The sequence below is a fragment of the Megalobrama amblycephala genome, linkage group LG3 (genome assembly GCF_018812025.1).
Source record: "Megalobrama amblycephala isolate DHTTF-2021 linkage group LG3, ASM1881202v1, whole genome shotgun sequence".
Lineage (NCBI taxonomy): Eukaryota > Metazoa > Chordata > Actinopteri > Cypriniformes > Xenocyprididae > Megalobrama > Megalobrama amblycephala.
Window position 1 is genome coordinate 2294435 of NC_063046.1, and position 71327 is coordinate 2365761.

General features: G+C 41.6%; 3 protein-coding genes across 9 annotated transcripts; 1 reads left to right on the forward strand and 2 right to left on the reverse strand.

The window, feature by feature from the left end:
• Window positions 1–18239: 18239 nt before the first annotated feature.
• LOC125264270 (C-type mannose receptor 2-like) lies at window positions 18240–21545 on the reverse strand. Of its 2 annotated transcripts, none has more exons than XM_048183484.1 (5): window positions 21427–21545; window positions 21217–21255; window positions 20768–21124; window positions 19553–19894; window positions 18240–19400 (listed from the first exon to the last, which is right to left on the reverse strand). In XM_048183484.1, exons 2-5 carry the CDS (start codon window positions 21251–21253, stop codon window positions 19033–19035), a joined length of 1104 nt encoding a protein of 367 aa, XP_048039441.1. In that variant the 5' UTR covers window positions 21254–21255; window positions 21427–21545; the 3' UTR covers window positions 18240–19032. The 2 variants fall into 2 exon arrangements, with proteins under 2 accessions (XP_048039441.1, XP_048039442.1); XM_048183485.1 differs by having other exon boundaries at window positions 18240–19388; window positions 21427–21513.
• Window positions 21546–26997: 5452 nt separating this feature from the next.
• On the forward strand, window positions 26998–50951 carry LOC125263948 (GTPase IMAP family member 7-like). Its single transcript, XM_048183148.1, has 3 exons — window positions 26998–27547; window positions 49479–49513; window positions 49612–50951. The coding sequence occupies exons 2-3, from the start codon at window positions 49507–49509 to the stop codon at window positions 50949–50951; spliced, it is 1347 nt and encodes a 448-aa protein (XP_048039105.1). The 5' UTR covers window positions 26998–27547; window positions 49479–49506.
• Window positions 38940–43357, reverse strand: LOC125264272. Of its 6 annotated transcripts, none has more exons than XM_048183491.1 (3): window positions 42359–43357; window positions 42166–42256; window positions 38946–39007 (listed from the first exon to the last, which is right to left on the reverse strand). In XM_048183491.1, the coding sequence occupies exons 1-2, from the start codon at window positions 43102–43104 to the stop codon at window positions 42169–42171; spliced, it is 834 nt and encodes a 277-aa protein (XP_048039448.1). In that variant the 5' UTR covers window positions 43105–43357; the 3' UTR covers window positions 38946–39007; window positions 42166–42168. The 6 variants fall into 6 exon arrangements, with proteins under 6 accessions (XP_048039446.1, XP_048039448.1, XP_048039445.1 ...); XM_048183492.1 differs by having other exon boundaries at window positions 38960–38999; XM_048183493.1 differs by having other exon boundaries at window positions 38969–38987.
• Window positions 50952–71327: the final 20376 nt, after the last annotated feature.

Below are 71327 nucleotides of genomic sequence, written 5' to 3' on the forward strand. Positions count from 1 at the left end.
GAAGTGGCACAGATGGAGATTTCTTTGGAACATGGAGATGGAGGAACAGGAAACCCGGAGAGGCAGGTCGAGAAACAGTGTTCGCCCCACTTCAGGATCTCGCCCGTGCGCCAGGAGATGGTTGGGCTGTGGAGTTCGAGCCACGGGCGCCCTAGAACCACGTCAGCGGTGGATTCCTCCAGAACCAGCAGATGGATATCCTCGACATGAAGGAGGCCTATGCGGAGTTGTAGAGGACCAGCACATCGGGTGATCTTTTTGCGGCCTTGGGGTTTTCCGGTAATGGAGTGGGCTTGATAGATACTAGGCGAAGGCGAGGTTTTGAACTTGAGTTGACGGCAGAGGGACCCGGAGATGAAGTTCCCGGCTGACCCTGAATCGAGGAGCGCAACAACTGGAACAGACATATTGGCAGCAGTAAGGGTTACAACGGTGGTGAGTGGTTTCATCTGGATTAAAGAGGGAAGGATGGCACTCATCAGAGGTCTTGGAGGGCGTGTTGGGCATGCGGAGAGTACATGCCCGGGAGAGGCGCAGTAGAGGCATAAGTTCAGGGTCAGCCGGCATTGTCGTTCTGCAGGGGTGAGTCGGGAGTTTTCAACTTGCATAGGTTCGCTGGCTGGTTCTGGGGAGCTGACGGGTTCAGACCGACGGAGGAGAGGTTGAAGAGGTGGCTGGCCCTGGTGCTTTTCAAGACACGACTGCATACGAGTGCCCACAAGGATGGCGAGTTGGATGAAGCGTTCGAGGCCAATGTTGTCCTCGTATGCAGCGAGATGCAGTCGCAACTTTGGTTCTAACCCCTGGCGGAAGGAAGTGATGAGGGCTTGTTCATTCCATCCGCTACTGGAAGCCAGGGTACGGAACTGCAAAGCATAGTCACTCACAGCGTTAGATCCTTGCTTTAATTTATAGAGTTTCTCACCGACAGATGAATCCGAAAGGGGTTTTCCAAAGACTTTGCGGAAGTGAGAGACGAAGGCTGAATAGGATTTCACCACGGGGTTCTTTTGAATCCAGAGTGCGTCTGCCCAACGGAGAGCTTTACCTTGTAGCTGCGAGATGATAAATGCGACTTTAGAGGTGTCAGTGGGGTAAAGTTGCGATTGCATCTCCAGGACCAGCTCACATTGCAGGAGGAATCCGCTGCAATCCTCCGCCGATCCTGAGTAGGGCGCCGGCCTGGCCATGGGACTGGCGTGCTGGGTTGGAAAGTGCAATGAAGAAGTGACTGGGGAAGCGGCGGCAGGTGCTGGTGACGGTGGTTGTGGTGGAGTGAGTGCTCGGCGCAGCGCGCTCACGAGCTCCTGGAACGGGTCTTGTTGGCTCATGCTGATCTCTAGCCGTGTTTTACGGGTCCGGTCTTCTGTTATGATACAAACGGCACGGAGGCAGAGGTAAAAGCAAGTATGGTGGTTTATTTGAGAAACAGCAAAGAGCAGGTAAGTAAATGGAAGATTGAGAATTCAAATGAGATGATAGAGGTTTGATACTGTCCTTGTGATTGCAGATGGAGGTAGAAGTCGAGGAGATGGAGAATGGCTGACGAGGAACACTCACACACACGGAAGGAGGAACACAGGAGGGGAACTGGAGACAACGGAGCGATAGGGATCGCTGGTAGCAGGTAAGTAGCAGGTAGAGTCCTTGAGGTTCGCATACATGAGTCTGTACTACATACGAGACCGGACAACTGGTGTGTGTGTGAGTGTGGGCTAAATAGTGCTGGTGATTAACACTCTGAGGTCTAAAAACACGCCGGCGCGTTTTGCAGGTTTTTTTTCACATTGCAGCAAAACAGACTTAAAATACTCTGTCATTTTTTGTCATAGAGACATAAGTAATACATCAATTGAAACTATAGAATATCTCCTTTTATTTGTATACACTCAGAGTAAAAACAAAATGTTGTGCTTTTTGTAAAATAAAGAAAACTAACATGATGCTTGATCTCTCATCTCCCTCTGAACGAAGTCCAATCTGATAGTTCTCAGAAAATGAAGTGTAACTTAGTGAATACTAATCACAAAAAAATCATACTTATGTCTAACAAAACGTTGAAATGTCAGGTTTTAAATCATGTAAGTCAAATCGAAAACAAACCTTCTGTGTTTATGTAATCTGTATGAAAAGAGAGCCATGTCAGAAGTCCGTGATTCAGCTCATTATCCGCTAGTGCGGCCACGCCCACGGAGCCAGCGCTATTCAGACGCAAATTCAGAGACAACACATGCATTCATCATCTCAATCGTGTATTTATTGCCTTGAAAATTGTTTATCTGGATGAAAAAGCCATGGTTAGCGATCTCTGGAAGACATGCAGTAAATTCCTGTTTGTTTTCTTCTATTGATAAGTTTTAAGTGAGTTTTTGTTTCTTTAGCGCCCTCCGGCTGTAGTATGAATTGGTAAACACCATTCATGGAATATCGTCTTCTTCTTAGGTGAATTTGTGGACTAAAATGCACAGAGCGCCCTCCGGCTGCAGTATGAATTGCAAACACCAGCGCTCATAGAGATAACAATGAATATTAAATAAAAAATAACTCCTCTGTATAGAAAATTGACATAAACATATGAGAATCCTATATTTCTCCAAATGTGCATGCTTTTAAACTAAAAGCCTATATTCAGACTCTTTGCATCACAGAAATAAATTATATTTTAAAGTATAATATAAAAACATTATTTTATATTGTAATAAAATTTTTCTGTATGTTTCATATACCATGATGAGCTTGAGACATCACAGAAGTTTTTTTTCACAGCCTACCTGACTGAAATGCCTCATTAATATGCAAGTCTTTTCAGGTCATTACTATTCAATTCTTTTGTCTTCACAGGTGAGAATGAGCCATTATTCATGGAGATTCACGCCTCCACGCATACCGTGTTTCTTGGCAAAAAGTGTCTTACAAAAACTAAATCAGTATATTGTTATAAATGAAAGAGTAGTCAGCATAATTTTTACATAATTTTGAAGCAAAAACTGTAGTCTACAACCTTCAATACCCAAAAGTCTTGTGAACACAGATTTAATATACTTTTATTGGCCTTATATAAGTGACTTAAGTTTTTTGTTTTTTCAGTAACCACGCATAAACGTTATTCCTTCAAAAACACAAACATGTACACACATATTCCTCACATATTATGGTAGCCTAGTTTGTGCTGAATACAGTGTAATGACACTTGTGTCATTAATATGTTTATGAACAACTGAAAAAAGCACAAATGTCAGGGCATGTCAAAACTTCTCCAGGCCCCAAATCAGCCTCAGACTCCAGAGGGTTAAGTGGCTGATGATGTGCAGGTGGCGATGATTAGAATTCCGGTGATTGGGTGCGTGGGTATTGACGGGAGGTGGAGCCTGACGTGTCTGTGACACAATTTATCATAAGTTGTTTTGGATAAAAGCTACGAGATGGTGATTGAAAATAATATGGAAGAAAAAAATTATATCTCATTTAATGCTTTTGCGTTCACTCATAAATAAACACCCCTGATTAACATGTTGTTCCCTTGTAAAAGCAGTGGGATTGACTGTGAAAATGATTTTGAAGTTGTAGGCTGCGTCTGAAATCGAATACTTCCCTACTATATAGTACGCGAAAAACAATACGTGAAAAGAGTAGCAAGTCCAAATACATAATATTCTAAAAACAGTAGGCGAAAAGTACTTCTGAGGAGATTTTGAAGTGCGCATTCGACGAACATTTGTATCTCATGAGGGAAAGATGGCAGTCAAGCGACACAACTGACGCTGGTATGTCACATGACAGTATAAAGTATATAATATGTCTGAATTTCATTCATACTACCCTTATTCATACTAAATAGAGTGTACTTTCCTAGTGATCGCCAAGTGAGTTCAAAATCAAATATAGTACCTACTCAGACAATATACAATTTTGGACGCGCCAATAGATATTTGGAGTAAGTTTAATCAAAAATACTGCAGCCTATGGAGCCCCTAAAGGGACATGATGGAAAAAAAATATCAGATGGGAGGAAAAAAATGCTTTTGCGTTTCCTTGTAAATATTTTGCATTCCTCCGAGAACATTCGCCCACAAAATATTTGCATTCGCACGCAAAACGCAAACACAAACACAAAGTTTCTCAGGGAAATGCAAATGTTTTGCAAGGCTCCGTGTTTAAAAATTTCAGTGTTTAATTCACACTAAGAAAAAAAATCTATTTCTTTGTAATTAATTGTGAAATTTACTAGCAATTCTTTCTACACCAATTTTTCCTCCAACCTCATTTTATTTCCATCGCAAAAAGTTTTGTGAGCAAACACACAGTTCCCTTTCAGTCGGTCACGTTCGACGTACGTCAGTAGTGACCGACGAATTGGGATATCGCTTAGAGAGCCCTATCAGCTTCGTGTAAACTAAAACAAGCCAATGGAATTGGCGTGCGATATTTGCATAATGCGCACCGCCCCCGACAGGTGTATATAAATAGGAAGCAGATGCAATCGCACTCTGTCTTTCGCTTCGGAGCCATTCAGTGGTGTCCTGTTTAAGAAGACTGTTTGTGTGAACTAAACTGCCTCGAAGAGGATTCACAGCAAGCCGTGTGTGCCGGTGTAACGGTGCTACAGCGAGGTCGCGAGCTCCCGAGGATCCGAGCTATAGCTCTCAACTGCTGTTTTCACAGCACACGCCTAGAGTGAAAGTGTGTGTGTTGCGATTTGGGCCGGTTCCTCGGTGTGTCCAGGGAGTGGTGTACCTGGCACATCGCGTCACTCCCTGTGTGCTTCGGCACGAGCGAGTTGACTGTTTTCCCCTTCTAAAAGAGCTTTACAGACGAACCCTGACAGTATGTCATTTCGTCTGTGCGTTAATGGGTGCGGTCGTTCCCTGGTCCCTGCTGATGGGCACAATCGTTGCATCTCGTGTTTGGGCATTCAGCACGCTGAAGCAGCTTTTGTGAATGGTTCATGTTCCCATTGCGGGAACATGACTATCGCGGTGCTGAGGTCGAGACTCTCCTTCCTGAAGTCTCAGGAAGCGGGGGCCCCCTCCCCTGTGCCCCGTTCGACCGTTTTTTCCGGCCCGGGCCGGGATGACGGTTCGGCGGTGTATAGGAAGGGTGACCTGAGGCTTACGGTCAGGGCTTCCCCGCCGAGCGGAAACGCTCCTCGGGCCCCTGCCGCCTCATCAGCACCGCAACCCATCGTGCCACCGTTGGTTTCCGCTGGGCCCTCTACGGACTGTCCAGCCGTTACCTTTGGTGTGCCGGCGGCGGATCGGATGTCGACCGCTGCATCGGAAGGTGAGCCTGAGTCCTCGGGGGAGGAAGATCCGGACGCGCTGCCGCCCGGGACGGTAGCGTGGCCCGAGTCGGATCCCGAGCTCACGGCTGTGCTCTCCCGGGCCGCCTTGTGCGTCGGGCTTGAGTGGAACCCTCCACCCTGTCCCGGCCCATCTCGGTTGGATGATTGGTACTTGGGGGGGGTCGCGCTGGTCAAATCCAGCGTCCCGCCCCAATGCCTTTCTTCCCGGAAGTACACAATGAGGTGACCAGGTCTTGGCAAGCTCCGTATGGGGCTCGTACAGGGCCTGGTCCCTCGTCCGCCTTCACCTCCCTGGACGGCGGGGAAGCCAGGGGGTACGCGAAGCTCCCGCCAGTCGAGCGGTCTGTTGCGATGCAGTTGTGTCCAACGGCCGCTGGCGGGCGCGGTGAGCCGCGTCTCCCGTCCCAGGCCTGTGAATTCTCAGCCGGTCTGACTGAGAAAGCTTACAGTGCCTGTGGGCAGGCTGCCTCTGCCCTGCACGCGATGGCCCTTTTGCAGGTCTATCAGGCAAAAGCGCTGTCGCAGATGCCCCAGGAAGGTCCTGACCAACAGCTGCTTGGGGAGCTGCGCGCTGCCACTGACCTTGCCCTCCGGGCAACGAAGGTGACAGCGCGTTCTGTTGGCCAGGCGATGTCTACTCTGGTAGTCCAGCAACGCCACCTCTGGCTGACCTTGGCAGACATGAGGGAGACCGACAAACATCGGTTCCTGGATTCCCCCGTGTCTCCGGTCGGCCTTTTCGGCGACGCGGTGGAGAGCTGTGCCCAACAGTTCTCCGCTGCACAGAAGCAGGCTGAGGCTATCAGACATGTCATGCCACGGCGGTCCGCTGCTGCCTCCACCCAGCCGCCCGTGGCTCAGCCTCAGCCCGCTCGTCGCCGAGGGCGCCCGCCTGCGTCTTCCTCCGCCCCTGCTAAGTCGGCAAAGCAGCAGCCTACACCAGCCAAACAGCAGGGTGCCGGTCGCGGACGTGGTGCCCAGCCCGTCTCTGCCAAGCCAGGTGGCAAGCGGTCGGGGAAAACTCGGCCCTGAGACGGGCGACCTGGAGCGAAAGGTTCCTGCCCTTCGGGAGAGTATTCCATCTGCTCTCCCACCCCCGGAGGAGGGCCGGGGGGATTTTGTGGCGTCTGTCCATCTACCGCCGCTGGCTCTCCGGAGTCCAGCGGTACCCACTTTGCCACAAAAAGAGCAGTTTCCTCAAACTCCAGGTCACAAGAGGGCGCGTTTGCCAGTGTGCCAGGCCCCGCCTCGCCACTCGCAACCCCCTCCCATTTCGCCAGTAGGCGACAGTGTGGTGGCGCAGACCGCGTCCCGTGCGCCGTCTCCCATTCGCACTGCTGCCTCGCAGAGTCCGACCTCACTCCGGGCCGCTCCCATGCCGTCCGAGTCGGGTCCCTCTCTGCCTTGCTGCCCCACCCCCGGTGCGTCTGTGGTGCCTTTGGTCCCGCTGGCTCGGAGTCTGGAGGCGTGGAGCACGCTTCCCAGCCCGTCCCGCTGGCTCATTCGCACTATCAGACTCGGCTATGCGATTCAGTTCGCCCGGCGTCCCCCGGTTTTCAGGGGTGTCCACTTCACTCAGGTGTCGTTGGACAGTGCACCTGTTCTCCGGGCGGAGATTGCTGTCCTCCTGGCGAAGGATGCAATCGAGCCGGTCCCTCCAGCCGATATGAAGTCGGGGTTCTACAGCCCCTACTTCATTGTACCAAAGAAGGGTGGTGGGCTACGGCCAATCCTGGATCTGCGCGTCCTGAACCGGTATCTTCACAAGATGCCGTTCAAGATGCTCACGCAGAAACGCATTTTCGAATGCGTCCGTCCCCGGGATTGGTTTGCAGCAATAGACCTGAAGGACGCGTACTTTCATGTCTCGATTCTGCCTCGACACAGACCCTTCCTCCGGTTTGCGTTCGAGGGTCGGGCATATCAGTACAAAGTCCTACCCTTCGGGCTGGCCCTGTCACCCCGCGTCTTTACGAAGGTTGCGGAGGCGGCCATTGTTCCCCTCAAGGAACAGGGCGTTCGTATTCTCAACTATCTCGACGACTGGCTGATCCTGGCCAGCTCGCGAGAGCAGTTGTGCGAACACAGGGACATGGTTTTAGCTCACCTCAGCCGGTTGGGTCTTCGGGTCAACTGGGACAAGAGCAAACTCGCCCCCGGGCAGAGGATCTCTTATCTCGGTCTCGAGCTAGACTCGGTTGCACGGACTGCGCGTCTCACCGAGGCGCGCGTCCAGTCGGTGTTGAACTGCCTGAGTTCGCTCAAGCGCAGGACAGCGGTTCCACTGAAAGATTTTCAGAGGCTCCTGGGGCATATGGCATCTGCAGCCGCGGTCACGCCGCTCGGATTGCTTCATATGAGACCGCTTCAACACTGGCTCCGCGGCCGGGTCCCGAGATGGGCGTGGCAGTGCGGCACGCTCCGTGTCCCCGTGACACCGAGCTGCCGTCGCACCCTTGTCCGGTGGTCGGACCCTTCGTTCCTGCGGGCCGGAGTACCCCTCGAACAAGTGTCCAGGCACGCTGTGGTCTCCACAGATGCCTCTGCCACGGGATGGGGGGCCACGTACAACGGGCATGCAGTGGCAGGTCTTTGGACGGGGCCTCAGCTGCATTGGCATATCAATTGCCTCGAGTTGCTAGCGGTACGTCTTGCGCTGGTCCGCTTCAAGAAGCTGTTGTCAGGCAAGCACGTTCTAGTCCGCTCAGACAGCACTGCGGCCGTTGCGTACATCAACCGTCAAGGTGGTCTACGCTCCCGTCGCATGTCGCAACTCGCCCGCCATCTCTTGTTGTGGAGTCAGAAGTATCTGAGGTCCCTTCGGGCCACTCATGTCCCAGGTGTGCTCAACCGTGCAGCCGACGAGCTGTCACGGCAGCCTCCACTTGCGGGCGAGTGGCGGCTCCACCCCCAGGCGGTCCAGCTGATTTGGCAGCGTTTCGGCGAGGCCCAGGTAGACCTGTTTGCCTCCCCGGAAACTGCCCACTGCCAGTGGTTTTATTCCCTGACCGGCGGCACGCTCGGCACGGATGCCCTGGCACACAGCTGGCCCCCGGGTCTGCGCAAATATGCGTTTCCCCCAGTGAGCCTTCTCGCACAACTCCTGTGCAAGGTCAGGGAGGACGGGGAGCAGGTTCTGTTAGTGGCTCCGTATTGGCCCACTCGGACCTGGTTCTCAGACCTCATTCTCCTCGCGACAGCCCCTCCCTGGCCGATTCCTCTGAGGAAGGACCTCCTGACTCAGAGACGGGGCACCCTGTGGCACCCGCGTCCCGACCTATGGAACCTCCACGTGTGGTCCCTGGACGGGATGCGGAGGTTCTGAGTGATCTCCCGCAAGCGGTTGTAGACACCATCACTTCCGCTAGAGCTCCTTCCACTAGGAGTCTCTATGCGTTGAAGTGGAACCTGTTCGTCGAATGGTGCGCCTCTCGCCGAGAGGACCCCCGATCATGTTCGGTCGGATCCGTGCTTTCCTTCCTGCAAGAAGGGTTGGAGCGAAGGCTGTCTCCCTCCACCCTGAAGGTGTATGTTGCCGCTATCGCCGCACATCACCATGCAGTTGAGGGTAAGTCCCTGGGGAAACACGATCTGATCGTCAGATTCCTGAGGGGAGCGAGGAGATTAAATCCTCCTCGCCCTTCCTCCGTACCCTCTTGGGATTTGACCCTGGTTCTCACAGCTCTCCGGGGTCATCCCTTTGAGCCTTTGCAATCAGTCGACCTGAAACTATTGTCTCTTAAGACGGTTCTTCTGGTTGCATTGGCTTCCCTGAAGAGGGTAGGGGATCTGCATGCATTTTCGGTCGACGAAACGTGCCTAGAATTCGGGCCCGGTGATTCTCACGTTATTCTGAGACCCCGGCCTGGATACGTGCCCAAGGTTCCTACCACTCCCTTCAGAGATCAGGTAGTGAACCTGCAAGCGCTGCCCTCGGAGGAGGCAGACCCAGCCCTAGCTTTGCTCTGTCCCGTCCGCGCTCTGCGCGTTTACGTGGATAGAACGCGAAGCTTCAGGACCTCAGATCAGCTCTTCATCTGTTACGGAGGCCAGCAGAAGGGAAAGGCTGTCTCCAAGCAGAGGATGGCCCACTGGATAGTGGATGCCATCGCCTTGGCGTATGATTCCCAGGGCGTGCCTTGCCCGCTCGGGTTGAGAGCCCACTCCACCAGAGGGGTGGCCTCTTCCTGGGCGCTGGCTCATGGCGCCTCGCTGACAGATATTTGTAGAGCTGCGGGCTGGGCGACACCCAACACGTTCGCTAGGTTTTATAGCCTACGTGTAGAGCCGGTATCTTCACGTGTACTCGCATCCACTAGTCGGTAGACGTGTTGTACCCACTCTAAGTGTCGGCTTGCAATGCCATTCCCGCCACTGGCCGGATACGTGCATACTTCTCTCCAGTCGTGTTCCCCGCTTGGCGAACCCTGTCGAGCTCCTCCGCCTCCCCCTTCGGCTCGGACATTGCGGAGTGTCTGATGCCAGGCCTACATCCGTCGCTGACGCTGTCTGTTGGCTGGGGCCCATATGTCGTGACCCCTCTACGTGAGCGGTCCCATATGTGTATTTTCCACGGTTTAAAACTCCCTACGGGCCGAGTCCGTGTCTTTCCCTTAGCAGAGCCAGCTCTGCTGTCACCTGTCAGATGAGTCTCCCCTAACCAGGTGGAGCCATCCCAGGGACTCCATATGCGTACTGCCCCCCGGGCCAGTCCATATGTGTATTCCCACGTAAACTCCTCCCCCATTGGGTAGGTAGTGGTCTCCGCAGCGTCCCTTCGGGTTCGCTTCCCCAGTGTGTCTAGTTTACTTAGTGGGTAGTGGTTAGACAGCAGTAGACTCTCTCGGTGTAAGCTCGCCCCCTTCACCGCCAGCCGGTGCTATGGGCGGCTGAGCTTGCGCTGGGCACTGGAAGGGGTTTCGTAACTGTGGCGCTTTAGTTGGGATCCCAATTCGTCGGTCACTACTGACGTACGTCGAACGTGACTGACTGAAAGGGAACGTCTCGGTTACGTATGTAACCCTCGTTCCCTGAAGGAGGGAACGGAGACGTACGTCCCGTCGCCACAGTTTCTGTACCCTCGCTGTAGCGCGGACACCAGTTGTCTCCTCAGCGAAAAACAGAGTGCGATTGCATCTGCTTCCTATTTATATACACCTGTCGGGGGCGGTGCGCATTATGCAAATATCGCACGCCAATTCCATTGGCTTGTTTTAGTTTACACGAAGCTGATAGGGCTCTCTAAGCGATATCCCAATTCGTCGGTCACTACTGACGTACGTCTCCGTTCCCTCCTTCAGGGAACGAGGGTTACATACGTAACCGAGACGTTTCTCGGAGTACGCAAAAGTTTTTCAAGAGAAGCATTGAGATATAATGTTTCCTCCCATCTCTTTTATTTGCCTTCACCATTAGTGGCTCCATAATACACATCTACAGAAATGCATACATGTAAATTATCCAATACCAGTGACGGCTGGCCAGTAATTACCATTGTAGCACACAAATGTCCTGGACGGCTCACACTGCGTGTCACGAAACTTCCCATTATCATCCATTACTGAACAATATTCACCACCGTAATTAGTTGGTTCTCCTGGTCACCAGTTTCTGTATTCAGTTTCTCCTTCCTTGTAAAACTCTTGATCAGCCAGAGCCCAACGCCACTGATAGTGACTCGTTTTCTTCAGTCCGATCCAGGCGTATTCAGTGTACGTGAAGTTTTCAAGAGCAAAGAGCTCCTCCAATTCTGCCCGGTCCGACAGAGTCACCAGATCAATGTAATTGTCTCGGCAGTACTGTTGAGCCTCATCAAACGTCTTGGGTTGATTCACGAAGCAGATTAGTTTAGAGGGATTTAAAGTGCCTTGAAAATATGATTTTTGGTTATTATAATTTCCATTTAAAATGCAATTGCAAATGCAATATATATTATGTAGGTCCCTATACCTGCTGCATGATGATGCATAAAATACCCTGAGCTACTAACATAAAGCAGATGTATGTTTACATGAAGAGTTTTATCTCACCTGTAACACAGCATACGCCACAGATCATGAGGATGAGAAGAAGCCTCTGCTCCATGACTCTGTCCTGTCAACAGCAAATATCGACAAACTAAGAACTCAAATAATGCCTAAAAATAATAGGTTACGCATGCAAAAGTTCTTCCTCCGTATTTTTGTCTTGTTTTCCAGTACAAATATCCTAATGTTCTTAAATCAAGATATATTTACTGGAGAAGCACAATGACACAGAACTATTTCTTTGGAGAATTGATCAAAATGAAGTGAGTTGATAAATTAAGCAGATTCATGAGAACAAGGTTAGACAAATAATCTTAAGTTGATTTTTCTGACCTCACTGGCAGATATTTGTTCTTGTTTAAAGCACAAACTCACTTCAATTTTAAATACATTTTTCAGAAAACAAGACCTTTTATCTTCTGTCAATTTGCATCTCGTCTTGATTTAAGAATGTTTAGATATTTTTATTCATCATTTGTAAGTCACTTTGGATAAGAGCGTCTGCTAAATGAATAAATGTAATCATCGAAAGATTTTTAATGCAGTATCAAAATATGAAGACAAGCCTTAATAATAATGTGTCTTGTTTGAAGCATGTTCAGATATCTTTTCTAGAAAGCAACTTGTGAACTGCTGATAAAAAAATTGAGAAAAGTTTCTGACTCACCTGTTGTGCTGAACTCAGATCTGTTAAAGCACTCTGACTACTTTGGTTATGCTTTTTCTTGCTTTCTGGTCTTCTTGTTTGCTTCACGACCCTTCTGAATGACAGACTGATTTTCATCCTTAATTTGCTTGAAACATGAAGCCTATTATTCAAAACACATTAAATGAGGTCATGCAATACTGCATACTGGAAAATACTGACAGGCTGGGTAAAGACAGCTGGTGTTTGGTACTTCAATAAAGTCACAAAAAGACAAAAGAGCCAAGAGAACTGTAGAATTGCTCTTATATATCTCAGGAATTCATTGAGTATCAACTTTCTCTCGGAAGTTTCTTTTAAAATCCCTGCAGGGAAATATCAGTTGTGAATAGTTGACATTCATTAAGATAAAACTGAAAAAATAAATAAATCAATAAATAATAATAATAATAATAATAATAAAATAAATAAATAATTACTTGTTTTCCAGTATATCTAAACATTCTTAAATCAAGATACAGAAGCAAAATGATCTTTTTTTTTTTTTTTTTTTTTTTTCCAAAAAATTGTAATGAAGTGAGTTTTTAAACAAGAACAAATATCTGCCAATGGAGTCAGAAAAATAAACTTGTTTTCCCTTAAATTAAGCTGATTTTTCTGACCCCATTGGCAGATATTTGTTCTTGTTTTAAACTTCAACTCACTTTATTTTGATACAGTTTTCAGTAAACAAGACTTAATATTTGAGGTTTTTGCTCTTCCATTAAATGTATCTCAATTTAAGAATATTTTGATATTTGTACTGGAAAACAAGACAAAAATACTGAGGCTTAAAAATGAATGTGGATAACAGATCTGGGAACAAACTGATGAGAAATGTTAGAGTTCTTAAGCAAAGAAATTTGTCTTCTTAAGAGAAACAACTGAGATATTAAAGAGGTTTCATTTGTGATCTCATTTTGTGCAACGATATGCCACATTAGGGGACTCCGAAAATGAAAACCCACAAAAACTGGCAAGAACAAAAGCAGATTTACAGATAAACTTGGACGTTTAGATCACCTTTATGGAATCATGTGTGACGACACACAGGTTGTGCGATGCCCTCACATTTAAAAAACTTTGAACAAACTAATCTATATCAAAGATATGTTGCAAGTGACATTAAACACGTGTTCAGTTGCAGTACATGTGGATAACAAAAATGCATGTTTGTGCCGTTTTATTGCCTGATAAGATCAAGAATTTCAAATAAAACATTTAGAAACTAAACTAAGCAGTAATCTCTCATATTGTTTTTGTCGATGCCATTCACGATAATATATTAATCATTTTCAATGTATTTTAACCATATTTTCTAGTACAATAAATCATTTTGTTACTGTGTTGGGATGCCACTTGATGTCCAATCTAAAGTCGTAGAGAAACACTGAGGTCAATTCGTCATCTTCTGCTCAACTCAAAGCTTTGTTTCTGGTCTAATCCACTCATTTTCCTGACATTTTGTGTACATTTGACTAAAGACCTGGTGAACCTGACTGGAACATCTTTCCTATAAGGGATCTGCATAAGACATTGATGCTAGCTTTATCATTCCTTAATCTTTAATCAATTCTTTTTGCATTGTTATTTTATTATTATTATTATTATTTATGTTATGTAAGAATTTAAATGTCAAAATGAAATACTCCAGCCACTTTATTTTAGTGCACTGTTTGAATGTAAGGAGGTTGTTGGTGAACCTGCTTGATGTGTCACTTCTGGTCAGCTCACATAAAAAAAACAACAACAACAAAAAAAGATGATCAGTTCTTAAAATAAACTTTTTTTTTTTTTTTTTTTTTTTGAAGAAGAACATTTTAATAATCTTAAGAACCTTTTTTCACTATGAAGACTCTTTAGTCATTCCACAAAATTTTTTATAAATTCTTTCTCTGATGTATGGAAGCCCCTTTCTGCCACAGCATGCTTTCTAAAATTATAATGAAGAATTATGACAAAGTCTATGTATGGGACTTTCGGTATAGCCATGAAGGAGTGAGGTATAAGGAAGAAGGGCTCCCAACCTACATTGTTAAACTAAGCCTGTTATACGGCATATAGTGTCAGTCATTGTTGGTTTATTTATTTAGAACATTACTGGATGAATTATGAGTAACTCTAAGCAGAAGCAAGTCCACTCTTCAGCTCCACCGACCATGAGAGCTACCGCTAGCATTGCTGGTAAGCTGGCAGTCATGGCCGCTGCTTCCAATATTGAAAAACAGGCCACGGCAGAAACTTTTGAATCAGTCTCCATGGACCAGTTGATTTCTGAATTAAATAAACAGTGTATTAGTATTAGAGAAGACATTTCTGTCTTGATTCAGGAATCTTTCTGGCCTTTAAAAAGCTCCGTAAATGCATTAAGAGAGACCGTGGATGGATTTCAAAGCCGTTTGGCCACGACGGTATCCGTGTTTGGGGAGAACTTTGAAAAGTTGGTAGCGGCCGAAAATAGTATAAAAACCTTGCAAACACAGAACAGATCTCTCCTTGACCGCATTGAAGATTTGGAGAATAGATCGCGAAGGGCTAACCTGAGGATTGTGAACGTTCCGGAAGGGAGCGAAAAAGGTCAAGGTCGTAAACCACGTCCATTTGTGGTGTGCTTTCACCGTTTTCAAGAAAAGGAGCGATTACTACGATGGGCAAGGCGGCATGAGATGAAGTACAAAGGGAATCCTGTCAGAATCTACCCAGATCTCAGCACTACCCTGTCAAGAAAGCACGCTTCTTTCAATGGCATCAAGCAATCACTCTACCAGAAGGGCGTATGATTTCAGTTGCTCTACCCGGCTCGCCTGAGGGTGATTTTTAATGACAGTTAGTTGTTTAGACAGTTTAGACAAAGGCATAAACTCATCAACTTTTCTATGCTTAGCCCTCTCTATAATAACCACTTATTCCCTGCTGGTAAAATAGATTACACGTATACACAGTGGCAGAGAGTAGGCTTAGCCAGGTGTAGTGATTTTTATATAGACAACACATTTGCCAGTTTTAAAGACCTTTCAGAGAAATTTCAATTGTCTCGGTCCAATCTATTTCGCTACTTTCAAGTCCGACATTTTATTCAAGCTCAGAGCTCAACTTTTCCTGACACGCCACCTACTTCACTATTGGATAAAATTTTACAGTCTCCTACTGTTCTTAAAGGTCAAATTGCGACAATATATAAGATGGTTATGTCCTCAAATAATGTTTTAATTGAAAGAATTAGAGACGAATGGGTAAAGGACATAGGAATTGAAATACCTGACAAAACTTGGGATGAGGCTTTGAATAGAGTAAATGGATCAACCTCTTGTGCATGCCTCAGTCTTATACAATTTAAAGTTATCCACCGTGCCTATTAAACAAAATGCAGACTTTCAAAAAATTTACCCTAATGTTGATGATTTGTGTGATCGATGCAAAAGTTAATAAGATAGACCTTTTTCACATGTTCTGGGCTTGTCAAAAGCTGAATGACTATTGGACATTCATATTTAAAACACTAAATGAGACCTTTAACTTAGATATAATACCCAGTGTTGAAGTTGCTATTTTCGGAGTACCAGAACATGGTGTTTCATTGACAAATAAGGTAAAAAAAATTTATTGCTTTTGCCACCTTACTAGCAAGAAGAAGAATATTATTGGAGTGGATGTCAACTAACCCACCCAAAGCTTCAATGTGGATGTGTGACTTGATATCATATTTAAAATTAGAGAAAATTAAGTATTTAATGAAAGGATCTGTTCAAAACTTTTACAAAACTTGGCAACCCATGATCACATACTTTGAAAATATGAAGACTCTCCCACTTAATTGATCATAGTAACTAAGTTTGATAAACTGATTTAAACACGATCACCGTTGTTGTTTGGTTTTATAAATATGTACAGACCACAAACATGTCAGAGACTTGAATTGTATTGTTTTTTTTTAAATAATTTTAATGGTTATTTCAATTTACTTATTTCTTCCTATAATGATATTGTTCATTTGTAAATAAGTATATTATTTAAAGTTTATTCACCATTTTATATTTGCATTTATTTATTTATTTATTTATTATTATTATGATTGTCATTGTCTTAATATTTTATGTATTACCTTGGCGGAAGGGGTTATTATGGGAAAAAAAGTTATAACTTAAATTGTGTGAATCTTTCTGTTAATGCTGTGGAAAAGTTTATAAATAAAATTGAAAAAAAAAAAAAAAGAAGTCAAATGTATGACTTTATTTATGACCTAAATATATAAATTATGACATACTAAGTCAAAATCATGTCTTAAAAAGTCATGATTATGACAAAGTAAATTATGACAGTCATATATAGTCATATATATATATATAGTCATATATATATATATATATATATATATATATATATATATAAATAGTGTCCTCCACAAATATTGGCACCCTTAGTAAATATGAGCAAAGGCGGCTGTGAAAATAAATCTGCATTGTTTATCTTTTTGATCTTTCATTCAAAAAATTCACAAAATTCTAACCTTTCATTGAAGGAAAAGAATTGAAAATGGGTGGAAAAGCTCATTATGAAATAAATGTTTTTCTCTAGTTCATGTTGGCCACAATTATTGGCACCCAATTATTGAAATGTCCTTTTCCCAAGATAATAGCTCTGAGTCTTCTTCTATAATGCCTGATGAGTTTGGAGAACACCTGAGAAGAGATCAGAGACCATTCCTCCATACAGAATCTCTCCAGATCCTTCAGATTCCAGCTCCGTGCTGGTGCTTCTTCTCTTCAGTTCATTCCACTCATTTTCTTTAGGGTTCAGGTCAGGGAACTGGGATGGCAGAAGCTTCATTTTGTGTTCAGTGACACATTTTTGTGTTGGTTTTTATGTTTGTTTTGGATCATTGTCCTGATGGATGATCCAACCACTGCCCATTATTGGATTTCTAGCAGAAGTGGTCAGGTTTTGATTTTTTTATCTGTTAGTATTTGATAGAATCCATGATGCCATGTATCTGAACAAGATGTCCAGGACCTCCAGCAGAAAAATAGGCCCACAACATTATAGATCCAGCAGTATATTTAACCGTGGGCATGGGGTACTTTTTATCCATGTGTGCACCAAACCCATCTGGTGGGTTTGCTGCCAAAAAGCTCTTTTTTTAGTTTCATCTGACCACAGAAGCCGGTCCCGTTTGAAGTTCCAGTCTTGTCTGACAACTGAATATGCTGGAGTTTGTTTTTGGATGAGCAAAGAAGGATTTTTCTTGAAACCCTCCCGAACAACTTGTGGGGATGTAGGTGCTGTTTGGTAACTTTTTTTTAGGCTTTCTGAGACTCAAGACTCAACTAATTTCTGCAATTCTCCAGCTGTGATCCTTGAAGAGTCTTTGGCCACTCAAACTTTCCTCCTCACCACACATTAGGATGATTTAGACACACGTCCTCTTCCAGGCATTTGTAACATTTTTAGTTGATTGAAACTTCTTAATTATTGCCCTGATGGTGGAAATGGGGATTTTCAATGCGTTAGCTTTTTTCTTCTAATCCTAACAGAACATTAAACACTAACAGATCTCCTCTACATCACTGTGTGCAAAAACACATAAAATAACACGTCAGTTCAACATTTACTCTCCTGATCAGTCATTGAGTGATTGACAGAACTTTTTCTACTATATTGACTGTTTACAGTACATTGCTGTATTTTGTTGATTTTTCAGTAAACTGCTGACTTCAGCAACAGCCTCAGATGAAATCAACTGAAGATAAAAGACATTAAATCTCTCCAGATCTCAGCAGAGGAAGATTTAACAACTCCACAAACAGCATTACCAGCTTCACTTATTACTAACCAGATTGACTTTATTTCTGTCAGACATCTACAGAAGTTCTTATTGAGAATTAGCAGAGGTTTAGATGTTGATGTTTTATTGAAAATATTTGGTTTGAAATTTACTATTATGGTGATCAGTGTTTGCTTTAGTTGGGCTCTTGAGCCTTGACTTTACATTAAAACTGTTTTTTTTTTTCTTTTTTCTGGCTGCTGTAACTGTGTTTATAACATACTTTATGGCAAAAAAAAATAATAATAATAATAATAATTCGAAGAAGCCTTTTGAAATAGATAAGTCTTCATTGCACTGCTGTGGCGCATTTGGTCTTTGAATGAACCCTCTAAACACAGCTTATGTATCCTCAATAAATATGAATATATCAATATATTTGAATTATGATTTAAACCATGTTGGATTTTGTAATTTAATGATCAAGAGATGAGATGAGATGAGATTGCTGGTTGTACATGAGTTTATTCGAGTTTATTTGAGCTGCTGTTGTTGACACGTTCTTTTATGTTTAGCACAAAAGAATTAGATATTTTATACCCAACCTTCAGTTCTTCATGAATAAACAGTATTTTATTTAGCTGAGGCACATCATGTTCTCATTGATTCACATTCATCCAGTCATTTCTAATATAAAGTCATGATTAACACATGAAACTCAATATAAGAGAGAGAAGTACCACAGAGATCCTTAAAACACAAATTTAAAAAACTCACACAATCATCAGTTATATGAATTATATCATGATAAAACATTATAAACATATAATGATGAGTATTTGATGCCCTTTGACCCCTCACAAAATTCAATTAACTCTGAAGTTAGTAAATAACACAAAAAGAGACAGAAAGAGTTTATAAAAGCAAACAGCAGATGTCGAGGCTCTTAACAATTAACAACTTGACAACAAACATCAATATTTGAAACTGTTCATTTAGTCTTACATGATACCCTACTGTGTAAGTCTCTTTTATTTTATTGTGTAACCATATAGACACAGAGATCATAGCGGCAAACCATTAACATTTCGAAATGTTTCAAAAGTAACAAAGCCTTGTTTACTGAAATCATGTGACTTTGGCAGTTTGATAAATGTGCTGAATGATTCACAACAAACCATGTGATGAATTAAACTGAAGTTAAAGGAAGTGAACACACAAGCATTTGTTATCTTACATGAAATGTATGTGTATCCATTCACTCATAATTTCTGCAGATGAAGTTGAGTCTGTCAGTCTCAGGACGGCTGATCCAGCGCTGATCTTCTCCAGACTGAACTGCTCCAGATCTCACTGCAGAATCACAGTTCTCTGAATCATCAAACGCCCAGTTCTGATAGCACACGGTCTGTCCGCTCACCCAGAACCAGAGGCCCACAGTGCAGGAGTGACGTAAACCCAACCACACCGCCTCAGTAGACGCCTGTTTAACCACATTCATCACCTCACGCTGAATCTCTTCTGAATGAACCGAGACCAGATCCACATGATTCTGTCTGCAGTATCTCAGAGCTTCAGACCACGTCAGCTTCTCTTTGATCAGAATCAGTTTATCTGGACACAAAACAAACCACAAGCAGAAACTAGAGAGAGACTGATCAAAAACAACATGCAGAACAAACACTGTGGAGGAATTTGTCATGTCAGACATGTAGTGTGAACTTTAAGATATCTGGAGGTGATGGATGGATTGTGTGTGTTTGTGAGGATCTGCTCACCTTCATGACACACAAAAGGAAACTGGTTGTTGCAAGAGATGTCATTCCATTGTCCCTGAGTGTTCATAATCTCTGTACAGTTTTCATTATTTCCAGCATTATCAGGTTGACCAGACCTCCAGTATCTGAATGAGGAGTTACTCTGATCTGACCACTGCCATGAGTCTCTGAACAGACCGATCCAGACATCACCAGATATGTGACTCTCATTGATGAACTTCTGAAGCTGTTGATTCTCATTCTGGTTCCTCACACTGACTAGATCAGTGTGATTCTGTCTGCAGTAACTCTGAGCGTCTCTCCATTTCTTCGTCTGGTTGACAAAGACGAGTCCTGTGTTCGCTTTAAGAAAAACAAATGGAAACAGATTCATGAATCAGTTTGTTCATTATTCTTATGCTGCTTTATGGTTTGATGTGAATAAGAGCAGCAGTGGAAACATCAGAAACACGTGTCATTCAAAGACTGTTTCTACAGCTGATGATATATTAAATATTCACAATATATTCATGATGATTTTGCTGATATAACATTAAGTAACATTTGTGATCATTTTATTGAAACTTTATATTTCTTCATTATGTTTTGTTACACATTTCTCTAGAATACTTGATTCAGACACAAAGATCTGAAAGAGAGAAACATCAAACAGATGAAGATGTTTCACTGCTGCTGAATATATTTGTTAGCTAGACCTATAAATATATCAGTAAAAAGTTAATTCATAATGTTGTAGACTATTAATATATACAAATGAATATAGTTTTTTTATATTGTAATGGACAATGTGTGTTCATTTAAAGTTCATCTAAGAATGATGTTTTTACAGGTTTGTGTTGAGATCCTGAAAGATGAATGAATCAAGCTCTCTCTTATGTAAATAAAATATGTCAACAACATCTCATCTTCAAACATCTACTTAAACAAGGTTACTTTTGAGAATTACAATCTCCAAAACAAAATTACTATTATCTATTTATGTAAAAAGTGAACACATTAAAATCACACTCAGGTGTATTAAGATAATAATTGAAGTTTTGTGACAGGTTGTCTATTGCATATTGAAATTTTATCCACCCATTAATTCCATTTACTTTAGTCAAAACAATAGTTTGATATTTTTGTATTTTATGTAATTATGCTCTAAATTCTCTAGTCTCTCTAATGGCAGATTCCTACAGTTATCCCAAGTGACAACAAAAGAGCTGAACTTACTGTTGTTAGATGAACTGCAGATGAAAGTCAGGCTGTCACTACATGACCCATCATGCCATTGTCCATCTCTAATAAAACCGCACTCATCTGTGCCATCAGGTTGTCCAGATCCCCAGTTCAGAAAGAGCGCAGGATCACCTGAAGACCACTGCCATTTACCAACACCCGTCTTCTCCAGCCCAATCCAGACATGTCCATCATTCACACTCTTCTTCACCTCGTTCATGTCGTTCATGTTGTCAACGGTGGCCAGATCTGTGTAATTCTCTCTGCAGTATCTCTGAGCTTCAGTCCAGTTCTTCCTCACGTTTATAAAGTGATACTGACGCTGAACACATTCAGATACGGAGCAGAGAGCTGTGAAAGAGAGGGTTTGATTTAATGCTTTTCATAACAGAGTCAAACCTGATGAAACTATAAACCATCAATAAAACAACAAACACACTCACCAATGAGAAGAAGAATGAAATATAGAGTTTGCTCCATTTCTGAGGAAGAAACACATTGAAAAACTCAGATAATCCCATATTCATCTTGGAGTAAAACATGATCATGTCATTTAAAAAATAGCAGAAAAACTAAATTCACAATCATTCAGACAATATTAACATCTCAAAGTCTAGTTGTGTTTGAAGAATGAACATGTGAGTTGTTCTTACTTTAGAGGTCGTGTGTTTCTGTCCTGAGTCTGATGTTTCTGTCTGCAGCTTTAAACAGTGTGATCATTATATCTGCTCTCATCCCTCATTCAGTACATCATTTGTGTATTGTTATAAAACTAATTTTCATATTCACTTCCTCTATATTTGTGTATTTGTCCAACTTATTTGCATCTTGACGTCTTTGTCAGTCAATATAAGTCTATATGAATATGGACCTTTATTAAAACATTATTTACATATTAACATTCATAATTTATATTTTAACATCTAAACAGCTGCTTTAATGTTATTGCTGGACTGTATAACTCATGTCACATCCCTCTTCAGTTTGACATGTATGTTTGTGTTTCTCTGTTTTAGGCCACTTTTTATCTGGTGCTGGTGACAAAGAGGGAGAAACGTTTTTCTGCTCTCATGGGCTTTCTTCTTTTCCCTCTTCTGAGAGCAGAGACCCCTGGTGTTGAGGAGGAGACATTCACAACAGAGACGAGATAAAGACGTTAAAGTGCTCATTTCGCGCTTTCATTCCCCTGAAGTTCATTTATAATGTTAGTAAAGGTTGTTGGACTCTCATTATCCCACTGAAATAATAACATCATCTTCTGCTGCTGCTGTTTCAGTCTTATTTCCTCTAAATACTTGATTGTGATTGGCTGGAATACAGATATATATATATATATATATATATATATATATATATATATATATATATATATATAAGAATATTTTTTTCATGAGAATGTTTTACATTTTTTTGCTGCTGTTTACTGTTTATAAAACATGAACACATTTGCATGTAAACACATCCTTATCACTCATCATTTTCTTATCTCCACATCACATGTAGACATTCAGTCTGGACAATATTTACATCTCTGACGTGAAACAGGATAACAGTGAGTGTTATTGTTCAAGTCATATTTCATATTTCATCCAGTCTTATTCATCTATTAGTTTTATTGCAGCTACAGGAATGTTACACTATAACTGTGTCTCAAATAACTGAAAATATTAGCACACGCTCCACAATTTGCAACTGTTTAATAGATTATTTCGAAAAGGTAATAAAATATTCCTTTGGAATATAAACCCTTAGTTTTGATTTTCATGCCAGCAGCTACTTAAAGAATGTTATTTTTGTTTGAAATATTATAATTATGATAGGAAATTATAGTTTAGTTTCGTTTTATTTAAAGTTTGACATTGCAGCACAAAACCCTGAATTGTGTCAAACATAACACATACTCAAACAACCTTATGTACCTGATTTAAAACCATTTCAAAAGCAGTCAAATAAAATAATTCTGATAATAAATAATAATATAATAATATAATTTATTTCTGAGGTAATACAGCACAAATGCACAGAAAAAATAGACAGCTACTTTACAAGATTATGTTATACTTGTTATTATCACCAATGTCATAATATGGTTTTGTTTTGCTTTTGTGATTTTCCACATTATTCTCATCATCTTGTAAAGTCACTGTCTGTTTCAGACTGGATGTGAGAGCTGAAGTCTTGGATAGCTCTGGCAGCGTGTGATCTGGACATGCATGAAGGCTGTTCCCGAGTGCCAAGGCCCTGTTTTAATATTTACCTCAGAACCTCACATTCAGCATTGCTTCATTTCACACATTGTTTTGAATTTGTAAATGTCTTTTCAATTTGAGTTACATTCATAGAGAAATAACTTCTGTACTTGTTATAACATTTAATAATTGTTTTATTAACATTAATATTTATGTAGACTAACTGGATTTGTTGTTGTTTAAAAAAAAAAAAAAACACCAATAAAGAAAAGTCGGTAAGACTTTATTTTAATGTGTCCTTGTTACACCTTGTTACATGTATTTACTATATTATTAACTATAAATTAGGCATAATTACATGTAACTGACTATAAACCAACCCCTAATCCTACCCTAACCCTATAGTAAGTACATGTAGTTAATTATTATTACTCAGTACTTAAATGTATAATTACACTGTAATAGGGACACATTAAAATAAAGTGTACCCGAAAAGTCAATTTTCAGGATAATTTTTTAAAGATAATTTTGTGCATTCAAAATAAACTTTACAGATCTTTACAAGGTTTTAACAATGTTTGTCATGTTTTTCAATTATTGCACAATCAAGGTCAGTTACAATATCTTAGGACACTAAAGAGACCTTTTTACCGACTCTGAAAAACAGCAGAATAAAGATGCCCAGGGTCTCTGATCACCTGTGTGAACGTGCCTTAGTCCTGCTACAGGGAGCAATGGTTTGGACAGCTGATTGTCCTTCCAGTGCCAATCCACATGTAACCATAATTCCCCCCCAGACATGTCTGAGAACGTGAAATGCCTTGGTGGAAGAGTGGAGTAACATCTCACAGCAAGAGCTGCAAATCAGGTGCTGAGGATGAAATGCTCTGTAAAGCAGCTGGTGCCACATCAGACTTTCAGATGTTCATCAAACGTCTGTGAAATTAGTTTGTTTGTACAAATATTTACACGTTAAGTAATTTGCTGGAAAAACAGTTGAAAGTGAAAAACTCAATTTGCACCAATACTGACTGAATAATAATCAAGAAATTAAGGTTGACATTGAACATTCACACCAGTCTATACCTTATTTTTATTAGGACACAGATACATTTGTAGAGGTTTATTTCAAGTTGTCAACACTATGCAGTACTGTAGTCACAGAATGACAATGAAGGAAGCAGATTAATCAAACAATTCAAAAACTTTGAACATCCTTACGTCAATTAGTCTACTCAGTTAGCTCAGACGATTTATCATATTACACAAACTATGCATTGTTTTGAACATGTGAGCTGTTGACTAACATTGGATATTTTATTACCTTTTTGAAAGAATCCATTAATCCGATGCGATTTGAGGAGCATGTACTAATATTTTCAGTTCCATTTGCTTGCGCGTTCTCTCAAGGACACGCCCACAATAGGAGGAAATCATGAATATTCACGTAAGCACCACCCAGTGGAACAGAATATTTCAGGAACTGAATAGCTGTGTCCCAATTCAGTCACTGCGTTCCATTCGGAAGGGCTCATCCCTATGCCCTAATCCCTTCAAAGTGTTGGAGTGAGAGCTTCGAAGGGATGAAGGGTGTAGGGGTCAAAAAAACTCTTTTTTTGGAACGCACTTCTGCGTCATCTTAACGAGACAATCAAGGAGGAGTAGATTGTGTAAGCTGCGCCCTTTGTTTAACGTTAGTGTATTTATTTAGGTTTATCGCACCATATTGTATGTGTCTGTATTTGAAACATTTGAATGAACTGATTAAGGGAGCTGTAAAGTATTTTTGTTGAAGTACAATGTCGTTTTGACCATAATATAACTTATATAAATATTACAGTAGTATAGAAAAATACTATATATACATTTATAGGTAAAATCGAACTCGAGCCTCCTGTACCTATTCTGTGACGTCAAAGAAATTCCCTGTGCAAAGGATCATGGGGGCCTGAAGTGTCCATTAGTTGTACCCTTCTAAGGGCTCATCACTATGCCCTAATCCCTTCAAAGGGTTGGAGTGAGAGCTTCGAAGGGATGAAGGGTGTAGGGGTCAAAAAAACTCTTTTCTATTCAGGTTGAACGATCTAGCACAGAAAAGCAGGTATACCTGGGTACCAATGACTAGACAGACACATAGGGCCCTATTTTAATGATCTAAACGCAAAGTGTAAAGCGCACAGCGCAGGTGCACTCAGGGCGTGTCCAAATCCACTTTTGCTATTTTAAAGACGGAAAAACGGTCCGTGCGCCGGGGTGCATTTTTGAAATGGGTTGTCCCTATTCTCTTAATGAGTAATGGGCGTAACATTCAATAAACCAATCAGAGTGTCATCTCCCATTCCCTTTAAGAGCAAGATGCGCTCGCGCCATGGCGGATTGCTATTTACATGGCGGAATTTGTTGGCGGAAAAGCTGAACGCTTTTCAAACGAAGAAACCGATCTGCTCGTGCGCGAAGTTAAAGTCAGTTAATATATATGTGTGTGTATTGGCACGATTGTTCAATTAATTAGCCAATTTCGTTCATCATTATAAGTAGTAATAGGCTGAATTGAAAATAGGTAGCCTAATTCTAATACACGCAATGACTATTCATCATTACATTTTTATATTTATGTAGCCTACACAATAATATTCTTTTACACTGTAATCCTTTTGTTTTTAATATTTGGCATGTTTGTGTGATGCGCATCCCTGTGTGTAATAAGCAAAGTCAACGCGCACTGTGGACGCGCCCAGAGGCGCAGTTTCTACCAACGCGCTCTAACAAAAAAATATTGCGCCATTGACTTTAGACTTTAGACCAGGTTTGAGTTGGTCTATGGCGCAGTCTATTTTCAGCTCCTTAAAATAGCAATGCGCCTGAACAAACCTCTTTTTTAGACCAGCACGCCCATGGGCGCACTAACTGGCGCAAATGCATTTACTAATTTAAGGACGTGGCGCTGAATGGGAAAACGCGAACGGCGCCGGACGCAAACTAGCAAACACACTTGCGCTGCGCCGGGTGTATTATAGGGCCCTTAAAGTGCAGTTCAATCATGACCATAGGCGCCGATCCCGTGGAAAATACGAGATATTCTCCATTGATTTTAACCAATAGAAAATCAATTGGAGCTTTCAGACACTATCTTCACCCTTTTTTATAGTTTATTTAAGGCCGTTTATATGGCAATATTTTAATGGCAAACGTCGAGAGCGCATCCAAGTGATGCGCGAGCACAAATGGCTCTGCTCTCGATCAGATACATGAGCGCGCTCAAACTCTCCTTGCATGAGATATCAGCGAGAGCATGACTCGCGACAGCACTCGTGAAAAGAATGTGCTTTTTGGGTCGAAATTGTCATATTGCTGCACGGATATAATGCAAATAAAACATCAAGTTGACGTTGATTTGAGTTAAATAAGAAGCGAACTAGCGCTGAAACGTGTTGTTTTTGAAATCATGCATTGTGGCTCGTGCAAGTATACGCGTCAATCTATTGCTTGACTCTTCTTTCTAGGGAAATCACTAACAAAATGCACACATACATTTTCCTGCTCTTGATATACAAACATTAATTAACGTCTTTGAACTTTATGAGAAAAAAAAACGATATGAGGGCAGATTCGAACCACTGATAATAAGAGCAAGGCTGGACCTCTGACTGTATTAACGAAAATCCTACTACTACACTATTAGGGAACGCGAAAACTGAAAGTGGATTTATCAGTAATATAATAGCCTATTTGGGGGTTGATGTGGGGCTCTGGGCACCCACCGGCAGAAACATAAATCGGCGCCTATGATCATGGCACACAGTTTATTATGGAAGCCCGTTTCCGCCACTAAAAAAAAAAAAAAAAGATGAATTGCGACTTTTTATCTCAGAATTCTGACTTTTTAACTCGCAATTGTGAGATATAAACTCGCAATTTATAATTTTTTTGTGTGTAGCTTTTTTCTTTTTTTCTTTTTTTTCAGTGGAGTTTTTTTTTTTTTTTTTTTTTTTTTAGTGGCGGAAACGGGCTTCCATAGTTTATTGTCCAGGGGTACATTATATAATTAGAATATAAGAAGTGAAACTAACAGTTCAGTAACCGAAGTACATAAAAGGACTATAAGTTCACTTATAACTATGACGTGAGGCCTGAATCCTTTTAGGGTGTAAAGAGAAAGATCACATGATGAAGAGAGACAGGGCACAAGATGTTTCTAGAATCTCACACAAGGTTAACTTGCTAATGATATAAAACTAATATTATAGTTTAACCATACATATTTTGGTCCAGTGTCCCGTCGTGAAGCATGTCAAAACCCAATAGAAAGCCATAAAACTTTAAAATGCACACAAACATCAGCTGCCTCTGTCTGTCACACAGCCGCTAGCCATGTAACGACGCTCGGCTCATCGTTGCCACGTCTGGGATTGGGATATTTTTACACTTGTACTATGATTACACTATATTTGGGATGATTTTGTTGCGCAGACCTGGAAACCCTCCACTCCAAAACCCCTTTCATGCACTTCGAAGTGTGTAGCCCCTGAATTGGGACACAGCTAATATAATGTAACACCGGTCTCTTTCAACAGTGGTGCAGAAGGTAAGTAGTGTCAAACTTTTTCATATATTTTTTATTTGTTTATTGAGTTTGAAAGTAGATTATTTGGTCATTTATTTAATAATTTAGGCTACTTGATGTGTCACGAGCGAAATGTGAACTTATTAACTGTCCATGATCATTTTGCGAGCAATTGAACATAAAGAAAAATGTCACGTCGCAATATTGGAAATATTTCCGTGTTAAACCATTAAGGCAGGGACATCACACAAGCAATGTGCAAACTTTGCGCGAGAGTTATGCCGCTGTAAAAAAAGTACACGCAGTTTAGAAAGTGAAAGTAAAAAAATGACTGAGCTGAAATATCACCGAAACCCAGGAATGACCCATATATATTTCCTTAAACGTTGAAAGTAAACTACACAGACCACTGGAGGAGTGAATTTCCAAGAAACTTGCAAGCGATTGAATGGATAATAAAGCTATTTCACTGACAGTGCTAATATGCGCACATGATGTGGTGTAATATTACCAAATAAATTATAATCATAACCTTACAGTCTAGACAACAGTCTCCGTGCTCACAGCGTCACAGACATTAATATTTTAACAATTTTTAAAAGATCAATCACTGTCTGGCCATCTGGGATTTTGGTATGGAGACAGAGGGAAAAGAGCCATTAAACCAGGAAAAATAACCATCAGCTTATCATTTCAAAACACCCTTATTGTATGAACGTGCATTATGATGACAACGACTTGCATGGTTATTTCAACTCTGTTCTGGTTGAGAGAGAGAGAGATTGAGGTTGCTGGTTGTAGATTGAGGCCTGCCGTCGTGGCTGTGCTGACCGGAGAGGCCATGCAGAATGGCAAACAGAAAATGCAGCGAAGAAGGAAGAGCTGATGGTTGCCCTTACAGCAGGGCCGGCCCAAGACTTTATTGGGCCCTAAGCAGAATTTTATTTGGGGGCCCCTCGTTAGAATAACTTAAGATAAACAGTATCTTATTATATAAAAATAAATGTTAATTTACAAAACGCACAATATTAAATCACATACTTAAATAAAGACATAAAATGAACAGATCAGGTGGATCTGTAACAAGATAACAATAATAAATGTATTAACATTAAAGGAATAGTTCACCCAAAAATGAAAATTCTGTCATTTCCTCACTCTCAGGTTGTTTTAAACCTGAATGAGTTTCTTTCTTCTGTTGAACATAAAAGTTATTTTGAAGAATGTGGGTAACTAAACAGTTGCTGGTCCTCATTGACTTCTATAGTGTATTTTTTCTATTAAGTCAATGGGGACCAACAACTGTTTGGTTACCCACATTCTTCAAAATGTTCAGCAGAAGAAATAAGTTAATACAGGTTTGGAACAACATGAGAAAGAGTAAATAATAATTTTTCATTTTTTGGGTGAACTATCCCTTTAAGGACAAGCAGCAGCATGTTTAATATTAAGCTGCTGTCACTTTAAGATCTGCACGCATGTAACAAAAAGACACACATTCATTTTTTCTCAAATGATTACTTTAGACATAACCAACTGTGTTTATGTAAACCTAGTGAGTATTTGACAATATTAGCGCATTCAGACGTAATCGGGCGCTGTTTGCCAGGCTTTTAGTGTGCATGCGCTTCAAGTTTCTGCTCTTAGAAAAAGCTCATGTCAGAACAGCATATGAATGAAATGTTTAACCGGCAAGGCTTTAAAACATATGCAAATAATGAACTTTTGTGATTGTGAATAAGTGCAGTGTCCCGTGAGTGTAACTCTATTGCTGCGTTAACATGTGATGTAGGGCTGCACGGTATTGGAAAAAACTGACATTGTGATTTTTGTTTTTCTGCAATATATGTTGCGATATGAAATAAATTTAACAGATTACTTGAATAGCTCTATTTGGAAAGAATAATTCTAGAACGATTGGGGTGATTTAAATGACATAAATGAGTGTTTTATATTTTTCAGGTAAGTATTCAGGTCCAGAAAATGAATAATCAAATGTAAAATAACACTGCATAGTTATTTGTCATTTTGACATAATTCTGCGTGTATATGTCCGTTCAAACACAAATATGCGGAACTGGTCTGAACGCAATTCGGTGTTCATGTGCGTCTGCGCGGCTCCGTGTGACAGGACCTAAACACGTGTAACTTTGGTTAATCATTGCAATTCCTTTGATATGACTATCGTGGATACGCACATCGCAATATCGATGCTAAAACGATGCATTGTGCAGCCCTAATGTTATATGAATGTACGTCGAGTTGTACAGTACTATTGGGACGGAGGCACTAGAACTGAAACTGATCAAGCTGTCATTTCATATGCTCTTGGGGGCCCCCTGGTGGCTACGGGGGCCCTAAGCAGCCGCTTAGTCCGCTTATGCCTTGGGCCGGCTCTGCCTTACAGTAATGTTAAAGTTGCAATTATCTTCCAAGATGGAATGAAGGAATTACAGTCTGACTTTGATGGGAGAATCCTCTCTCCTGGGGAGAAAGTGAAGACATAGCAGGCTGTGGTCAAGGCCTGCCGGTGCCCCTGAAGGGATCCCACACGCACATCAAACAGAAGAAGCATCAGTAGAAGGGAGATGAGAGGGTGGTCCCACCTCCACAGGTCAGCGAGACAATATTAGCTTAAAGGGTTAGTTCACCCAAAAATGAAAATAATGTCATTAATTACTCACCCTCATGTCGTTCCACACCCGTAACACCTTTGTTCGTCTTCAGAACACAAATTAAGATATTTTAGTTGAAATCCGATGGCTCAGTGAGGCCTGAGCAATGACATTTCCTCTCTCAAGATCCATTAATGTACTAAAAACATATTTAAATCAGTTCATGTGAGTACAGTGGTTCAATATTAATATTATAAAGCCACGAGAATATTTTTGGTGCGCAAAAAAAACAAAACAACGACTTATATAGTGATGGCCGATTTCAAAACACTGCTTCAGGAAGCTTCGGAGCGTTATGAATCAGTGTCTCGAATCATGATTCGGATCGCGTGTCAAACTGCTGAAATCACGTGACTTTGGCGCTCTGAACCGCTGATTCAACACACTGATTAATTTGTGCTCCGATGCTTCCTGAAGCAGTGTGGGTCATTATCAGTGGTGTAGTCTAGTTGTTTGTAGTGAGTATACTGTGATTTTTCCCTCCCAACCTCATACTCACCCGTCCCAGAGCAACACCCCATAAGCACCGCCACACTCACTAATGCATATAATATGCATCTGATCTAGGCTACATATTATTGAGAGCATTCTCAAAGACTTAAATCTGGGCAAAACAAGACTTTAACAGCCAATGGCATTTACAGCTGAAGAGACTGGATGATTTTCTACTGTTTAGTGTCAATCACCATCTAACTCAGCCAGTTAAGATAACCTTAGAAATTATATGAATATGGTCCCTGGATCTTAAGTTTCAGCTGGCAAGTTTCAATGCACATTTAAGAGTGCAAGTTGCAACTATTATTACAAAATTCTGGGTTAAATACAACCCAAGTTGGGTTGAAAATGGACAAACCCAGCAATTGGGTAGTTTTAACCCAACTATTGTGTAAAAATTGCTGTATTGCTTGCTTAAAATGAACCCTAAATAGTTTGGAAATTAACATTTATTAATATTAAATATAATAAAACAATACACATTTAAATTGTTTATTAATAAATGATCACCTTTTGATTATTATTGTTGCCTCTAGTAATTATGTATCAGATTTTTAATTTCCAATCTATTTTAAGCCAGCCATATAGTAATTTTTAAACAATAGTTGAGTTAAATAAAACTAGCCAGCAGGTTGGGCAAACATTTAACCCAACTGCTGGGTTAAAACAACCCAAACCATTTTCAACTCAACTTGGGTTTTAACCCAGCATTTTTAGAGTGTAACAATAATGGAAAGATGAGGCTTATCAGTCACAATATATAGCTGACTAACGAGTTTATGGTCACTGAATATGTTTTTCTGAGGTAAATGTGACGTTACGTGAAATTGTTTACAAGCTGTTATAACGTCTTTCCGCGGTTAAAACACTGATTACGCGAATACACGAGACATAACACGGATTTAGTTAAGTTGTACTGTATCTTTTAACATACCTTCGGAAGTTCATTCATGTTTATTTCGCGCTGTAACTGGTATTAAACGGAGGTGAGGATCAGTTCACGGGCGGGTCACGCAGCCGCTTCTCTTGAACTGATGAGGCGCTACAGCGGTCACGACACATTAAAGAGCGCCAAAACGGTATGTTTTTTTCATTTCGTAGTAAAATGGCCAGAATTTGAAATGAGACTATGTTTCATATCAAAAGCAACAAAACACAAATCTTATTGTGATTAACTGGATGGTTACATATCCACGCGCTTTTTTAAGTGGGTATACGGAAATCCTTGACATTTCCTAGTGGGTATACGGCGAATACCTGCGTATCACGTAGACTACACCACTGGTCATTATAATGATGTGTCTCCTTTTGTCAGGAGATATTCATGAGTGTCCTGGGCCTGTATCGAGGAATTTTGAAGGCATTATTTCGCGCGATTCGGATATGAGACCCAGAGTTTCGACTGTTGAGCAATGGAGCGCTGTAGCGGATTGTTGAAGAGATTTGCTTCCTTGTTTTGAAACAAGAGATGTAATTCAAATGGAGGATGGTGTGGGGAATGTGTATTCTACATCTGAGGAAGGTGGCAGGACTTCGAGGACACCGAGGCCCAGAGCTGGGTCTGTTGAGGAAGACGTACAGCTTTCACTGGATCAAATGACTTCGGAGATCAACGAAATGAGGGACATCGGTACCTTAAAGTGATTGCACATGGTTCATCTCAACGTTAGGAGTCTGCTTCCAAAAATAAGCGAATTGCGGCATTTATGTCAGGAATCCAAAGTGACCCTGTTTGGTTGCAGTGAAACATGGTTGGATGTCTCAATATTGGACGCAGAGATACATATAGCAAATTATTGTTTGGTAAGAATTGATAGGAATCGTAAAGGCGGTGGAGTATGTGCATTTATTAGATCAGATGTTGTGTTTAAGGAGAGAAAAGATTTGGACAGTGCTGCTATTGAAGATGTGTGGCTGGACAGTTTTTTTTACACAAGAGAAAACCGATTTTAGAGTGTTTTTGCCATCGCCCAGCCGGTCAAAATGACTTTTATGAGAGACTTGATCAGATTTTAAGTGCTCATAGTTTTAACATTGGGCAAGCGATAATAATCATGGAGGATTTAAATACGGATATGCTAAAACATGATACTTCAATTTATAAACATTTTAATTTATTTTGTGAATCATATGCGTTGAAACAGATTATTGTGGATCCTACTAGAATTACGTTTAAAACTTAAACTGTCATTGACATTGTTTTTCTATCTGACAATTCAAAGATTTGCAGAAGTGGTGTTTTGGATGCTGGTATTAGTGATGATTGTATAGTATATGTAATTAGGAAATCTAAGAGAGAGGCTATAAGACAACATAATACAGTAAAATTGCGATCTCTCCAAAAATACAGTCCACAAGACTTTTATAGAAAAACTTAGTAAGGTTAATTGGACTGAGGTGTTGCAGTGTGATGATGTGGATGCAGCCTGGGATAGGTTTAAGATGAATTTTTTAGAAGTTTTGAATAAGGTTGCACCTTATAAGGATATAAGAATTAAGCAAATGACTGAACCTTGGGTGAATGATAGTACTTTAAATGCAATTAAGGAGCGTAATGACAGTTTTAAGGCTTTTAAAAGGGATAGAAATAATGATAACTTTGAGGTATTTAAACGTAAAAGGAACGAAGTAAGAGATAAGGTAAAAGAGGCTAAGGATAAGATTAGTGAAAGGAAGCAAAATCCTCAAAAATTATGGAGAGCATTAAGAGATTTAGGGTATCAGGTACAGACTAAGATAAAATGTTCTAAAATTAGCCTTAAAGTAGATGGAAGTTTGATATCGGATCAGAAAAAGGTATCAAATCATTTTAATAGATTTTTTTAATACGGTTGCAGAAAAATTGGTAAATGAGCTTCCAGCACAAATTGGTATATTTAATGAAAAATTAGTTAAGGAGTATTATGCTAAATGCGGTATTATACCGGGAGGTATTTTTTACTAAAGTGAAGGAGAGTAATGTTTTTAAGAAATTAATAAATCTTAAAAGTAGTAGCAACAGGGTTAGATCATATTTCAGCGAAGTTTCTTAAGGATTCAGCCAGTTTTATTACTCCAATGGTTACCCATTATCATAAATCTTTCAATTTGTCAAGGTAAGGTTCCTGATGAGTTAAAAAAAAGCAAGAGTTATTCCCCTTTTTAAAAAAGGGTAGTAGGTTTGAGAGTAATAATTATAGGCCGGTGTCAATTCTGAGTGCTTTATCAAAAGTGATGGAAAATATTATTTTTGAGCAGATTGAAAACTACAGTAGGTGGCCATCCAAAACGGTGTTTCTACCGCCGCGCGTGCCGCCGCCGCCGCGTCGCAAAGTGCATTTGCAGCTTTTGACCGCTGAGTGGTGCTTTAACCACATGTTATCCAACAAATGCATCAAAGCACATTTATCTTTATGCAAAATGTCAATTTTCTCACATATTAGGCCTATATTTATCACAAATACATTTTTAATTTATATTTTAAACTCCTTTAATAAAACAGCATGCATTTTTGACACGCACATACTTTGTTATTCGTTACCTGTCCTTCATTTGACAGATAACTACTTAGGAAAAATATATCTGTTTGGACACTGATTAAGAAATTGTTGCGTGTTTCATGAATTATATCCTTTATTTTAGTAAAACGTGAGTCACTGAATAATTTCGCTCCCATTATTAAGGCACGATTTAGCTAAATCATTAAAACTAAAAAGAATGGACGAATTAATAAAACGTCATAAAAAACTGCAACTCCTGCAGCCGCATTTAAATGCAAGAGTGTATTCTATTCCTTAAAATATCAAATATCAAATTCAGAAACAACACATTCCAGCGGATAGATCGCCTCTTATTTAACACAGACCAACGAATTTATTATCGAATTGAGATATTTCTTTCTTTTTAGGTACAATTATTCGCTGAGTTTAAGTTCATTTTTGAGACGTTTCAGATTCTCGCAGAGAGACAGCTGAAAGCGCACCCTGTTTTTCATTTTATTTTATTTTATTTTTCAAAAGGTTTTGTTGTTATTGTGAGCGTACACAAATAAAAGTAGACCATTTGTAGTCTTGCACTAATCTGTAGGCTATCGCCAAAAATGACGGAAGGCCTGTTTGAAGTTGTTTCAGCTGTCATGAGGAGAAAATCCATCAGAACGCGCCTGCGCTTTCGTCGGCCAGAGGGATAAAAATGTAACCAATTTAGTTTCATATTTATATTTAAATATTGGGCTATAGCCTAATATAATTTTTTTTAAGATGTCACCAATGTTGATTATGAAAAGTGAATAGCATGACGGATGTGCAATGTCGGGAGATGCAGCGGGTCAGACATGAGTTTGACCACTTCATTAAGTTTTGTTTTATAGTAAGTCTTTCTTTAAAGTGAATTTCGTTTTGTAGAAATTGTACCTTAATTTCAATCAATATTTCATCAACCAATTGCCTATATTTAATAATTAGGAAGAAAACCAAGAACGTTTCAACTATATCGTGCAATTATAGCTATGCAAAAATCGGATAAACTGCAATTGTGCAGTTTGTATCCATTAACACGCTCATAAACATTACAAAAAGAAATGTCATGCCATAAGCTACTGTTGGAAATCTCAGAAGCATAGGCCAGGAGACTTTGGGATCTCTTGAAGCAGAAGTTACTCTTTATTGAGAAACACGCTGTGCATCGCTGTGGTCATCCAAAGTCTAACTAAGGCAGTGACTTGGTAGTTCATATACATTCAAGGGGGAGGGATACATAGAGTAGAGGTGTGGACAATCTAAACAAAGGATGCAAATGCAGTACAGGAATCAGATCATTGCCTACATTTCCCAGCCACGATCTAATCAGCATAACTGTGTCATTCAAATGCATAGGGGCTAATCAAATCAGTCTGGCAGTATCACCTATACCTTTACATTATCATAGAGACAAAAGCACAGCTGTATCTTGAGCTGGTTATGCCACATGGTCAGGAAATGCATGAGACAAAAGGTTAGTGTCTCAGACACCTGGTCTGCCTGCCTTGACACAATATACATAAAGTTTTCAGTTCATATACTATTACATTGGAACCTAGATATAACATAGAACAAATTTGTAATCCCACAGTTCCCCCTTTGAGAGTTCTAATAACTCTCACAAAATACAAATTTAGACCTTCTTAAATCCCTTCTATAACATATGTTAACAAACATAAGTCCCATCTTCCAGTCATGCAACTTGTAACAGTTACAGGCACATACATCTTATTCTGTGTCGTGTCCAACATTTACATACGTGTTGTTCTTTAACTTGAGTATACTGTTGACACACATATACAACGCAGGGTGGTAACATGTTGTATAAACTACATGATGACACAGAAAACCATGTAGCATAAGCGTGGAAGTCCTAAAAGTCCATGGCGCCTGAATAGCTGTGGAGTCTGTTCCCTGTAGAGTCCATTTCCATGTTTGTCCCAAGATGATTCTTTGTCGTTGTGCAACTCCGAGTTGCTCAGATGACTCCGTCATCATGAAGGTTGTTCACGGATATCTGAGGTGATGCTTTACACCAGGTGCTGCTTGAGATGTCATGGCATATTCACATACCTGCACACAAGAAAACAAAGAGACAGCAGACCAGCAGTATTCATGCAGAGACTTTAGTATGTTAGACCTCTGATGATCGTATAGTTTTTGTGTCTAACTCTGATCATCATAAACTTCTAGTGATCGTATAGTGGTTTTGTTCTTCTTTTTCTTAACCTAGTCTTAATCAATTTGACACCTATAGACCAGTAAGGTGGGGATAAACTGAGAGAGGGGGAAACCTATGAGGAAGTCTTCACCACAGGGTTAGCCCCCGAGGCCTTATGCACTTCGGTTCTTCCCTGGGCTCCTCACTGGTCTGTGTGTCCTATTCTCTCCCTGTAGTTAATTTCCAAATTTAAGGGGCTACATCTCCATCTTTCATTGAAACATCAGTCATAGCAGACATCATAACCCATAGAGGATGGATAAGTGAATGGAGTATGCTGTAGCATAACATTTAAGGCTGTGAGTGTACTTAACCAGTGTCCCCAAATGGTGGAAGTGACAGTCAACTTTCTTTTGTTCAGAATGAGTCTTTCAGCTTTCTTGTAAATGACTGGGGAAATTAAGCACTCACAGCCCAAATGGTTAGCATGTCAGCAAGCTGCTGCTCCAAGAGTTTGGAGAAGAGGGGAGGGGCAGTTTCAATGTAGCAAGTAGACTGAGTAGGAGCTGAGTAAAGCTGTTCATTTCTTTTAATGTCTTTTTGTTTTTCCTACACTCTTTCATCCAATGTCCAGGTTTACCACAGTAATGACAACTGCCCGCTCTCTTAGGACATTTACGTTTCTGTCGATTCTCTGTGTTGACCTTAAAGGATGCTGCTGCAATTTTTACTCTTGTCTTGACATCGGAGTCTCTTTCCCAAATAGCTAACCTATCTAAGTTGTTTTGCAGGTGTAACTGGTGTGAAAAATTTATTGATTTAATCTGACTTTTGTTTATTTCCTTCTGTATTTGTATTATTTTTATTTATTTTATTTTTTTTCCCTTCTCTTAAATTGGTTTATAAATGCTTATATTTTTCTACATTTGTACAAATTGGTATAGTGAACTTCACGAAATTTTGTTTCGATATTATCATTCACAAGTTATATGAAAATAGCGTTAAAATAGCGGAACTTTTCTTTGGGGATTTGTTGGGGAAGGGAACGTTATCGGTGGAACGCACCTGCGGGGTTTCCTCTTGCACGGCAAGCGATTGCGTCAGTCTACTTGTGTATGAAGCCGATGACGCATGTGATTTTCGCTTCCCCCGAAAAATATCCTGGTATGATGATGTTACTTGTTTAAAATGCATATTTGTTGCTGGAAGAATGTGATTGATTTATAGTAACATTTGATTATGTTAGCTATGATGAAAATGTATCGTTTAATGTGTTATTTGGTTTAAATGATGTATATCATGACGCTAACTAATTAGCATTGTATGCTTAGTGTGTACCAGAGTGGGAGAAGCTGTCGCCCCGTTGCTCCACTGATTATTTCTCTTAATTACAGGTATGTTCGATCAATCAGTTCTGTTTCAAAAGAAAAGAGATTTAGTTGACTGATAATGAATGTATATTGTACAGAGAGTGTGTTATGGGAGAGAGAATCGAATTTAATTGTTTATGCTGTCTGTGACGCACTTTGTGCGGCCTGCACATGGTACGGTGCTGATTATATCCCATGTTTTATTCCATTTTTGATGTTTAATGTGTGAAATATGGGTTTATACATACAAGTGGTATTATAATTGTTTATATGTTATTATAGGAAGTTATATTGTATAAATATTTGAATTAATGCATATGTTAATAATGTAATATAGATATTGTATTTAATATACTATTGTAATATACTAATTATTTTATATTATACACTACTGTAATATATTTATTGTAATAGAATAAGAATATTGATCTGATGTATAAGAAAAACAAGATATTTATATATTTATAAGCAGTATAATTGATTTAAATTTATATAATTCTTTTCCATTATTGTATAATGTCAGTCTACTTGTGTATGAAGCCGATGACGCATGTGATTTTCGCTTCCCCCGAAAAATATCCTGTGTGTACCAGAGTGGGAGAAGCTGTCGCCCCGTTGCTCCACTGATTATTTCTCTTAATTACAGAAGTACAGTGCTGAATCTCAACAAGTGGTTGTGTGGTCCTTGTGTGAGTGTGAGAGTGACCGGTCCAGACACGCTACACAGGGTTCCATTGGACCATGTGAGGTCTAAGAAAGGCAATGCATTTCTGTATTCTGATGAAAGCCCATCAAACCACATGCGGACCAGTGGTCCATTATCCTCTAACACCTTCTCTGGAGTGTCAGCTATTCCACTGTATGCTGCAGCTGACTGACAAAATCTTTCAGTGTACTCACTTACAGTTTCAATTCAATTCAATTCAATTCAAATTTATTTGTATAGCGCTTTTCACGATACATATCATTTCAAAGCAGCTTTACAGAAAATGGATGTCAACATTACAATTTAAAGAATGTAGTTAGCAAATAATATACTTTAGGTAATTAATTACAATCACTGTTAGCAGTTTAACTGAAGGTAGAAGCAAAGAGCTCCTGGAAAATGAATTACATTAACAATAAATTAGGATATAGAGATTGTGCAATGTGAATGTTGATCCAGATGATTGCGTCTTCTGAAGTCCTCGCAGGAGCTGGCGCCGTCTCTTCACAGGTGATGGTTGTCTGAGGTCTTCTTAAGAGGCTGGATCCAAACTGAAGCTGAAGTCCTCTCTAGTCACCTCAGGGCGGGTGTCCCGAGGTAAAACAGAAAAGCAAAAGGAGAATAATTAGCGTAGCTGCTGTTCATAACTTTAAGCAAAGATAGTCATGTGCAGTTGATCTGGTATGAGATGCATTATGTGAATGCTTGGCTAAAGAGATGCGTCTTTAATCTAGATTTAAACTGGGTGAGCGAGTCTGAGCTCCTAACATTATCAGGAAGGCTATTCCAGAGTTTCGGAGCCAAATGTGAAAACGCTCTCCCTCCTTTAGTGGACTTAGCTATCCTAGGTACAACCAGAAGTCCAGAGTTTTGTGACCTTAGAGAGCGTGAAGGATTGTAGGGCGATAGAAGATCGGTTAAGTACACAGGAGCTAAACCATTTAGAGCCTTATAGGTCATTAGCAATACTTTATAATCGATACGGAACTTAATAGGTAACCAGTGTAGAGATGATAAGATTGGTGTTATATGATCATATTTTCTTGACCTGGTAAGAACTCTAGCAGCTGCATTTTGTACTAATTGTAGCTTGTTTATTGATGAAGCAGGACAACCAGCTAATAATGCATTACAGTAATCTAGTCGAGATGTCATGAAAGCATGAACTAACTTTTCTGCATCAGAAATAGATAACATATTCCGTATTTTAGCAATGTTTCTGAGGTGGAAGAAGGCTGTTTTTGTAACATATGAAATATGATTTTCAAAGGACAAGTTGCTGTCTAATATAACACCCAGGTCTTTAACTGTCGAGGATGGAGTAACAGTACATCCTTCTAAATGCAGATTGTAGTCTGAGAGATTCTGAGTACAGGTTTTTGGTCCAATAAGTAATACTTCAGTCTTATCTGAATTTAATAGAAGAAAATTACTAGTCATCCAATGTTTTACTTCTTTAACACACTCTGTCAGTTTGGATAATTTAGAGATTTCATCTGGTCGTGATGAGATATATAACTGAGTATCATCGGCATAGCAGTGAAAACTAATTCCATGTTTTCTTATAATATTGCCGAGTGGCAGCATGTATATTGAAAATAGCAGAGGGCCTAACACCGATCCTTGCGGCACTCCATAGTTTACTATCGTGATCTTAGATTTTTCCCCGTTTATATAAACAAAATTGTGACGGTCTGATAGGTACGACTTAAACCACCGTAATGCCTGTCCCTGAATACCAGTGTAATATTGTAGTCGATCTAAGAGTATTATATGATCTATAGTGTCAAACGCAGCACTGAGATCAAGTAACACTAGTATTGAGACACAGCCTTGGTCAGAAGCTAGAAGCAAGTCGTTTGTAATTTTAACGAGCGCAGTTTCTGTGCTATGATGAGACCTGAATCCTGACTGGAATTTTTCATAGATAGAGTTTTTTTGCAAGAAGGAGCACAATTGGACCGACACCACTTTTTCTAGTATTTTAGACATAAATGGAAGATTTGAAATGGGTCTGTAATTTGCTAATACGTTTGGATCTAATTGTGGTTTCTTAATGAGAGGCTTAATAACTGCTAGCTTGAACGGTCGTGGGACGTGACCTAGAGATAAAGACGAGTTGATAATATTGAGAAGAGGTTCTTCTGCTACAGGTAACAGCTCTTTCAGTAGTTTAGTGGGTATTGGATCTAATAAACATGTTGTTGGTTTAGACGCAGTGATAAGTTTATGTAGCTCTTCCTGTCCTATAGTTGTAAAGCACTGCAACTGTTCTTGAGGGGCGATAATTAAAGCTGAATCATAAAACTCTGTCAAAGGTTGTACATTTACAATTTTATTTCTGATACTTTCGATTTTTTCATTAAAGAAATTCATAAAGTCATCACTACTAAACTGTAATGAAACATTTTGTTCTGGTGATGTCTGTTTATTTGTTAATCTAGCTACTGTACTAAATAAGAACCGTGGATTGTTTTGGTTATTCTCTATAAGTTTGCGAAGATGCTCAGCCCCGGCTGCTTTTAGAGTCTTTCTATAGCGGGACGAACTGTCTTTCCATGCGATTCTGAAGACCTCTAAACGAGTTTGTCTCCATTTGCGTTCTAGATTACGAGTTTCTCTTTTCATAGCGCGAGTAATACTGTTGTACCATGGAACAGTATTTTTCTCTCTAACCTTTTTTAATCTCATCGGTGCAACAGTATCTAATGTACTAGTAAAAATGGTGTACATACTGCTAGTCATGTCCTCAAGATCATTTGCGTGTTTGGGTACGATGAGCAGCTGAGACAGATCAGGCAGATTATTTGTGAATTTATCTATAGTTGTCGGGAGAATTGTTCTGCCTAGTCGATATCGTGGCGCAATTTGACAAATATCATCAATATGCAGTACGCATGTTACAAGGTAGTGATCAGAGACGTCATCACTTTGCGGTAGAATTTCTATATCAGTAGGATTTATTCCATGTGATATAATTAAATCTAGAGTATGATTAAGACGGTGAGTGGGTCCAGTGACGTTTTGTTCGACCCCAAATGAGTTTAGTAAATCTGTAAACGCAGCCCCTAACGTATCATTTGTATTGTCTACATGAATGTTAAAATCTCCAACAATCAGCGCTTTATCAACGTTGACCAATAGGTCTGAGAGAAAGTCTGCAAACTCTTTTAGGAAATCAGCATAAGGCCCTGGAGGTCTATAAACGGTAGCCAAAGCAAGAGATAGTAGCGACTTTTTACTTATATCTGAGAGTGTAACATTTAGCATAAGAATTTCAAATGAATTAAACCTGTAGTTTGTTCTCTGAGTAACATTAAGTATCTCTCTATAGATTGTTGCTACACCACCGCCACGGCCAATCAGGCGGCATTTATTTTTATAACGGTAGCCAGGTGGACAAGACTCATTAAGACCAAAATAATCATTTGCTTTAAGCCATGTTTCAGTAAGGCAAATTACATCAAGACTATTATCCGTGATAATTTCATTTATGATAACTGCCTTAGGTGTCAGCGATCTAATGTTTAGTAGCCCTAGTTTTAGAGATTGTTTTTGTTCAGTAATTTTACAAAAATCTGGTTTGATCACGATTAGGTTTTTTCTAGATCCTTTATTTTTATTGTTAAACCTCACTATTCGGGGAATAGACACAGTTTCTATAGACTGTACTACACTCACATTTCTATCAATTAAGTGGGCAGAACACAGGCTGTGATTTGAGGTTTGACTTACTAGTCATATGGTGCGAAGCGTCTTGGAGATGTTCTCTGACAGAAGATCAGCTCCGATGCTGCTGGGGTGCAGGCCATCAGCACGGAAGAGCCTAGGACGCTCCCAGAAAAGATTCCAATTATTTACAAAGAGCAGCTTCTGTTCATTACACCAAGACATCAACCATTCATTTAAAGCAAATAATCTACTGAACCTTTCATGTCCTCGTCGGTACGTCGGAAGCGGTCCGGACACGATGATCTTCGTCGCGGGCGATGTGGCTCGTACCGTCTCGATCAGGCTTCTGAAGTCCTGCTTCAGCACCTCCGTCTGCCGCAGCCTGGTGTCGTTCACCCCCGCGTGCAGCACTACAGCTCCGATGGTCTCAGCACCGTTGAGGATCGCGGGAATCTGCACAGAGACATCGAGAACACGAGCACCAGGAAAACAGTGACTGCGCACCTTACCTTTGGCTGTGGTAGCGTGGACGTGGCGGACGATGGAGTCTCCGATGACCACGGCGTCGCGTTCTGCCTCGCGAAGAGGGGAGAAGCGGTTTCGTGTCGAGACGTCGAAGACCGGGGGCGGTGGAGGAGAGGTCCTGGTCCGAGGCCTGGCTCGCGTCTTCCGCTGCTGAAGCACCCAAGGTCCCTGGTGTGACGGCGCCGGAGTGAACGAGGGCTGGGATGAACGTGTTCTTGGTGCTCGGGCCCTGTGCAGAGAAACACACGGCGTAGAGGAAGCAGGAGTGTTAATATCGCGCTGCAAACTTACCGAGGGTTGGTGAGCGTCAGCGCGAGAAGTTTCCAGCGCTGTCTGCCGCTCGCGTAGCTCGGCCTGCTTCTCGAGAAGGATCCGGATCTGCCGCTCCACGGCCTCCAGTTCCAACTGCACCGCATGCAGCTCAAACGTGTCCTCACCTGCACATAAAGGTAGAGAAACATCCAATACACTCGCCATTAGAGTAGATGAAACAATAATATTGTGAGAGAGAAGAGTACAAACGCTAGCGTAGCGTGGGCGTGGCACGCCGCTAATGCTAACGGGCTAAAGCTAGTAGCGAAAGTTCGGGAAGTCGGATAAAACTAGCGATATCAAGGTAATCCAAATGTTTTTTATATAAAATAATGTTGGGGATGTGTTCCCCCACCGAAAAAGAAAGAGTGATAGATTATAAGTTAGATTTTACGAGGCAAAAACAAACAATTAGGAATCAGCTTGACGGAGCTCTAGCTCAAACAACGCGGCAGCAACCAGTTTCTGAAACTGCGTGAAACGCAGTTTCACCCTTCTTCTGTACACAACTAGTGATCTTTGATCAATCCACCTTTGGTCCAACAAGGTTCTGTAACACTCTCAGAACTCCTTCTCTCAATTCACCTTTGCTGGAATGCTGAAACTCAGAATTATTTACAGCACTTTCAAAATCATTTAATTCTGACTCTTTCAGGATTTGTGACATTAGCTGGGTGACTTCAGCTAGGGACATATCATAGAGCTTCATTTTTCTGGACAACTCTATCCTAAACTCAGAAAAGTTTCTATGCACTGATGGCAAATTCTCAGCAATTCTTTCTATGTCTTCAGGACCTATAGTGGTACTGACGGCTTGTAACTGCAGTATGGGGGTTACAGATGTAACTGTGTCAACCCCTTTTGCCCTACTCTGAGCCTTTTGTCTCGCTCCACACACTTCAACTGCATTTACATCTTTAACCATGAATCCAGTATTGCTATTGCCCTCTAGTCTACAGAAAGACTGTATGTCAGGATAGCTTTCATCTGACTGTTGGTCTTTTGAGTCACATTGGGTTGAGGCTTTGTTAAGGCCCAACTTCTGAGTGAGATGAGACACTCGAGTGTGCAACTGTTTGTTCTGCTCTTCTAACTTAGCAATACGTTGGATTTGTTCTTTTGCAATGGATAGAGTAAATTCTCTGTGGCAGCAGATAATGCCCTTCATATTTTTCTTCCGAATACAAGCACCAAGTACCTTTTTGCATTCTTCAATAGACCAAACTTTTTCTGGATGAATCCCAAATTTCTTTGTCAAATCCAATCTGACTGACTCAGTCACAATTGAGTCCATGTGCTTTCCTAACAATGATTTGAACTCACTATCTGTCCATAAAGGAGTAGCTAGTCCACCTTTCTCAGTTGTTGGAATAAGTCTAGCGTTCTTTCTCAACATTTTGTAATGTCTTTCTGGTACAACAATACACTTCAACACTTCCCTGACAGAGCAGAGGTTAACCTAGTTAATACACATCGTAATGTATTCAACCTTCGCTGGTGAGCAGAGTAGAACCAACTTGCTTACACACTGTAACAGTTGTAACCTTCCCAATTTAACAGAGTATGCAACCTTCTCTGACGAGCAGAGTAGAAACAACTTGCTACCACACTTTAACAGTTATAACCTTCCCTGAATTAACAGAGGATGAACCTTCTTCTCTAGCAAAGTAGAGGATGGCTATTCTGTTAACACACCACCTTCCCTGATTAAACAGAGGATAAACAACCTTCCCTTATAAAGCAGAGGATAAAACTTCCCTAACTTTACAGAAAATAAACCAATATTAGCACATGATGCCAATCTTCCCTGCCTGAACAGAGGTTACCAATATTAGCACTTAATGCTAATCTTCCCTGCCTGAACAGAGGATAAACTTCATCTCTAAAAGAACATTTTTAGAGAATAACTTAGTTAACCAAACCCTACAGCTGTCTGTTAACTCTTCTCTGACGGTGCAGAGGATAACACATTTGTACTGGTCTTAATGGTTCTTTTGGATAGAGTATCACTCACCAACCCTTGGGTGTACAGGAAAATTCAGCCTGGATCTTCTTTTGGATCAGATCTTTGTTGTGCTTGAAGTTTCAATCTGGATTGAGGTGAGAAGCTCTATCCGGGTCACGGCACCAAAACTGTTGGAAATCTCAGAAGCATAGGCCAGGAGACTTTGGGATCTCTTGAAGCAGAAGTTACTCTTTATTGAGAAACACGCTGTGCGTCGCTGTGGTCATCCAAAATCTAACTAAGGCAGTGACTTGGTAGTTCATTTACATTCAAGGGGGAGGGATACATAGAGTAGAGGTGTGGACAATCTAAACAAAGGATGCAAATGCAGTAAAGGAATCAGATCATTGCCTACATTTCCCAGCCATGATCTAATCAGCATAACTGTGTCATTCAAATGCATAGGGGCTAATCAAATCAGTCTGGCAGTATCACCTATACCTTTACATTATCATAGAGACAAAAGCACAGCTGTATCTTGAGCTGGTCATGTCACATGGTCAGGAAATGCATGAGACAAAAGGTTAGTGTCTCAGACACCTGGTCTGCCTGCCTTGACACAATATACATAAAGTTTTCAGTTCATATACTATTACATTGGAACCTAGATATAACATAGAACAAATTTGTAATCCCACACTACACAATTACGAACAAAAAAACTGTTGATATCCCAATAATCAACATTTTGTTATTCAACAAGTGCTAGGCTATTAAGATAAATAGTTTCTGCTATAGATAGTTTGCACCTAATCTGACTCTCCACAATGGGCTACACAATGTATATGAATATTTTATAGGCCTATTTGTATTTTGACTGCAGTTAAGATCAAAATGACGAGAACATGTTTAACATTGGAAGTTTAAGATTCTTTATTAAATATTCTTATTTTATGCAAAACATATAGGCATCTGTACATTGTACCTCTATAAAATCATAACATAAATCATTAAATTATAGTTCAAATGAACCGTACAAACCCAATCTTGGTTTTTGCTATTTATTTAGGCCTATTTATTTATATCAGCAGATCTGTGTTGATTCAGTTCATTTCAATACCTGCTGATGTTGCAAACTGTGGTTAAGCTGTAAAGCAGCTTGAAAGAATTGACCAAGATATGTAAACATTATGGCTCCGTATTATTAGAACAATAACTGTACAGAATCTTCACTGCCATCCAATGTTCCTTAAAGACAAAGAAATAAAATAAAAATGTTAAAGAAAAACAAACAAAAACAACAAACCGATTGTGTTCCGTTTATATATCAATGTATAATATTTACATTATCTTGTGTGTATAAAAAGCACTCACCCAACCTAACAGTGCTTGCTCTGTAACACTTGACAAGTTCGAGATAGGGGGAAGGGCGCTTTGTTTAAAATGTTTGTCACCAAAGCCATTAATCCAGAGGGCGGGAGACTCAAAATATTAGCCTAAGCTATGCGTGACGGACCTTTTTGCAATCTTGGTGCTTTTTGTTAATTGTAACGTCCTGATCTGATCATATGAAATAAAATGACGAAATACACAATTGTTAGACTCTGTTATGAGTATTTGCAGTAAGTTTCTTTATTTGTTTGTGTTATGGGGATTTGCAGAAGTTCTGAATGGGATCAACCCTCCCCCCGCGCGTTTGCCAGCGTCTGCTGCTGCCGAGCAGAGTATGTGCGAAGTTTTGACTGGAGCAAGGAGGGATTTTTTAAAAGTCGGAGCGTCGTGGTTTTTTTTTTTTGAAATCTGCAAGAAATGTTATGAGTTTGGCGTGTGGTAGGAAAAAAAGTTTGCACAATAAGCCACTACGCAAATTTGTGTCTAACTAAAATATATTGTTCGACCAAAAATATCTTATCAATTATTTAAGTAATAAAGACATGTAATAAAGTAATAAATGAATTTAATTAAAACAGAAAGACGTATATTGATTCAGCCTTATTCAAAGGCTGCGGAAACATGGGTTCGTTTGTTACGCAATCCATTCCACACCCGACTTTCTTGGTTTTCTTCCTAATTATTAGGCCTAAATAAAGGCAATTGGTTGATGAAACATTGATTGAAATTAAGATACAATTTCTACAAAACGAAATTCACTTTAAAGAAAGACTTACTATATAACAAAACTTAATGAAGTGGTCAAACTTATGTCTGACCCGCTGCATGCCTCCCAACATTGCACATCCGTCATGCTATTCACTTTTCATAATCAACATAGGTGAAATTAAAAATAATAATAATAATAGGAAATAGCCCAATATTTAAATATAAATATGAAACTAAATTGGTTACATTTTTATCCCTCTGGCCGACGAAAGCGCCGGCGTGTTCTGATGGATTTTCTCCTCATGACAGCTGAAACAACTTCAAACAGGCCTTCCGTCATTTTTGGCGATAGCCTACAGATTAGTGCAAGACTACAGATGGTCTACTTTTATTTGTGTACGCTCACAATAACAAAACCTTGTACTTTTGAAAAATAAAATAAAATAAAATAAAAAACAGCGTGCGCTTTCAGCTGTCTCTCTGCGAGAATCTGAAACGTCTCAAAAGTGAACTTAAACTCAGCGAATAATTGTACCTAAAAAGAAAGAAATATCTCAATTCGAGAAGATATGTCTGTGTTAAATAAGAGGCGATCTATCCGCTGGAATGTGTTGTTTCTGAAATCATGGCCAGTGCTCGTTGCTGCTGTTATTAGTTCTCTTGGCGCTCGTGCACACGCGCAGTTTTCACACAGACAATCGAGCGTTTCGTTTTGGTAAAAGCACAAAACAAAATGCACACAACGTGTCCTTGCTCTTGATGTACAATCACTGATGAACACCTTTGGTTTTAATGAGTAAATTAGCCTAAATATTTATTCCTGCCGGTATTTTAGTCTGCGATATCAACATCACTAAACATTACATAGCATATAGGCCTAATAGCCAAAAAAAAAAAAAAAATCAAGAACAATAAAAAAATCAAGAGCAATAGCAGTTAATAAGAATTATTGCTCTTAATGCGGTCTTAATGATGGACCGTTCTCATTTCGCTCCGCATATGGAACTTGAAGGATTTTTTTTTTTTTTTTGATATATATATATGCCTAGTAATGACAATAGCATGCAGTAAGACTTTGTGTAAAGGTCTTTCTTTTAATTTTTGATGCATAGGCTGTAGCCTAAGACTATCCCACGTTTTGAAATTAACTCTCACTTTAAGTTTTCTAATGGTTTTTAAGGATGTTAAAATGTTATATTATAATGTTATTGTTGTTTTACTTCGTCCTTTCATCTCCGTTTACAAACCGACATTTTATTATTACAGTCACTTTCCAATCCGTCCCTTTGCGCCACCTGGCGGTAGTTTTTTACACGCGACTGAATTTCAGTTAACGCAACGGCCCTGTGGCGGCGGTATGCGCGGCGGTAATACCCATTTTGGTTGTCCACCTACTGTATCTTCTCAAACATAATATATTGTATGAGTTTCAGTCTGGTTTTAGGAAAAAAAATACTCCATTGAGACAACAATGTTATAATAATATAGGGAAAGAAATGGATAAAGGGAAGTTAAGTGGGATGGTACTGTTAGATCTGCAAAAAGCATTTGAAACCGTCAATCACACTATTTTGCACTTAAAAGTTAAAGCGATGGGTTTTAGTAATATGCTTGCCGCTGTCGCCTTTGGCTTGCTTAGTTGGGGACACTTGACATTTGATATTCAACAGTGCTTTGATCTGCCTGCATTGACACTATTCTTTAAGAGCTGCTGTGCAGCCAAAATAATGTAACAGTTATCAATGTAAAGCTGCTTTGACACAATCTGCATTGTAAAAAGCGCTATAGAAATAAAGGTGACTTGACTTGTCCTGGGATGCATGTTAATTTATAGAACAGTTCATCTATAAATTAATGCAGGAAAGTCTGTTTTAAGGGTTATGGGTTTTTCCTATGGCCTTTGCTTTTCATGTGACTACATTCTTTAGAGCAATAAAACATCTGATCAGGCCCTTCTTGGGGGATGGGTCCACGGACCTCAGAGTAAGATTTAAAAAAATATTTGTTAAATATAACACATATTTGTTTCTGATTTGTCTCAGTTGTAACACTTTACACAAATTTCATAAAAGGTTTCCTCTAACCCTCTCATACATCTGCAAAGAACAAATTTGACCTGATGAACACTCAAAAAATGTGTAAGAATTGTACAGCTTGTCACTGGGACAGTACCCTTAAAACTACATCTTTTTTACCTAAAAGATTTATAGTAGTACGTTAAAATACATATTGCTACTCTAAGGTACTAAAATGTACCTTTTTAGTGGTAAAAAAAGTGCAAATACAGTATGTAATTTTAAGGGTACTGCCCCAGTTACAAGCTGTTTTTAACAATTTTTACACATTTTTTTCTTTTTCTGAGAGTGAATGACTTGGTATTATGAGTAAGACATTTCCTCAGACATTGAGGCAAATAAATTGTTGGTTGAAGAAGCATTATAATCAATGTGAGGGCCCAGAGCCAAGAATAACCTGAATATTATTTACCTTACAGATACTGACAACATCAAAAGACAAGGATAATGGGACGTAAGTAATTATTGTTGCACACAGTGTTTTTAGTGTAAAATGTACAAGCATAGATGAAAACTCACATAATTTATTATTATTATTATCATCATTTACAGAGAGAACGATCGTCCTTATTGGAAAAACGGGAGATGGCAAAAGCAGTGCTGGGAATACAATTCTCGGAAAAGAAGTATTCATCGCTAAAGCTTCAGCTTGTGCTGTTACATCTAAATCTGTAAGAAGAGAGGGTTTGGTTCATGGAAGAAAGATCACAGTTATTGACACACCTGGATTCTTTGACACAGATCGTGATGATAAGGAGATGAAATCTGAGATTGTTAATTCTCTGATTGAATGCGCTCCTGCTGTTCATGCCTTTTGCTTTGTTCTAAAGGTCGGAAGATACACAAAACAAGAAAATGAGGTAGTACAACAATTTCTGAACACAATGAAAGGGGAACATGTCCTGAAACACACCGTGATCTTATTCACTCATGGTGAGCAACTAGAAGGTCAGTCCATTACAAATTTTGTAAAGGACAATTCCATACTACAGGAGCTTGTTGATAAATGTGGAGGACGTTGTCACGTCATCGACAACAAATACTGGAATGACTGTGATTCAGGGTACAAGAGCAACAGCGTTCAGGTGAAAAATCTGCTGGACACCATCGACAAGATGGTGAAAGAGAACGGCTGCTTCACCAATGAGGTGCTTCAGAAGGTGGAGGAAGATATTCAAGAGGAGGTGAAGAAAAATAAGGACAATTTGCCCCTAGAAGAGAAGCGAGAAAAAGCAAAGAAAATTGTTCATAAAAAGTATACGGTGCAATTTGCAGGATTAGCAACAGGGGCTCTGATTGGTGCTTTTTTGGGTGTAGTTGTTCCATTAGCTGCAGCTTTGATTTTCTTAACAAAACTTTGCCCGAAAAAAGAACTAATAAAAGCCAAGATAGCTCCTGCAGCCACAGGAGCAGCGATCGCAGGAGGAGCAGCGATCGCAGGAGGAGCAGCGATCGCAGGAGAAGCAGCGGCCACAGGAGAAGCAGCGGCCGCAGGAGGAGCAGCGATCGCAGGAGGAGCAGCGGCCCCAGGAGAAGCTGCTGCCGCAGGACAAGCAGCGGCCGCAGGAGGAGCAGCGATCACAGGAGGAGCAGCGGCCCCAGGAGAAGCTGCTGCCGCAGGAGAAGCAGCGGCCGCAGGAGAAGCTGCTGGAGGTTCCGGAGCAGGTGCAGGGGTTGGTACAGGTGTGGCAATTGCTGGAGGTGTTCTTGGAGTTGCAGCTTTTGCAGGAGCTGTTGGAGGAGGAGTCGCTGGATGGAAAGCTGCAGAGGAAGCTGATTCAGTGTATGACGCAATGACCAAAGCTGCAAACGTTAACTATGAGAATACAAAAGTTGTAGTGGAGAAGATACAAGAACTTTGTCCTCTTATTTTTCCTACAAAGACTTCATAAAAATAATAAGAAGAATTATAATAATAATAATTTATATTCAGCAATGACAATTTACAGTTTAATTTACTATTGGCTACATTAAAAGTTGTGAAAACAACTGTAAATAATAATTTTAAAAAATGCTATTCAGATTCATTTAGACTCCTTTAGACCCTCCTTTATTTTAAGCCCACCAGCAACTATAGTTGCCACAGTGTATGGTTGTTGTTACGTGTAGCTGGTCAAGAGATGAGGCAGATGCGGATTTCCACAATAATATAACACTTTAATCAAACAAGGGCAAGGAACGCCAACATACACATTAAACAACATTCAGAACGGACAAGGAGTGAAGGGAGTGAGTGCCATATAAAGGGAGTGAAGACAATAGAGTCCAGGTGCAGGTGATGAGTGATGATGAGGGGCTGACGAGGGAAGTGAGTGCAGGTGATGAAACAGGAGGATCATGGGAAAAGGAGTCCAGGGAAACACGGGATCTGTGACATTACCCCCCCCTCCCGGTAGGCGCGTCCTCGCGCCGTAGATGAAACAACCGGGAGGGGGGCGGGCGCCCTGGAGACCTCAAGCTGGTGCAGGGGGAGGAGCAGACTGGAGTGGAGGTCTCCAGGGCAGGTTCAAAAGCCATGGTGGGTCAGGGGCTGAAGGCAGCCATGGCGGGTCAGGGGCCGAAGGCAGCCATGGAGGGTCAGGGGCCGAAGGCAGCCATGGTTGGTCCGGGACCGAAGGCTTAGGGCCGTTGAGCCCAGGCGGCGGTGAAGGACCGGCGGGAGATGGCGAAACTGTAGGCTCCGCCGACCGAAGCGCAGCCGGGGCTCCAGAAGGCCGCAGTGGAAGCAGTAAGACAGTCAACAAAACGAATACCGGGGGGAGTGAGGAGGCCAACTGGAACTGAGGGACGGAGTGACGGAGCGGAGACAGAGGAGTGTAGTCCAGAGGGGAGGGCAGGCTGACGAGTGAACAAGGTGTGAGTGGAGGCAGGATGGATACTGGTGAAGCTGGTGGAATGATGGGCAACGGTGGAGCAGAGGGAGGTTGGAGCCGGGGTGAAGGTAATCGCCCAGAGGTCTGAGGTGGAGATCTGGGCGAGGGGGCTTGAGGTGGAGGTGCAGTGAGTACATTAGTGGGAGGAGGCGGGAGAGGGAGGCAGGGAGGGAAAACAGTCTTTGAATTAGAGACTTTTAGAGCAAAGTTCATCATAATAAAGGGCTCGGTGGTGGCAGGAGCGGCTGGCTCGGCGGCGGCGGCTGGAGCGGCAGGCTCGGCGGCGGCGGCTGGAGCGGCAGGCTCGGCGGCGGCGGCGGCGGCTGGAGCAGCTTGCTCGGCGGCGGAGACTGGCGCTGCTTGCTCGGCGGCGGAGACTGGCGCTGCTTGCTCGGCGGCGGAGACTGGAGAAATTGGCTCAGTCCAAAAGTCAAGTAGCCAGACCGCATCCTCTAGCGGTTTGCGCAGGGTTGGAGCGGCAGGCTCGGAAAGGGCTGGAGCGGGCTCTGGAGATACTGGAGCGGGCTCTGGAGATACTGGAGCGGGCTCTGGGGATACTGGAGCGGGCTCAGTGACGGCTGGAGAGGGCTCAGCGGCAGGTTTTTTTCTCCTCCTCCGCTTTCCGGACCCAGCAGGAGAGTGTGGGCCCAGCGTGGGGTAGGAAGGAAGTTCACCGGAGGGGTAAGCGGAGGAATACGGAGGCTGACTAACTGGCCCAGCCGACCGTGTTTCTGGACGGACTGGAGACCAACACTCATCCACATAGAATTTGGAATTATTCAAAAACAAAATAAAATTGATAGTTTCGCTTAAGGAGAGACGACAATCAGGTTCATTTAAAAGGAGAGTGTTGTCGTCCAGACCATCCAGATACAGGGCGATTAATTTAGCATCGGGCCAGTCAGTCAGATAAGCCAGCTCAACGAACTCCTCCACATACCTCTCCAGTGAACGACCAACCTGAAGAAGCCCGATGATTTTCTCAGCCGCTGTCATCGTCTTGGGAGGCATGGGAGAAGCTGAAGCCCGGGAGCTGAAGAAAGCTTCCATTTTTTATGTGGAAATCCGGTCGGTATAGGTCCGTTCTTCTGTTACGTGTAGCTGGTCAAGAGATGAGGCAGATGCGGATTTCCACAATAATATAACACTTTAATCAAACAAGGGCAAGGAACGCCAACATACACATTAAACAACATTCAGAACGGACAAGGAGTGAAGGGAGTGAGTGCCATATAAAGGGAGTGAAGACAATAGAGTCCAGGTGCAGGTGATGAGTGATGATGAGGGGCTGACGAGGGAAGTGAGTGCAGGTGATGAAACAGGAGGATCATGGGAAAAGGAGTCCAGGGAAACACGGGATCTGTGACAGTTGTAAGTTTTTTTTCTAGATGTTTTCCATGTTTTATGTCTCAATGACATGCAAGCAAACAACCAAATAAAGGATTTCAAGAACAAACAAAAAAAGGTATTCACTCCCTTCCTGTGACATGAGGCTGTCAACTTCCTACACCTAACTTCCAGGAAGCATAGCAAAGGCAAACCCTCCCAGAGAAAAGTAATTTTCATGTTAATATTAGGATTTTTTTGATGACATATACAGCTATGGAAAAAATTAAGAGACCACTCCAAGTTCAGAAATCAATGTTAAGTGGTCTTAATTTTTTCCATAGCTGTATATATCTACATAATCATGAGGGTCTCTAGAATCATCCAAACAAAACAAATCTTACAAGAGATCTATAGTTTTTTGTATACTTAGTCAAAAGTCCAAGTGGCAACTATAGTTGTACATATATCATGTGGAAATGGGGTATACTGTGTTTAATGGGTTAATAAATCAAGGTTATTGGTCTTGTTTAGTGCTTTTTGCTTTCATAATACTTTATATTGTTATATATTATATATTGTTATTTGTTAATTTATTTATTTTTTAATTTATGTATTTATTTTGTTTGTTTGTGATATGTGACCCTGGACTACAAAACCAGTCATAAGGGTAATTTTTTTTTTAAATTGAGATTTATACATCATCTGAAAGGTGAATATATATAAGCTTTCCATTTATGTATGGTTTGTTAGGATATGACATTTGGCCGAGACTCAACTATTTAAAAAAAACGGAATCTGAAGGTGCAAAAAAAAAAGGTCAAAATTGCGAAAATTGCCTTAAAGTTGACCAAATGAAGTCCTTAACAATGTATATCCACTCACAAAAAGAATTTTTTATATATTTACGGTAGAAAATGTACAAAATATCTTCATGGAACATGATCTTTACTTAATATCCCAATGATTTTTGCCATAAAAGAAAAAAAATCAATAATTTTGACCCATACAATGTATTGTTAGCTATAGCTACAAATCGTCTCAGGTTATGACTATAACCATAGTTCCCTGAGAGAGGGAACGAGACACTGCGCCCCAAAGTGGTCACTATGGGAACGCCCTCAGCGTGAATGCATCTGATGCACGTGTGTCAACTAGTCCAATGGCGAGAGTGAACGTCACCGGCGGGTGACGTCACGACCAGGAAAGGATAAATACACATCCGGAAAGACCGGCTTCAGCTTAAATTGCCGAAGCAAATCGATCACAGGGATGCAGGGAGTATGCCAACGTGACACAGTGTCTCGTTCCCTCTCTCAGGGAACTATGGTTATAGTCATAACCTGAGATGTTCCCTTTCGAGGGAACTCGCACTGCGTCCCGAAGGGGTCGCTATGGGAGCGATATCCCAAAACGCCATAATTCCAAAATGCCTGTCCGTGTGAAACTGTGGCACACTAAGACGAGAGCACTGATGAGCCTGGAACTGCATCCAGGCCGAGATAATCTCACAAACATGAGTGGCGAGAATCAGCCCGCCGCATCACAGATCTCCTTGAGGAAAACCCCCAACATCAAGGCCTTGGAGGCCGCCATACTCCTAGTAGAACGAGCTCTGACAGACAGTGGATACTGCTGAACAGAGACCCCCTACGCAAGTGAAATAGTCTCAACTATCCACTTGCTTAACCATTTGTATGGACGCAGGGAGACCCCTAATTGCACGGTCCAAACAAACAAACAGTTGATCTGACGTTCTCCACAGGGGAGCCGAGTGGAAATTAGGTGTCCAGTGCTCACACTGGACACACAAGATTCAACTTTTCCTGGTCTGGATCCGAGAACAGAGGACAGAAAGCTTGCAGCACTATAGGCCATGGCATATTGGTCAGAACCTTAGGTATATAGCCCAGTAGGGTAAAGGAACCATCCCTGGTGCACACTCAAGGCACGTAGGGGATACAGATAGGGCCTGAAGGTCTCCTACTCTTTTAGGGAAGATATGGCAAGGAGGAAAACAGTATAAACTTCAGAAATTTTTCTGAGACAGAATCAAGTGGCTCAAATGGAGCTGCAGATAGCCTTCCAACACAAAGGCCAACTCCCAAGCAGGAACCCTAGTGCATGTTGCAGACCTCAGCCTCAGAGTGCCACGAAGGAAACAATACCACAAAGGGTTATACCCCACAATTGTACCATCCACAGGGACATGGTACGCAGAAAAACAAGGATAGTTTCCTTGTGGCTGGAGTTCTGGAGTAAAGTATGGTCACCACAAACTCGCTTGAGAGACCAGATACCATGGCTGTGTCTGAAATCGCATACTACATGAGTAGGTACTACATTTGAATTTGAACGTACTTCCTGACCGTTAAAACAGTACGTTCTATATAGTATGAATAAGGGTAGTATGAATGGAATTCGGACGTACTACATCCGCCATGTTAATGTTGTCACGTGTCATGCGTCGTCACAACAGCACGAACATTTTAAGGGCCTGCTCTACTCCGCTTTCATCAGCAATGTTTTTTATTAATGCTTACCGCTTTCATCGTTGTTTTAACGTCGATTCAATCAACAGCTCAAAGGAGGCGTCGGTCAGCTGCTCGCAGATCACGCTTTTCAACAGCTTGTTAAATATGTCAAAGTATAATCACCTAATGTATTTAGCTAGGAAATTTTACCTCAGAATAAAAATACATCTGTTAATATCACGACAGAGGCTGATTTGAAGCAACGAAATTAAATAATTTATTGTTAAAAATGAATGCATATAAAAATACACGAGAAACAAAAGACATGAATCAATAAACAAACTTGAATACATTATATATAAATAAATAATGTGTAGACAGAGAGGGCGAAAGAAATACACAACACTAAATATTATATACAATATATACAAATAAATACAATGATAATATACATTCTAAAAAAAAACTACAAACTGTGAGCCCTATAAACTACTGCCACCTGAATGTTGCTGTCCGTTAAGTTTTCTAATCTCATTAAACTGCTTAACAACGAACGTCTCCGTTAAATAAAACGTTATCTCGACCTGTTCGTTAGCTTGATGTGCTGTCAGTAATAATGAGTAAACATCTTTTTACAGCCAACTCTTAATCTTCTCATTACATTGTTTAAACTTTCAATAAGTCAGCCGTTTACTTACATTATATTAAACAAGTGCAATTTAACCACAGTAAACGTTTTTCCCTGAGGTACTTAAGGACTTGAATGAGCTGCATATCGCCGCTTTCCGCCATTTTTGAATATGAAGAATCCTCTCCTGTGGCATCACGGGATAGCGCAGCGTCCATCGAATGCCTACTACAGAATTCGGGCGGAAGCAGTAGGTCATCCGGGTACTTCTCGCCTACTGTTTTTCGAATACTATGAATTCGGACATACTACTCGCCTCGCATACTGTTTTTCGCATACTATATAGTAGGGAAGTATGCGATTTCGGACGCAGCCCATGAGTTGGGCCCAGGGGCGGAGCCAGACATTGTAAACATCCAGGGCTTAGCCCAAATCAATATTTGTCCAATGACATTTTAATTTTCTGTTAACAGCTTTACTGACATGAAAGGAGCTTTTGTTGTAGTATTGTTGTTCAGAAAATGTACATTATTTGGCACTGTATTTTGTAAAAGTTTGTTGGGTGTAACACATGCACTCTAAAATAAATGACAATTTTATTAGTTACTAACTTTACTCAACAGTATAGGGAAATTACAACACTTTTGTACTAATTTCTTTTTAAAAGATAAATCCTTGAGCTTTTATTTTGATCACCAGCTGATCGCGTGTGCAAATTTTGCTGTTTTATAAAGGCACAAAGCCATATCACAGTTTCGATTTTAGTTCGTTGGTAAAATACAACGTAGAGACCATTTAAGCTTTGTATGTTTTAAATTTTCGGTTTATGATGAAACGGTGGTGGCGGCACAGGGTCATTGGGAAACACTGAATGAATGTTTAGCTGACAAATGTGCTAAAGTTGTAATATCAGCTGTTATATCCTATCCAACCGGACCGAACGAGGGTCTCGAGGCCTGCCACTGCTCTGAGTGAGTGACAGCATTGCATTATTAATATAATCTATCTATTATTAATACCTGACATGTCGTAAGGAACAAAGATAAACTACATATCGTCACAATCGTGTATTTATTACTTTCAAAAGTGTCGATTTGCATATATATTGATGTTTTCAGCGATCTCTGTGAGTCTGTGTTATTTCCTGGGAGGTCACATGATATGTTCTTTTCCTTCCGTGATGCATTTGTGGACTAGTGTGCACAGAGCGCCCTCCGGCTGCAGGTATGAGTTGTAAACAAAGTAGTCAGTGTATACAGCGCTAATATGATGAAAACAGCGCGTTTGGGTAAAAATTGAATAAATATTACTCCTCTGTATAGAAAATTGACATAAACATATGACAATCCATCAATATTTCTCCAAATGTGCATGCCTTTAAGCTAAAAGCCCTGAGGGATGTTATTTTGTGGAGTCATGACGATCTCACAGGAGTTTTTTCTCAATGGCTGAGGCTGACGCTCGTATTTCAATGAAAAGGTAACGACTCCGTTTTTCATATTCATAACTCCCGACGCATATTAACAAATAACAGACACCATATGATATCAAGAGTAAAACAGACATTAAAAATTGAAGCTTGAGTCTTAGATCTTTTTAACGATGTATAGTTTGTCAAGGTAACACAGAGCGCTTTGCTGAGGCACAAGAGCTGAATCCGGTCTTTCTGGATGTGTATTTATCCTTTCCTGGTCGTGACGTCACCCGCCGGTGACGTTCACTCTCGCCATTGGACTAGTTGACACACGTGCATCAGATGCATTCACGCTGAGGGCGTTCCCATAGCGACCACTTCGGGGCAGTGCGAGTTCCCTCGAAAGGGAAATACCCGTGCGACTTCTGACTGGGTTTGTGGTCCAGGGTCACATATAGGAGTCATTTTTTCTAATGAACGATGTAATTTAACATTTTGATTCACAGTTCTCTGTTGGAGCAACTTAATGGCTGCACTTTGTTCTGCACTATGTTCCACCACTTTAAGACTAATGGATTTGTTGTTTGTTGTGTTTTCATATTCAAGAGATTATAAGCTAGATGCAGCTTTTTTGTGTTCGCATTGAATGGTCTTCAACTTTGATTGATCTGTTGATCTGTTGAAAGCATTTATTTTGAGTTAGGTCAGGGGTAGGCAAGTTCGGTCCTAGAGAACCACTGTCCTGCAGAGTTCAGCTCCAACCCCCCAAAAATACCCTCAGCTGCCTATAGCCTGTAATCCTGAAGAGATTGATTAGCTTGTTCAGGTGTGTTTGATTAAGGTTGGAGCTAAACTCTGCAGGACAGCGGCTCTCTAGGACTGAACTTGCCTACCCCTGAGTTAGATGCATAAATGTTATCCTCCTATACAAATTTTACATTGAGGGGTGCATACAACATATTTGCCCACCGGCAACTATAGTTGCCGCACATTCAAATACGTTTTTTAAGAAAAAAATAACAAAAACCTGGGGAAAATAAATGCAGAACATGTTCACATAGGTCACTATTAACAGGACTATATGCATGAAACCATTAAGAAAAAATTGGGCACAAATGGGTTAAGTTTAAGTTTGATCACTGCAAAGTACACAATGTGATGAACAACGGTTAAGACAGCATTCCAGGGACCAGATTATGACAGGGCCCCTCTCTGGTGTAAAAGAAGATGTGGCAAACTTTGATTGGATCTTTTGGGGAATGAACATGAACAAATATTCAGCAACATCAGATAAGATGCTAAGACAACTACCAGATACCTCTTCCAGGGCAGGAAGAGGGACTTTCTGCACCCACCAAAACCAAGGAGAGGACTTCTCATTGGACGACACATTGACAAACCACCAAACTCATTCCTAAGGTTTAGGCAAGAGCTGCCAAAAAAATTCCTTCAGTGGCTGAAATAAAGTAAGCCCACAGATATTTATCTAAATCCATTCATACATATGTTTGGAAGCCTTAAATTGATTTAACTGCAACATACCCACTCTATCTTTGTGCAAAGCACAGTTTATGTCAATGGTTACTGAGTGTTAACACAACAGGGACATGGGACAGACCTATTAACTGATAAACAAATGCATGGACGATGTCTTAACCATTTCTTATCATGTTTGATCCCATGTTTGATCTGTTCCACACCATGCCTTTAGTAATTTAAAAAAGTTGTTTGGTAAAGAAATAAGGCATGGGTAAAACATTAAAGACACTGTTTTAACACTGTACTTGATGCTCTTCAAATGAATTCCACACTAGGGTGTTCAACACCAGTGGCCAATCACACTCCAGGATCGGCAATGTGCCAGATTTCAATCTCCTCCTCATCAGAAAGGGATAAATATGTCCCCTGGGAAGACACACCCTTGTTCTCAATGCAGAAGGAGACAGTAACAGATACACTATATGTCCTGAGTTTCTTACCTGATGAGAAAAGAGACTACAAGATGCATTAACTTGAGCTTTCATGAGTAAAACCTTTATATTAACTTTAGCTGCAAAAACGGCCCCAGCGTTGAGGGACCTCATCTGACCCTTAGGGCTCCTACATCAGCGCAGCCCAGTCCGCAAAGGACCTCTGCATCAGCAGGCACTGCCTGTACCACACGGCTCCTCAGTGATGCAGCCAGCTTGCAAAGGAACCTGTGAAGATTCATCTGACCCAGCTGCCCAGTCCATCCTTTAAGAACGTTCTTGCCGCAACCAAAGTTCAGCATCCTTCAGCCCAGCATGGCACGGCCGCTGGATCACAATGCATGCCCTCCCACTGCACTCAGTCTGCATCATCAGTTTAAGATGTCTCTGCCGCCGGATTGATCACCAGACCATGTGGAACGTGAATAAAAACTTGCTAAGCCTTTGCAAAAATAAAAACAAATATACAGACTTTCGTATGCTCACACGTTACACTGTCCGTATTGTCTATAGCTACTATAACCTATTTCCTTTGAGCACCACTGCCATTTTATTAAAGAAAACAAGAATAAATATGCACATTAATTATTATCTAATTTTTTTTTTCAAATTTTTGCTTTCTTTAGCACAGTATAGCTCTAATACCATGGCTGGTTTATGTCTTCAAGGCTTTACGCATCCTCTGGTGGCCAAGAAACCACGCTGTGACATGAGCTAATGGCTCAATATGGCTGTGAGCTTTTGCCAAGTTCAAGGGTCCGTAAAACAGATTGACACAATAACAGGTGCTCAAATGCTGGCTTTCATTAGAGCATTACATCATATTTCGAGGCCTTGTGTCCTCTTCAAGAAATTTAACTCTGTGGAGGCCAAGAAACTGCGCTGTGAAATGGGCTGATGGCGCAGTGTGCACTGTCCTATAAGCTCAGTTTGATGTTTCATAAAAAATGACTAGTACAGTAAAAAGTGCTAAAATTTTGGATTTTGTCAGGGCAGTATATATAGTAAAAAATATTGGTACTGTAAAATGTGTTAAAAATTCGTATTTCACAAGATCAAAACATCCTTTATTAAATGATGTTTTATAAACGTAGTTCAGGAGGAACAAGTCAAATAAGATACCCAATCATTACAACATCTTAATCATTACGTCATCTCAACCAGCTGTCAACAATCTGTAATCAACATATCTACCCAATCGGCATGAGTTCAGGCCTGTATATAATCACAGTCAAACTCACCCAAGGATCCTCGACAGTTTCCAGAATTTGGTCCCGCCCTAAGTTCCTAACATGTCTGAAGTCGTGTCCGATGAAGAATCTTTCATCCTCGAGGAATCTTTGCCACAATCCTCTGGCCTTAAGAACAATTTTTCTCCAATCCAACGGCATTATTTCGGAGGGGCGTCAGCCCAAACAAACGGGTCCCTGCATGCCAAAACGCCGAGGCCTGTCACCACGTCCGAATCATCCGCGATATCCTTCTGTGTATTTCCATACTCTGGCCCATTCAATCATTACTGTCATAGAAAAATGACAATAAGGCAACCGAGCACCAAGCTCGAGTCTCGGGCAATGCCGCCTCTTCCCGCGACGGAACGGGCCTTCTTCCAGCGCCAGGCCGCCGCAGCAGGCCTTCAGTAAGCCCGGAGCTGCGCCGCAGTGCAGATCCAGTTCCCAGCCGGCTCACATTCTCCACTCCATCGGCTCAACCCCGCAAGAAGCACAGTTTAAATCCTTCTCGTCTTCTTTCCTGAATTTTCAGTCATTCCATCTGGATCAATGTTGATCGGGGGATTGTTTCTGTGACTTGCCGTTATAAATTACTGTGCCGCTTCCTTGTGGTTAAACACGCAAACAGTGGCTCATATATCACGTTCAGTTCGCACGCTGAATCACTATGAAACTCGGAACTTACTGTCATCGCTGTTCTGCGATTTATCAACAAATCGCTTGGAAACAAAGTAATAGTATGCATTTCTGTAACTTCAACCCACAGCTTCACTATTGAGACGAGGCACAGACTGGTAGAACAAATTCTTAAAATCGTTCTTTTGCTGATGCATTTAAATAAATTTTACCGTTCCTATTCATCTGTATGTTCATCTATATTTAGAACTAGCAGAAATCTGTAAGTAACGTAACGAACCATAGACAAATAACCAGTGAATAAACTGTTATGTTGTATGTTCCTACGCAGTTTGAGAAAGCATGGAATTTGATTTGAGTAATTTGAGTACCAGGTCTGGATAAGTATTGGGAAATAGAACTAAAAAGTAAACAAATTTAATAAAAAAAAAAAAAAAAAAAACTATGCAAAGCTCTCTTTTTACAAGCTAGTCTCTTTTGATCTTTACTAAATGAAGGTGCACGTGACTCAAACCAGCAACAGTTAAAAGAACAAACGATCATCTAAATCAGTCTGTAGCCTACTTTGCTGTTTGATGATCGTTCAACATCAATCAATGACAGTACAAACTGTACACGACAGTATGGTATCGAACAATCGTGCCAGAGGTGAATATATGCAGGTTATAAAGCATTTTAGGCTTATTAATAAAAATTAATAATCGATTTCTCAGCCTTGCACAGTTTTGCTGAACTCAAACTGAATTTATGGGCTTTAACTTAAATACAGTTAATTTCTAGGCCTCACCACATAAGGAAAAATAGGATATTTTTATTTGTTTCCATCTTCATAGATGGTCCAAACTGTTCTAAACAGGAACTGCTATCTTTGCTCAGCTATCTTCATGATGCGCATAATCCCGCAGGTCGCTTTTTCATCTCCTCTCTCTTGCTTCTTCGATTCATGCACTAGAAGACAGGCGTCAGGCCGCAGTGAGCCTGGGCTGGGCCCCAGATTCCCCACTCTCCTCCTCCCTCCGCCTAGCCACACACCGCAGTTTCCCAGGTGCCACACCACATACAGCTCTCTTCGCCCTCTTGGCGAATGCCTTCCCTCCTAGCGTGAGGATGCCTCTGCTAGCAGAGCAAGCTCCGCTGTTTCAGCCATTTTCATCCCACCGCCTCCACCTATCCATTGTCTGTGGCCTGTAGATGTTAGCGTGAGGATGCCTCCGCTAATAGCGCAGGCCCAGTCATCAGTCTCAAACTCTCTTTTTGTCTTTGGTCTACAGCTCAACCACGGACCTTAGCGTGAGGCTGCCTCCGCTAGCGGCGCAGGCCCAGATCCCATATTTTACTCCCCAGTTTCCCTCTTTTCTACACTTTTTGTTCCTCCCCAGGCTCCAGGGACTGACCCAAGCGTGAGGTTGCCTCCGCTAGCGGCGCAGGCCCAGAGGCCTTATTGGACTCCCAGCTTCCCTCTTTTCTACACTTCTTGTTCCTCCCCAGGCTCCAGGGACTGACCCAAGCGTGAGGTTGCCTCCGCTAGCGGCGCAGGCCCAGAGGCCTTATTGGACTCCCAACTTCCCTCTTTTCTACACTTCTTGTTCCTCCCCAGGCTCCAGGGACTGACCCAAGCGTGAGGTTGTCTCCGCTAGCGGCGCAGGCCCAGAGGCCTTATTGGACTCCCAGCTTCCCTCTTTTCTACACTTCTTGTTCCTCCCTAGGTTCCAGGGGCCAGCCCGAGCATGAGGCTGCCTCTGCAAGTGGCCTCGGTCCCAGCCGTTCCTCCAGCCTGCCTTTCCTGATTTTCTCTTCTCAACATTACTTTATTTATATCATGTAAACAGCATTAAGAACCTCCAAGCTCCCAGCAGACCACTTTTCCAGTCATTCGTTCCCCATAGGAGCAACAACCACAGCTGCTCAATAAGGCCTTTCCCAGCATCAGATTCAAACACTTGGTCACTGGTCATAAGAAGCTTTTAAGAACTACATCAAACTGTTTCCACATTAAAGAAGCCTAACAAATGCTTATCAGCTAGGTTTTCAGCTCCAGCTCATATTCTCACACATACCCACAAGCCATATCAAACTCAACTAATACCGTCATTCCAATAAAATGGGAATGATCTCATTGCCAGTGCAGCGATGTCGCCTCGGCTCCCGCAGGAGCTCAATTCTTCTGGCCCTTCTCTCCACTGCCGCAGCAGTGATGTCGCCTCGGCTCCCACAGATCAGCTCTTCTGGCTAATTTCTCCACTGCCGCAGCAGTGATGTCACCCCCGTTCCCGCAGGAGCCCAGCTCTTCCTAAACTCACCCTCATCCAATGTTGCAAGAAATCTCCCGGTCTTCAAACTAACCCTCTAAACAGATGATTCAAACCACCCAGTCAAATCCGTCAAACTTCTATCTGACACCATGAGTATTGAGCTCCCATAAGAACCTCAGAAACAGTATACATTTTCTATTCTCGTTCAACTATGGCTGAGCTTATCCGTCCGATCGCTGTGAGTATTGAACTCCCGTCGGACTGCGCGAGAGCCCTCCCAGTCGAATATAGCTAAATGTTTTGCGTTTATGCCATCAGAGGCTTACCCGTCCGATCACAGCGAGTATTGAACTCCCGTCGGACGTTGCTAGAGCGCTTACCAATCTAAAATAATTAAACATTTACCTCACTGCCAGCAGGGGCTTACCCGTCCGATTGCAGTGAGTATTGAACTCCCGTCGGACGCCATGAGAGCCTCCCAATCCAAAATAACTAACTCTAACCTCACTGCCAGCGGGGCTTACCCGTCTGATTGCTGCGAGTATTGAACTCCCGTCGGATGCCACAAGAGCCCTTACCAAACATTAACCCCTCTGCCAGCGGGGGGGCTTACCCGTCCGATCGCAGCGAGTATTGAACTCCCGTCGGACGCCGCTAGAACCCTCCCAATCTAAAATAACTAAACATTCACCCCATGCCAACAGTGGCTTACCCGTCCGATCGCAGTGAGTATTGAACTCCCGTCGGACACCACTCGAGCCTCTAATCTAAAATTACTAAACGTCCACCCCACCATCAGCGGGGGGGCTTACCCGTCCGATCGCAGCGAGTATTGAACTCCCGTCGGACGCTGCTAGAACCCTCCCAATCTAAAATAACTCAACATTCACCCCATGCCAACAGGGGCTTACCCGTCCGATCGCAGTGAGTATTGAACTCCCGTCGGATGCCGCAAGAGCCCCCCAATTACTAAACGTCCTCCCCACCGTCAGCTGGGGCTTACCCGTCTGATCGCAGTGAGTATTGAACTCCCGTCGGACACCTAAAGGGGCCCCCTCAGCTGAAGCTACCCTTCTAGTCGCCGCAAGTAACGAACTCCCGTCGGATGCCATTCCTTCTCAGTGTTCTGGCTGGTGGGGTTTTACCCATCCGATCGCTGCGAGTATTGAACTCCCGTCGGATGCTGCAGATGCCCCCAGCCAAAACATCTAAACCTTATCTTAGTTTGCTGGTCAAAGAGGTTTATATTCATCGGTTCACTGTGAGTATTGAACTCCCATCAGATAGAACCCTCCCGATCCGGCAGACAGCTTTCTCCTTGCAAACATCAGCCTTATTCCTATATTTTTGGGGGGTTACAGTTCCCGGCTGCTGTCCGTAGCCAACATTTTGCATTTTTGGGGGGGTACTCTGTGTTCGGGCCGATTACCGAGCTCGGAGCCCTCTCCCCGGACAGCACGCCAAATACGTTTACCAATTAATTTACCTGACTTATTTGTAAGTGTGAACTCGTGAAATGATGTTTTATAAACGTAGTTCAGGAGGAACAAGTCAAATAAGATACCCAATCATTACAACATCTTAATCATTACGTCATCTCAACCAGCTGTCAACAATCTGTAATCAACATATCTACCCAATCGGCATGAGTTCAGGCCTGTATATAATCACAGTCAAACTCACCCAAGGATCCTCGACAGTTTCCAGAATCCCTCCACCACCCCGTCTCCTCACACTCTCTGGATTACTTCATATAATCTAAAAGGAGGGGGGGGGTACTCTGTGTTCGGGCCGATTACCGAGCTCGGAGCCCTCTCCCCGGACAGCACGCCAAATACGTTTACCAATTAATTTACCTGACTTATTTGTAAGTGTGAACTCGTGAAACGACTTTGTCAGATTTAATGAATCCTTGCAGATGGCACAGAAATTTCTTTGTTCAATTCTATGTGAGCAGTGCTATGGACAAACCGTCTCGTTATTAATGTGCTTCATTAAATGACAAATGAATAAGGAGCTGGAAAGTTTCTTGTGCGCACACAAAACGTTTCTCGTGCATATGCTAAAGTCTGTATACGTTTTTATTTTTGCAAAGGTCCCTTTAGGGACTCCGTAGTTACCTGGGGTCAGCTTGTTACAAATAGTACACTGTAAAAACATTGCCAGGAATTTACCAGATTAAATATAATTATTTTACAATAAATTATTGTAGTCAGAAATTTACACTGCAATTAATGCATGCTGGGTCATTTTCTTATAATTTAGAGCAAAATTATACTTACAGTAATTTACTGCTCTTGTTTTACTCCGAATTTGCATTATAAAGTTGTCTTTAACCATGCCACTGTAAGAAATTATATTGTTTACCACTGTAATTGTTTTGTAAGTCATGGTAAGGGTGATCAGTGTTCAATTTCCTTATGATCTTGGACCTTGTATATTCATTCATTTCTAATCTAGCCACGTCGGAAGTATGACAAATGAAAACATTTGTTAAAACAATGACAAGCTAGAATATAAAATAAGCTGATAATTTTGTTTTAGCATTATTTTCCCAGCCAGCAATGACACGTGGGGCCCAGATGGGTTAACTACGGGTTCCATGGGTACTGTGTGGTAGAGGTCTACAAAGAAGACCCGAGACCCGAGGACCCGGGACCCGACCCGGGACCCGTACGGGTTCGGGACTATATTTTAAATGGTCAGCCGGGTCCGGGTCAGGTCCTAATCTATTACTTCGGTTCCCGGGTCTGATTAACATTGTGTGTATACCCGAGCCGATTTGATTCGGAGATCACCCGGCCGTGTTCAGAGTCAGTCAGCGCTGTGCATGTTTTGTAACTTGCAAAGTATGAGCCGGGAAATAAGGTGAAAAAACACGAGTGACCCCAGCCATCAGAAGCAGAGCGGGCGGAGTTAATGCAAGCGAACGGTGATCATCGAGTTTTACTATTCCTATCGTGTGCAACAGTAATGCAAACAAACTTCAAATCTCAAGAACTGCTTGTAGCCTTGCACATTCGCATTTAAATAACATAGCCTATTTCAAATCATTAACAAAATATGAACTATCACACGAATGTTTTCTGTGACGCTTAAAGCTTATGTTTCAGGTTGCTCCAGCTAACGCGCATGTCTCATGCGAGCGCACTTTCTTTCTTTTTATAATAACATTATGCCGTCTTGTTATATCTAAAGTTTTGGTCAGACTCGGCTCAGAAAGCACAGAAATGACTGCAAATAAGTAATGCTAATGTCAGCGGCCATATGTCACTGAACAAGCAATCGTTATTATAGTTAAAAAGGGCAAACATTCAAAGTTATTTTATTATGTGAGTTGACTCGAGTCTCGAGATACAACGAAATAATGCAAAACTGCAAAGTTGCATTTGTCATCGTGACAGCAAGAGAACTTTTAAAGCTGGAATAATGAGTGGATTAAGCATTTCAATCGGCAAGAGAGGAATAACGGATGAACTTTCTTGGCAAGTGCATCACAGTCAGGTACAAGGGAAAAAGCTATAGCCTAATATTAGGTAAGACAACACGTTTTATTTTCGCAACTTGTTTATTGACTTATTAATAGCAATTTGCTGTGGAATAGACCTATGTGCCAATCGGGTCCAGACGGGTCCGGTCGGGTTCGGGTCCAGCTTAGACGGGTCCGGGTAGTACATTTATGGCATTTCTCGGTTCTGCATGGGTTCGGGTCCAACTTTCAAAATAATAGTCGGGCCGGGTCGGTTCCGTGTAGCACATTTACGGGTCTCTTCGGGTTCGGGTATGAATTTTTGGACCCGTGAAGACCTCTACTGTGTGGGCATGGGCTTTGGCTGGGTGAAATCAGCGGGTCCCATGTAGGTTTTGTAGTATGAGTCCCACATAGGAAGCCCATATGAGCTGATTACATGGGCCCCATAAGGGACAGGCATGGGTCAAGTGGGCATGGGTTTGATCTGGGAACACATATATGAGTCTTGAATGGCATATTTATGGGCCAAGTGGGCATGGGTTTGAACTGGGAATGCACATATGGGTCCTGCATAGAATTTTTATGGGCCAAGTGGGCATGGGTTTGAACTGGGAACACATATATGGGTCTTGCATGACATATTTATGGGCCAAGTGGGCATGGGTTTGATCTGGGAACACATATATGGGTCTTGAATGGCATATTTATGGGCCAAGTGGACATGGGTTTGAACTGGGAATGCACATATGGGTCCTGCATAGAAATTTTATGGGCCAAGTGGGCATGGGTTTGAACTGGGAACACATATATGGGTCTTGCATGACATATTTATGGGCCAAGTGGGCATGGGTTTGATCTGGGAACACATATATGGGTCTTGAATGGCATATTTATGGGCCAAGTGGACATGGGTTTGAACTGGGAATGCACATATGGGTCCTGCATAGAATTTTTATGGGCCAAGTGGGCATGGGTTTGAACTGGGAACACATATATGGGTCTTGCATGACATATTTATGGGCCAAGTGGGCATGGGTTTGCTCTGGGAACACATATATGGGTCTTGAATGGCATATTTATGGGCCAAGTGGACATGGGTTTGAACTGGGAATGCACATATGGGTCCTGCATAGAAATTTTATGGGCCAAGTGGGCATGGGTTTGAACTGGGAACACATATATGGGTCTTGCATGACATATTTATGGGCCAAGTGGGCATGGGTTTGATCTGGGAACACATATATGGGTCTTGAATGGCATATTTATGGGCCAAGTGGACATGGGTTTGAACTGGGAATGCACATATGGGTCCTGCATAGAATTTTTATGGGCCAAGTGGGCATGGGTTTGAACTGGGAACACATATATGGGTCTTGCATGACATATTTATGGGCCAAGTGGGCATGGGTTTGCTCTGGGAACACATATATGGGTCTTGAATGGCATATTTATGGGCCAAGTGGACATGGGTTTGAACTGGGAATGCACATATGGGTCCTGCATAGAAATTTTATGGGCCAAGTGGGCATGGGTTTGAATATACGCATTTGAATAATACGCATATTGCTGAGTGACACGTGAGCCTTGCTTATCGTGGATGCTTGCACACACTAATGTCCCTGTGTGCTCTGCACGCATACACATGCACACAGACACACGCACACACACACACACTTAGTGTCATGTAAGCTGGTTATTTGATGTTAAATGGTTACTTATCTTTTTATTGAAAGCTCCTGTTGAACACTGATTTGCTCAATTTTTGTCTAATTTCATTAAGGTCTTGCCAGCCAGAAGACAGGAGCCAACCAGACAGGAGCCAGCCAGACAGGAGGAGGTGTACCCTGTTGTTCATAAATATGGCGCAAGTTTCCATACATCGACCTTAAAGTTTCCTTTAAATGCTCCTGATATGTTACAAGACGTTGACAAATTATGTTAATTTCAAATGCTTATGACTTATATCACAGTAGTTTAACCAGGATATTCTCATTTCAAAAGCAGAGGTGCAGCCCACAACTGATATTACATTTGATATTTGATGAAAGTTCCCAATCAGGGAGAGGAGGGCTCTAAAGTATTCAGAATTTGGGTGGATATTTTATTTAACCCATTTTGCTCATTTTTATCAATTTCTTACACGAAGGGTTTTTCCTCCATAGAGATTTCGGTGGCGGCCGCCACCACGTTATTTATTGCCGCCACCGCCTCACGATGAGGAAATCCAAAAATAAATACTTCAAGCGCTGTCTGTCGGGTGCGCTGGTTTTTCTTATTCTGCGCGACCCATGCTATTTCTGGATCTTACAGTTACGCTAGCACCCCCCACCGTCGTAGCTATGATCGCACCATGCCGCGTGCTCCGCGAGGGGTTACCGCCACTCTCCTTTTTTGGCCAAGGAAAAACCCTGATATTGCTCAATTAAACATGAATGTAGTATCAGTTCTGGCCACAATCTTACATATGACTCCTTTAAACAGACCATCACAGATTAGGGATGTGTCACGATCTTTGGATATTGGAATATATTATTATTAATTATTATTAAAGATCATTTTTGTTGTTCAATTTAATATATTTCTTGCAGTTCAAAGCATCAAGTGTCTTGTATTTATCTTGTACTTACATTCATTCTTCGTTTTTAATTTTTCTTAGATTGTTTCCTTAAATGAATGGTTGGGCTTACCCAATTATGAATTTAATTATGAATTACCATTAATTATGAATTGCCCAGTTAGGACCAACATAAGATCCTTACAGAGCCCACTTCACGGTTGAATCCTGGTGCAAGCCCACTTTAAACCCCTTTAGGCAGGTGGGGCCCAAATGGGTCTGACACAAATTGCCCGGTTAAGACCCACATAAGACCCTTACAGATCCCACTTAAAACCCACCTGGGCATCCATGGCTGGCCCCCATGTGGATCCCGGGTGCAAACCCACTTTAAACCCCTTTGGGCAGGTGGGGCCCAAATGGGTCTGTCATGAATTGCCCGGTTAAGACCCACATAAGACCATTACAGATCCCACTTAAAACCCACCTGGGCATCCACGGCTGGCCCCCATGTGGATCCCGGGTGCAAGCCCACTTTAAACCCCTTCAGACTGGTGGGCCCCAAATGGGTCTGACATGAATTGCCCAGTTAAGACCGACATAAGACCCTTACAGATCCCACTTAAAACCCATCTGGGCATCCACGGCTGGCCCCCATGTGGATCCCGGTTGCAAACCCACTTTAAACCCCTTTGGGCAGGTGGGGCCCAAATGGGTTTGGCATGAATTGCCCAGTTAGGACCCACATAAGACTCTTACAGATCCCATTTAAAGCCCATCTGTGTAGCCATGTTGCAAAGCCCACTTTGGACCCCTTTGGGCAGGTGGGGCCCAAATGGGTCTGACATGAATTGCCCAATTAAGACCCATGCAGTACCCTTACAGGTCCCACTTTTAGTACGTCTGGGCTTCCACGGCTTGCCCCAATGTGGATCCCGGGTGCAAGCCCATAATGGGGCCCACATTTGCCGCCCATGAAGCCCTCATCTGGGCCCCACATGTCATTGCTGGCTGGGTTAGCATGAAGATTCACCAATATCTTATTTCAAATTCTTAGCTGTTTGTAGATTGCATCACCTATGCACAGACATCAATATATCAATACTACAAAACACAACAATAGCGACACTAAATAAATAAATAAATAATAATAATAAAGATAGACTCAAAACAATCAACACAAACTGCTACAAGCAGCACAGATAAAACCAACAAGTATAAAAATAGTATTAAAAAACACAGCATAATCTATTCATGGCGCACTGCATGCTGGGTACCTTCATAGTACAAGACATTTGCTGTTAATACAAGAGAAGTCCTACTGTGAAATTACTGTGAAAGTAATGCAATCAAAAACCTGGAATATACTGTAATTTCACACTATTTTTTTTAACAGTGTAGGTGTATTATTTTGTTTAATGAAGAATAAGCATTTAT

Excerpts from the sequence above, each read along its gene's own strand:
- LOC125264272 (XM_048183489.1), bottom strand. The coding sequence starts at position 43,104 with ATGGCGAGTGTATTGGATGTTTCTCTACCTTTATGTGCAGGTGAGGAC.
- LOC125264270 (XM_048183484.1), bottom strand. The coding sequence starts at position 21,253 with ATGGAGCAAACTCTATATTTCATTCTTCTTCTCATTG. Across the intron at positions 21,125-21,216 it reads TTTCATTCTTCTTCTCATTG|CTCTCTGCTCCGTATCTGAA; the intron begins GTGAGTGTGTTT and ends TCTCTTTCACAG. Across the intron at positions 19,401-19,552 it reads TCCTTTTGTGTGTCATGAAG|TTTTGTGTCCAGATAAACTG; the intron begins GTGAGCAGATCC and ends GCTTGTGGTTTG.